We start from the raw sequence: 72,089 nt of genomic DNA on the forward strand, positions 1-72,089 counted from the left end.
GGAAATCACATACATTGTACACAACAGCAGTCAGCCAGCTGTACCACGACCTTCCCCACGTCTAGTACTATATTGAGCCGACTACTACAGTCATGCCGTAATAATAGAACCTACTACAGACAGACTGTAATGATATAACCTACTACAGACTGTAATGATATAACCTACTACAGACAGACTGTAATGATATAACCTACTACAGACAGACTGTAATGATATAACCTACTACAGACTGTAATGATATAACCTACTACAGACAGACTGTAATGATATAACCTACTACAGACAGACTGTAATGATATAACCTACTACAGACTGTAATGATATAACCTACTACAGACTGTAATGATATAACCTACTACAGACTGTAATGATATAACCTACTACAGACTGTAATGATATAACCTACTACAGACAGACTGTAATGATATAACCTACTACATCCTGTAATGATATAACCTACTACAGACAGACTGTAATGATATAACCTACTACAGACAGACTGTAATGATATAACCTACTACAGACTGTAATGATATAACCTACTACAGACTGTAATGATATAACCTACTACAGACTGTAATGATATAACCTACTACAGACTGTAATGATATAACCTACTACAGACTGTAATGATATAACCTACTACAGACATACTGTAATGATATACCTACTACAGACTGTAATGATATAACCTACTACAGACTGTAATGATATAACCTACTACAGACTGTAATGATATAACCTACTACAGACTGTAATGATATAACATACTACAGACTGTAATGATATAACCTACTACAGACAAACTGTAATGATATAACCTACTACAGACTGTAATGATATAACCTACTACAGACTGTAATGACAGGACCTACTACAGACAGACTGTAATGATATAACCTACTACAGACTGTAATGATATAACCTACTACAGACTGTAATGATATAACCTACTACATGATATAACCTACTGTAATGATATAACCTACTACTGTAATGATATAACCTACTACATACTGTAATGATATAACCTACTACAGACATACTGTAATGATATAACCTACTACAGACAGACTGTAATGATATAACCTACTGCAGACAGACTGTAATGATATAACCTACTACAGACATACTGTAATGATATAACCTACTACAGACTGTAATGATATAACATACTACAGACATACTGTAATGATATAACCTACTACAGACTGTAATGATATAACCTACTACAGACTGTAATGATATAACCTACTACAGACAGACTGTAATGATATAACCTACTACAGACTGTAATGATATAACCTACTACAGACTGTAATGATATAACCTACTACAGACTGTAATGATATAACCTACTACAGTACTGTAATGATATAACCTACTACAGACTGTAATGATATAACCTACTACAGACAGACTGTAATGATATAACCTACTACAGATATAACCTACTACTGTAATGATATAACCTACTACAGATATAACCTACTACAGACTGTAATGATATAACCTACTACAGACTGTAATGATATAACCTACTACAGACTGTAATGATATAACCTACTACAGACAGACTGTAATGATATAACCTACTACAGACAAACTGTAATGATATAACCTACTACAGACTGTAATGATATAACCTACTACAGACTGTAATGACAGGACCTACTACAGACAGACTGTAATGATATAACCTACTACAGACAGACTGTAATGATATAACCTACTACAGACAAACTGTAATGATATAACCTACTACAGACTGTAATGATATAACCTACTACTACTACTGTAATGATATAACCTACTGTAATGATATAATGATATAACCTACTACAGACATACTGTAATGATATACCTACTACAGACTGTAATGATATAACCTACTACAGACTGTAATGATATAACCTACTACAGACACTGTAATGATATAACTGTAATGATATAACCTACTACTGTAATGATATAACCTACTACTGTAATGATATAACCTACTACAGACAGACTGTAATGATATAACCTACTACAGACATACTGTAATGATATAACCTACTACATACTGTAATGATATAACCTACTACATACTGTAATGATATAACCTACTACAGACTGTAATGATATAACCTACTACAGACTGTAATGATATAACCTACTACAGACTGTAATGATATAACCTACTACAGTCTGTAATGATATAACCTACTACAGACTGTAATGATATAACCTACTACAGACTGTAATGATATAACCTACTACAGACTGTAATGATATAACCTACTACAGACTGTAATGATATAACCTACTACAGACAGACTGTAATGATATAACATACTACAGACATACTGTAATGATATAACCTACTACAGACAGACTGTAATGATATAACCTACTACAGACATACTGTAATGATATAACCTACTACAGACAGACTGTAATGATATAACCTACTACAGACTGTAATGATATAACCTACTACAGACAGACTGTAATGATATAACCTACTACAGACTGTAATGATATAACCAACTACAGACAGACTGTAATGATATAACCTACTACAGACAGACTGTAATGATATAACCTACTAATGATATAACACTACAGACAGACTGTAATGATGTAATGATATAACCTACTACAGACTGTAATGATATAACCTACTACAGACAGACTGTAATGATATACCTACTACAGACTGTAATGATATAACCTACTACAGACAGACTGTAATGATATAACATAACAGACTGTAATGATATAACCTACATGATATAACCATACAGACTGTAATGATATACTGTAATGATATAACCTACTACAGACAGACTGTAATGATATAACCTACTACAGACTGTAATGATATAACCTACTACAGACATGACTGTAATGATATAACCCTACTACTGTAATGATATAACCTACAGACTGTAATGATATAACCTACTACAGACAGACTGTAATGATATAACCTACTACAGACATACTGTAATGATATAACCTACTACAGACAGACTGTAATGATATAACCTACTACAGACTGTAATGATATAACCTACTACAGACAGACTGTAATGATATAACCTACTACAGACAGACTGTAATGATATAACCTACTACAGACTGTAATGATATAACCTACTACAGACATACTGTAATGATATAACCTACTACAGACTGTAATGATATAACCTACTACAGACAGACTGTAATGATATAACCTACTACAGACTGTAATGATATAACCTACTACAGACAGACTGTAATGATATAACCTACTACAGACAGACTGTAATGATATAACCTACTTCAGACAAACTGTAATGATATAACCTACTACAGACTGTAATGATATAACCTACTACAGACTGTAATGATATAACCTACTACAGACTGTAATGATATAACCTACTACAGACAGACTGTAATGATATAACCTACTACAGACATACTGTAATGATATAACCTACTACAGACAGACTGTAATGATATAACCTACTACAGACTGTAATGATATAACCTACTACAGACTGTAATGATATAACCTATATAACAGACAGACTGTAATGATATAACCTACTACAGACTGTAATGATATAACCTACTATACTGTAATGACTGTAATGATATAACCTACTACAGACTGTAATGATATAACCTACTACTGTAATGATATACAGACTGTAATGATATAACCTACTACAGACAGACTGTAATGATATAACCTACTAGACAGACTGTAATGATATAACCTACTACAGACAGACTGTAATGATATAACCTACTGCAGACTGTAATGATATAACCTACTACAGACAGACTGTAATGATATAACCTATTACAGACTGTAATGATATAACCTACTACAGACTGTAATGATATAACCTACTAACCTACTACAGACTGTAATGATATAACCTACTACAGACTGTAATGATATAACATACTACAGACAGACTGTAATGATATAACCTACTACAGACTGTAATGATATAACCTACTACAGACAGACTGTAATGATATAACCTACTACCTACTACAGACTGTAATGATATAACCTACTACTACTGTAATGATATAACTACTACAGACAGACTGTAATGATATATAACCTACTACTGTAATGATATAACCTACAGACTGTAATGATATAAGACAGACTGTAATGATATAACCTACTACTGTAATGACAGACTGTAATGATATAACCTACTACAGACATGACTGTAATGATATAACCTACTACAGACTGTAATGATATAACCTACTACTGTAATGATATAACCTACTACAGACTGTAATGATATAACCTACTACAGACTGTAATGATATAACCTACTACAGACTGTAATGATATAACTACTACATATAACTGTAATGATATAACCTACCTACTGTAATGATATAACCTACTACAGACTGTAATGATATAACCTACTACAGACTGTAATGATATAACCTACTACAGACTGTAATGATATAACCTACTACAGACATACTGTAATGATATAACCTACTACAGACAGACTGTAATGATATAACCTACTACAGACAGACTGTAATGATATAACCTACTACAGACATACTGTAATGATATAACCTACTACAGACTGTAATGATATAACCTACTACAGACAGACTGTAATGATATAACCTACTACAGACATACTGTAATGATATAACCTACTACAGACTGTAATGATATAACCTACTACTACAGACATACTGTAATGATATAACCTACTACAGACAGACTGTAATGATATAACCTACTACTGTAATGATATAACCTACTACAGACTGTAATGATATAACCTACTACAGACAGACTGTAATGATATAACCTACTACAGACTGTAATGATATAACCTACTACAGACTGTAATGATATAACCTACTACAGACATACTGTAATGATATACCTACTACAGACTGTACAGACTGTAATGATATAACATACTACAGACAAACTGTAATGATATAACCTACTACAGACATACTGTAATGATATAACCTACTACAGACAGACTGTAATGATATAACCTACTACAGACAGACTGTAATGATATAACATACTACAGACATACTGTAATGATATAACCTACTACAGACATACTGTAATGATATAACCTACTACAGACAGACTGTAATGATATAACCTACTACAGATATAACCTATACTGTAATGATATAACCTACTACAGACAACTGTAATGATATAACCTACTACTGTAATGATATAACTACTACTGTAATGATATAACCTACTACAGACTGTAATGATATAACCTAACATACTGTAATGATATAACCTACTACATACTGTAATGATATAACCTACTACAGACTGTAATGTACAGACAACTGTAATGATATAACAGACTGTAATGATATACTACATACTGTAATGATATAACCTACTACATACTGTAATGATATAACCTACTACAGACAGACTGTAATGATATAACCTACTACAGACAGACTGTAATGATATAACCTACTACAGACTGTAATGATATAACCTACTACAGACAGACTGTAATGATATAACCTACTACAGACTGTAATGATATAACCTACTACAGACTGTAATGATATAACCTACTACAGACATACTGTAATGATATAACCTACTACAGACATACTGTAATGATATAACCTACTACAGACTGTAATGATATAACCTACTACAGACAGACTGTAATGATATAACCTACTACAGACTGTAATGATATAACCTACTACAGACTGTAATGATATAACCTACTACAGACATACTGAATGACAGAACCTACTACAGACATGTTGTAATAACAGGACCTTCTACAGTCGGCTATTGTCACTCCAGCGACATCGACGCCATTATATCTCATGTTCAAGTCATTTCGTCTGTAAAAATCATACCGTTGTAAAGTGGTCTATGACAACTACACCGTTAACATGAAATAAAACTATCAATATAAAAAACAACCCGAATAACCATCAAAATCCTGTGTTTGTTATATAATGTTATAAATGATTATGTAAATTTGATATTTAATCTAATTCTGAATTCTGTTTGTCTCCATGAAATGGTACGTTTCCATGTAAAAAAAAGTTTATCACTATAAAGGGTCATCAATACTATCATGTGATTGATTGATATCATTTACTGAAAATATCGGATAATACTGCCATTTAAAACCATATGAAAAGTAAAGTTAATAAACGATTTTGGTGACAGATCTATGGAACAGTATGTTATCAATCGATTTTGGTGACAGATCTATGGAACAATATGTTATCAATCGATTTTGGTGACAGATCTATGGAACAATATGTTATCAATCGATTTTGGTGACAGATCTATGGAACAATATGTTATCAATCGATTTTGGTGACAGATCTATGGAACAATATGTTATCAATCGATTTTGGTGACAGATCTATGGAACAATATGTTATCAATCGATTTTGGTGACAGATCTATGGAACAGTATGTTATCAATCGATTTTGGTGACAGATCTATGGAACAATATGTTATCAATCGATTTTGGTGACAGATCTATGGAACAGTATGTTATCAATCGATTTTGGTGACAGATCTATGGAACAGTATGTTATCAATCGATTTTGGTGACAGATCTATGGAACAGTATGTTATCAATCGATTTTGGTGACAGATCTATGGAACAATATGTTATCAATCGAGTTTGGTGACAGATCTATGGAACAATATGTTATCAATCGATTTTGGTGACAGATCTATGGAACAATATGTTATCAATCGATTTTGGTGACAGATCTATGGAACAATATGTTATCAATCGATTTTGGTGACAGATCTATGGAACAGTATGTTATCAATCGATTTTGGTGACAGATCTATGGAACAATATGTTATCAATCGAGTTTGGTGACAGATCTATGGAACAATATGTTATCAATCGATTTTGGTGACAGATCTATGGAACAATATGTTATCAATCGATTTTGGTGACAGATCTATGGAACAGTATGTTATCAATCGATTTTGGTGACAGATCTATGGAACAATATGTTATCAATCGAGTTTGGTGACAGATCTATGGAACAATATGTTATCAATCGAGTTTGGTGACAGATCTATGAAACAATATGTTATCAATCGAGTTTGGTGACAGATCTATGGAACAATATGTTATCAATCGATTTTGGACGTTATCTGATGTCATCACACTTCACTTTCGATTGAGCTACTGGAAGGTAAGCGCGAACAGCTACCCTTCTTTTGTTGCTGGTGAACAGTCGCTTCATGGTGGATGTTATTTGGATCCGGACTCATATTTACAGATTTGGTTTTTATTGTTAGACTGTCAAAGGAAATTCTACAGGTTGGTTCCTGTGAAAGACTAACAGGGAAAGTGCCGTCCGGTCTATCCCGCGAACTTGCTATTCCACTCTGTCTCAAATTGTGGAAATCACTTGTCCTAGCAACGTTATCTGCCGATCCACCAAAACGACCCCTCGACTTCTCTGACGGTTCCTGAAGGAAACTGACACCAGGCGTTACTGTGAATATATCAGAACAAGAAAAACTTCGAGAATCTCTATCCAAAGTTCCCAGACCACTTGATGAGAGTTTCGTAGAGGACGCCATCAAGGAACCGGAAAAATCGTTCGAATTCTTATCGGTGAATGCAGGATTGTCAAAGTCGTTCTTGTCGCTGGCCTTTTCACTTTGTGTCACCAAATCGGCGCGACTTCCGAAGAAATGATACCTGTCTTTGTACACCAGTGATAACGTAATTAAAGTTAAAACCAGGCAGGTACATTTTATTCCATAGCCCCAGGACATATGTCCACTCTCCAACAACATCACCTCTGTCCCTACCATCATGATTACAATGCCGGTTATAAATACTGAAATAAAAAGTAAAAAGCATTAACTTTTATCGTATACGTGTGTGCTTTTATAATAACAACATGATTGAATATCGTTTCAAATTTTAAAAATGTATCATTGGACGGTGAACATTTGTAAACAAGACAATCAGATAGGTCAAGGTGAACCCATAAACCAAGTACAATGTATAAAGTTCTAGTGACTAGTTGCGTAAATGTTCGAGAACAGACAAACTTTTTCTTTGATGTTAAATGTCAAAATGTAGGCCACAGTGACCTATATTGACCTATGACACATCTCCTCACCAAGGTGAATACATATCCCAAATAACCCCAATATTATCCCAAATTATAAGTTCATGTGATTAGTAGCGTAGAAAAAAGGATCGGACAAATTTTGTATTGATGTAGGTCAAAGGTCAAAATGTCAGAGTGACCTACTTTTGATACGCGACACGCCATTTCACCTAGGTGAATCCATATCCCTAGAAGTATATCCAATGATGAATTGTGTAGAAGAGGATGAACGAACACAACGCAAAAACCTATATTGTCCTCCGGATCCCGTTGTGTGACTAAAAGCACTGAATTTTTTTTTTACTATTGGTGGACACACTTGTAGACTACATTAACACACTTACATCTGTACGTCAATGTTACTACAGAAACTAACCAGACAGACGTGTGCTTTATGATATGATAAATGCCATCCGATACGTGACCGTCATAGATTGAAATGTAAATATAGTCAATGTAGCATTTGGCGTGTTGTCTGCAAAACTGTCATTTATAACGACAATGACTGTCATAAGTAGACAGTTCAGTGCTAAAATAAACGAAAAAGAAATTACTATCAACATGTTTTAATGGATTGTCTATTTAACAAGACACAGTACACAGAATAACAAGCAATACAAAGAAAACATCGACATGCTAATGTGATCCTAAATCAAACACAACTTCGATGAAACTTGAACAAAATATGAATATAAAATGAAAGCGCCTCCCAAAAGGGAGAAAAAGACCAGGAGTTCAGTTGGTAGATCATGTGAAGCAAATTAAATATCATAAACAAAAAGAAATTATAAATACTCTTAACGACAATTTAGATATAACAGTAACTCTAAGCATTGTCCGGAAAGGTCAAATCAATTAAGTCACTAATACAGAATATTAAGGTAGATGCACGACTATCTCCTTCAATATATACGAGTTTATTGGTCTTTCTCTTTTTCAATCATTTTCCTACTCAGGAGATACCTTTCGAAATGTCAATTACTCCTGTGTATCTCTCTTCAGACTTAGCGATGGAAGTCCGACCTGATTGATAGCGAAGTCAAGGCCATACTTATATTTCATCTTGAGAAGCAGACGATACTAAAAGTCAGCGTTTCAAATTTTGTTCTTTCCTTTTTTTTTTTTAGAAATCTTAACATTTGAATCAACACACTGTGCTATACATTATTGTACCTATCTCAAGAACATCGTGTTCTACATATGATGAACATGTGTTGGACTGATATGATTTTCTCTGCAAGGGTTATTACTATATACCAATGGACTACTTTTCTTCACTGCTGATTATCTGAGACGACGGTTGACAATAGTTTTTTTTTTTTAATTTGAGAAATGAGATCTTCCAATAGAAAATTGGACCAGACGTGGAGACAAACTGTGTCGCCCTCTTGGCCGTTTTTGTTCTAATGTGAGGTTGAATTAATCGAAAAGCTTATTAAAACAGGTTACAGTGACATTGCCAAAGGCTTCAAATTTTACTCTAAGATAGGGTGATGTGGTCTCATGTTTAAATAACGGGATATTTATTGACTATGTCCATCGTATACAGCCACCAGAATTGGAAATCAAGGAAACTATACACTCTTTTAAATTAGCTTCTTACTTTCCTACAACGAAACCAACATGGACAGCTTTCCACCAATCTGTATGATAACAGTGATGATTTCCCTAGTGTAAAACCTACTGCGGCAAGAAGTTCGACGTGTTATAGGTCTGTTCCCAATATAACGATAACCTCGTCCAAATTTGAAGAGACAACACCAGACATTCACAGCCTCAATTTCAATGTCGACATATTCACTCTCAAAAGAACGTTTTTTTAAAAATGTATTCGATGTTTGAAAAGGCTGCTAGACACATTTCTTAAATGTGACCATCATCTTTAAAAAATTGGGGATGGCATATTCCCATGTATACTTTATTCAATTGTGTAGTAATATTTGAACTCCTTTAAAAAGTGAAGAAAGTTTTTTGTCTTATCTCTGTACATATGGAAGTTTGTCAGTAGTATTACTAGAATTATGTCATTTTTATTTCATGTTCAATACATCCTAGACATATCTATAGTTTAGCCTCACAGATTTACCATTGTTTTTATTCTATCCATGCTGTCAGAGAGAGTGGAGCTTAATCAACATTCCAACAGTGAGTGAATAACAATTCTGTTTTCATTCTTAAAAAATCTATATAACGTATAATCTTCCTGGCGAGGACGTACAATACTGGCCATCTTTGGATGAGGCGTCATCAACAAGGCCATCATTTGTTATAAATTCTTTATGTTTGTTTTCTACACATTGCCATGTTGGTTTCCATCCACTATCTTTCCATAAACACACCAGTAATGTTATATTACAAATCACGGAAAACACCCCGCAAACAAAGGCATAACCGAACATAACGCCACTGTACAAATGGTTCGCGAGAGCTTCGTGTCGGTAAAGCACCAAACTGACCAGCGTGAAGGCCCCTGGAACATACAACAGACAGTGGGTCAAGTATTTATCACCCTTTTTATCTCGATATTTTAAGACTTGTACCGGTTCAAAATTGTTTTTCTTTGACCAAATTGATGAAATTATGTGGTTGGTGTACCTCATGTTCTGAATTTAATCATTAAGTCAATTTTCCTACTTCACCGACTGAACGTCAAATGATGGCGGAATAAGTGTGCCATACGGAGTGATTCTTACCACTGTGTCAATACTGAATGAACATGAAGTTGTCCATTTTAAGTGATGTTTTGAAATTACTTTAGATTACAAGAATTGATGTTACATGTTTGATAACAGGGATTACAAATCATGCTGCGACTCATCAAACGGGCATAACCGTTGGAAAATGCAGATGGAAACAAAGATCCGCAACACATGTGAGGTCTTTACCTAGCCGAGAGACAATCTGACGTCGATAAGGTACAGAGACATTGTCAAGAACTCTTTACAGCAAATAGAATTTACACATCCAGCTGATACACTTTCTGCTCTAGAATACAGATGACGTTTTGTTACTTCACAAGGTCCGATGGAATTTTCGGAGGATGTGGAGAACCCTAAGACTATTGACGGCAATCTGGAAAGATTTTGCGGATTTAAGCAGGATGAATCTGCTAAATTTCACATATCCTTCACATTTTCACATGTCCTTTGCTATACACTGAAACATAAGCAATACGATGACATCTTTCGACAGCAGTCATTGAATACAACCCGTTTGGGAGGAAAAGTTACTGTTCTATTTGATTTAGGAGTAATCACTCTTGCACTCTCTGAGACATGGGTCAGTTAGATACCATGACAGCTCGGTAGCTGGTCGTTGTTCTCGTATCGGCATTTAGTGGAAGGCAGGTGTGAAAGACTTAACAAACTAACTGCGAAGCTTTGTTTCCTCCTTGCGAACTCTATGCTGATATTAACTAGCAAAATATTGATACTTAATACCTTTATACTAGGTCGAAACATGTAGCGTTTTTTTCTCAAAGATCTCCCGAATCTAATGGCTCACCAAATTTCTCAATAACCTGTCAACACTTCCCTGGTGAAACACTTTCTACTGATTAAGCATGAAAATCATCCAATTAGGTTTTATTTATATATGTTTGGCTTATCATTTCCCATATGTGGTCTCTACATAGGTTTGACTTATTAGTATGGTTGTTTGAAGTTATATCACAAAAACAACCGAAACCTCCATGACAATGAAGTCTAACAATACACATCATTAAAATGAAGTCTGGTCACAAGTAGCGCAATATTGGTATGATTAACACCTTATTAACTGTGAATAGCATAGTATCAACAATAACACTTGAAGCAGGTGAGGACTAAGCAATTATCACATCTTAGATTTTACATGACCCGAACTCTTGGACTGGAATATCGTTGGCTATGTATAGTTTGTACTATCTTTGTCACAAAACAGCGAGCAACGTTAACAAAATCGAGCGAAATATGGACAAAAGAAACCTATACACAGAGACATCTGACAGAGTGCAAGGACAATAGGAACAGGTGTTCTTGAAGGGTGAGATTTTTTCAGGTGCTACCAAGCAAACAAGTTATCTAACGAGAACAAGAACCAGAATATCGCGGTAAGAATCTGAGGACATGATTTGTTACACAACTACATATTAGTTACACGTAATGTTTTATCAGATTGCTGTCGTATTGGAAATACTGTTAGTCCTAGTCTCCAAAATCACAAAACATATCCATTCCGATGCTTAAAGTTTAAACCAACCTTCTGAAATAGACAGTCCGATCAACATTCCAATCATACGTGGCTTGTATGATTCCAGTTTCACTACACATGCGTAGCCAATGAGGATGACTTCCGTGAATAACAACGAGATGAGGGAAATAGTCATCAAAACTTGTGCACCTTTATGCCAACCTGTCTCTGCAATAGAAATATTGAGATGTTATGTTTTAAATGTTTTAAATGTTGTTCATGGTGTATAATGCGGGTTCAGACATTACCTTTCTTAAATTTTCAAGCTAAAACTGTTTTGCGAAAAGGTGAATATCGATTACAATTTCATAATGAATTAGATAATTTTTCCCTCTCTAATCTTTTTTTAACTAAATATGTTCAACCTTTGGAAAGAGTTTGGCTCACACTTTATTTCAAATTGATATTAAGGGAGTTTACGCGTGGATTGGTACACATTTCGTTTTCTTTTCCATGATCCATAAAACCAAATGAGCTAGATCAAATTGCCACTATTCTCCTGTATAGAGTGAAAACGTTTACGTTTATGCATTAATGTGGTAACTTGCTCAATATACGGCATTTTAATTTGGAATGGTGAATAAAGGATTCCTAAAAGGAATGTTGTTTTGTGAAAATATCTTCTAAAAGATCAACAAAATAAGAGAATTAATATTTTCATAATTCAGTCTAAGCAGAACTTTTATCTCTGATAATACGGATATCCGTCCTCAAACACACACTTAAAGTAAGTTGCAAACATATTTATAAATTAAAAAACAGAGATTTTGTTTTATGAAAAATAAAGCAGCATTTCAATACATCGGAGGTAAAACTTAAAAGATTCGACTGTAAGTAAAGGTTTGGGCTATCTGCTTTCATTTGACGGTATTAGGGTTGAAATACTGACACTTATTTTCTTTATTTCACAAATTGTGGTCCTGTATTGATGTCAGATACACTGTCCATCCTGCCCCATTTTTTTATGATATAACCGATTGATGATTATGACGGCATGGGTTCGAAAATTGTTAATGTGTAAAGCTGAAGATGTATCTAAAATCATCATTTTGGCAACATTTGACATGTAATCATTGATGACTTTGAACGATTGTTGTATCTTACTGACTAAGCATTCGATTAGTTCGCCTGATCTCGTTCCATCAGACTTTCATCTATTTCCAAATTGAAAAAGGCCCTATGCGGTACCCACTTTTGGTCAGATGGTGACGTCATACATGCAGTGGAGGACTTTCTGAACAGTCAAGAAAAGGATTTTTTCAAGAGTGGCATTGGGGTTCTTAAACGTAGCTGACAAAAGTGTATAGATACCGAAGGGGGTTATGTTAAAAAAATAATGCATTATGTCCGCCAAAAGTCAAATCCTTCAATATGAGGCTCACAACTTATCGATCAGCCCTCGCATCATCATGTATCGTCTTCAAGAAGGTAGATCGAAGTGCTTGAACCGTGCCGTCAAACCATTAAGGAAGATTGCTTAAATTAAGGGATTTTCTATTCACTACTTAAAACACCAGCAAAACTTGACCTATCGGAATTACATTTCTTTAACCTTTTTTTTTTGCAAACTTCACTATAGTTGTCAGTTCAAATCGCTAATTTTCATCGTTTAAATTTCAGATTTGAAAATGTAGTAACTCTGTCTAAAGGTGCATATAAGTCACTCGATATTGGGTCTAAAGCACGTGCGTTTACCTGAATTGAACGAAGGGTGTTGGAAAATACTGTCCGAACACTTGGTTTCTTTGGTGATGTCGTCAGTCCAGCATCCCTGCCATAGTCCGAACCAGGTGTGCTTGCCCATGTATATACATGTTGCCCAATGATCGGAGCAGAATGCAATCACGTGGAACAACAGGTTCAGTGCGTATGCGCAGAGAGCAAGCACCGACCACAGGCTCGGATTCCGGTAAAGTTGTAGCATCATGACAGTTAAATTAATCACCTGGACCTGAAATCCACAGATTATAACATGTTATAAGTTAGAGTCATCTTATATAAGCTTCTCATCAAACTGAGAAGTGCAAATGATGTTATGAAGTTTGAAGAACAGATCAATCACGATTTCATCTACAGAAAAGCGATACTAGTTTCCAGATGTTTTTCTAAACATTTAAACAAATCCTAACACCGAAGTTCAGTCATCAGAGATTCCTTGTTACTTTCTGTCCAGAATTCAGATTCAAAAACGTATCATTGGTACAGCAAAGATGCTTGACAAAATGCCATTATAACGGATACCAAACACAAACGTGTACTTGACAAAGAGCAGTTGAGTGGCATGGGCGATAAGCAGATTTTTGGTTCTTGCAATGCTGAAATCTCTGACATAAATCGTTGAATGATTGGAAAAGAAATACAACGTTGACAAGATTCTGTTTAGAAGTGGACGAATGACTGCTGTAACAAGATGGCGCTAATCCGAGCAGCAATCTTCCGGGAGCTACTTCTACTGATATGTTGATACAGAATCAAGTTGACAACATCTAGTGGGATATTCAACTATTATTTTTGTCGAAGCTGCGACGTGACATTTTTGACCGTCAAATCTTGAGCTACTTAAACATTCTTGTCATAAGAGCCCCGCACGCTTCATCCGTGCCAACAAGAGTGTTCCATGTAAGTTGATAGCTTGTTTCGCAATTGTTGTAAAATGAATAAGGTTTACATCCATTTCTAGATAAGAAAATTTAAATGTGTTATAGTGGGAAATCACGGATGCACATTGTTACAATTCATTCTAACTTCTGTATTGTAATTTTACGTTCTGTATTACATGCATTATTCAGAAGACTACAGGCGACCAATTGTATCATTTTCACCAACGGATTGGGTATCAGTACAGACGATCTGTAGGTGAGCCGTAATGACTGCAGTGATATTCTGTTAAAGCTTGTTAAAACTAATGATAAATAATTAAATACAGTAACGCTACACTTGTCAGTGATGCATGAACCCTAAAACATTTTCGGGTACGCTTCCAAAGGAGGCAAGAAAACACCAAAATGTGTTCTTAAAGATGTTAGCAGGACTTTGTGGTTTCATGTAACCTGTCATAAACTGAACGCACTTTTTACAAAGTGTCGCCTCATACAAAGGGCTGCGCTATATATAGCTATTTAGTGCATGTAATTCTAGTGAACCGTGAATCTGCAACAAGGGGTTTCGGATGCATTTGCTAGGTTTTATTAATTATATCGAGTGGCTTACAAAATATTCTTACATTTCATACGATAGTTGCTGCTCAAATTGATTTCAAATCCTTCAACGTCCTCATAACAATTTGACGATAATAGATTAACGGTTCTTGTTTGGTATGGAAACGTGTAGCTAGTGTAGTTAATTTATATACCTTCTATCTACGACATACCCTGGTTTGTATGTAATGTGTACATGTAAATTTATGCAATATATACCATTTAAAAACAGCAACACCTTGTCGAAATAGCTAACCACGTTTCAATGTTAATGACAATTAAATACCATGTTCTTTTCAGTATACATATAAATCTAAACGATAGTTCAATACAGATTTACAATGAAATTGAATTTTAAACGTCAGTCAGGAAATAGATCGATTCCAGCTGACGTCTGATTCAGACTGTACCTGTGTTTAGTGTCCGTCTGTCATGACAATCTCATAGTCTATGTTGGAGCTCGTTGGACTCACGTAATGCAATCTTGACCACTCGGATAGCCCAGATCTACCCCCGTCCTGCTACATGTCGTCTGCTCGCTTCCTTGTCGGCGTGGGAAAGCATTCAAAATGGCGTATTGACACTTTATATTTGTTCACTGGAGCGGATCTAACTATACAAGGCAAAACAGCATGTGAACCTTTTAACGAACCTTACGAAAGGTGTGCCTCACAAAGATGTGTAATCTTTATGAAAAGTCACTAGATTAGAATTTGTGTCAAGGGCACATTGTCTCGACTTTCGCAGTTGGTAGACGTAACAATTTTAACCTAAGAACACGCAAAATGTATACGCGACTGTACTTTCTTTTGTTTCGTTTTTTTGTTTGTTTTTGTTTTTTTTCTAATTTTTTTTCTGACGATGAAGAATTTGATTTATATTATTATCTTCTTGTTACTGAATGTTTTAAAAAATTAATTTGCATATATCAAGCAATTTCATCAAAGAAGTTCTACTCATTTTTGTTTAGTCTTCGAGAGAAGTTTGATATATATATATATATATATATACATTTAGCTGGATGCAAGTAAATGCGCCAATAAAAATTACTTTATGAATGGAAATTTTTGCGTTGTATTGTATTTAATTTCATTGTTATTATCATTGTAAAATATTATCGTTATTTCATCGAGACGATGTGCGGGTGCCGTACAAAGTCGACTTTTTCTATACACATTTAAGTCCGTGGTAGATCTACAAAATGATTTCATGTAGACACTCATAGTACATAAATAAGAATCTTCAATATACAGTGGAAATATAACACAATTGTTACAGTATTGGTAGGAAAGTCGGAGTTTGTTTTGATAAGAAACATAGTTCTATCAGAGACATATGTATGTCTCTGGTTCAATAATACGAATTTGGTAAACGTGCTGGGCAAGTTTTCCTTCAAGAAAGGAGAGATAAAATAGTATGCCCACCTCAAATAGGGATGTTAAAAAAAGTGCTTCATACACGGAGACCGTGCTCAAACCAGTGACGTCAGTATGCGTGTAAACCTACTGGCAAACATCATAGAAGACAAAGATCATTCGGATTTCCATACATAAACGTCTACATCTTTTTCTTGTGATGGTAGAAGGGAGACTACTCGTACATCTTGTGAAAGTTAAAGGGAGGTTACTCGTACATCGTGTTAGTCATGCCAAAGTATACTAGCATCCATCCTGTTGTTAAAATCTTACAGGTACTGAACGACTTTTCAAACCTGGGTAACATGTAGAATTCCATGTATTTGATATCTAATTACAACCTGTGTACACACTGTAAAACAGTTTAAATATAAGCCCTCTATAATTAATTTATGGTGTGTGTCTGAATCTCAGCTTCTTGTGACGGTCACTCTGTAATAATTGCCTAAATACAATCATTGTCCAATGAATTTCGTTTTTTCCGTGTCCATGTAGACAGAGTAAATCTGGTTTAGCCTGAATTTCCACTTAATACATCAGAGGCAAGTCCGTCAAAATTCCCAAAAAACCACTGTTATTTGGAGCTGATAAAATTGGTGCATGGAAACACTGTGGAAACAAAAATAATCACTTATAGGGTTTTATTTATTTCTTTATTTGGGCATTTGAAACGTTTCTTATAGACATCAGGCAACACGTACCAGTTACATATAAATAAAGTGTGGCTAGGTGAAAAGATTATGGAATCAGAGTGAAACTTCCACTTTGGTAGGTATTCAGAGCTATAATTTTACTACCAATTTGTGATTTCTAAATACCAACTGTGATGTAGTTTTGAAATCTACACGTAAATAGAAACTTTTTTCCATAATTACCATAATACACAAATCAGAATATCAATGAGTTTATGACACATGTCAGAAACCTAAAAATATAGATTTCAGTTTGGTGAACAACATATGTACCAGAATTGTACATGACATTTATAATTAGCATAATTAAATCCTGCATCGATTATTACATACACTTAACATATATATTCCTGATTTAGAAAACTGTTTTGAAAGAAAATTGATTTGAATATTTGACTTTGACTAGACATTTTCCTCAGTCTATGAGGCTAAGGTCGTACATGCATTGGTTGAGATTGATAAATAATTTAAACAAACAATATTTATACAATGTTCAAAGCTCCATTCCATGACAAGGATACATGTTACACTATATTTACTTATCAGGAATATAGATATATGAACATACTTTCTTATCCCTGAGCATTAAGGATGTAATAAATGCCCTGCTATTCCAAAAAAACACCAAAAAACCTAGGACACCTACTTCCCAATTCAAGTGCAATGTAGCCTACCTTCCACAATGCTAAAACAAGCCGGTTTAGGAACCATATAACCATATTTCTAAAACCCTGGAGTAAAAGCTACCATAGTCTAGCATGTTTAAGACACATGCACCCTATTCTAGCACATAAAGGACATGTGTAAATGTATCCTATATCATTAACGACACGGGGCCCTGTGGCAATGTTTCTGGGGGACGAGGGCTTGTATAGTATACTGCAACTAGTAAATAGTCTATCTCCTCAGAAACATTGTTATGGGCTGATAAAAGAGGCTGATAAAAGAGGCTGATTGCTGTATTCTAATTTAATGAAGATGTTTGATATCCAATTTCTAACATGTTAAGAATGCCTGTAACATAACATAGAAGTTTGCCTAAAAAGTCCTAATATAAATTGCAATGAGGATTCTATATGAGGACATGTCTCACTGATAATATTTCTGTAATTCGGGATAATATGAATGGAAATGATTTTGTACGGGAAAACTCTTATCATGACCCGAGTTAAATGTGTACCATAATCTATTACCTCTACTGTAACACAATGTCATTGAAACGAATTTTCACACTCATCTGAATTTGGTAAAAATAGCATTTAAAATAGTCGTTATTGTAAAGGAGACTGAAACATCAGTATCAGTACCTTCTCGTTTAAAAAAGTTTTGAAAGTTGTGGTATTTCTTCCACAACCTGATCTCTACTATGACCATTCTAGATCATAACTAACTAAAACTGACCAGAGTTAGATAAGTAACTATCATGTATGATGTGAGGACATACCTTTCATCACCTATATCATCAGTGATGACTGTAAACTTACACACAAATATCTTTTTTATAACCAACAACAATAAAGTCAACAATATAACAAAAATATATAACAACCCTAAAATGCATCCATACTCAATAAAACATTCCATTTGGAGTGAAAATGAAAACAGAAATGTATGCTGCGTAGGAGTATTCATACTCTACATTTATGTGTTATATCAATGAGGGATCAGAAAACACATACTTATCAATGCCGGAAAGTGAGTTGAATATTGAAAATCACAAAATCAACTTGTCTTAAGTGACCTTCAGTGTTTCCTTACAACCTACCTAATGTGATCAATGCATTATGTTGAACGGTAAGTCAGTTTAAAATAGTTTCATTTCAATTGTATTAGCTTTTTTTAATATACCAGATAAAGCTTCTTCCAGTACAAAAAACTAAGTACTCATTCTAAGAACTAAATTTTAACATCGAATGTTTGTATCTAACACAAATTTTTGAGAAATTTCAAAAGCATGCTATGATGAAAACTATTCCTTATAATGATTCATATCAGGTAATGTAGAGTAGTTGAATGTCTAAATAAGGTTGCTTCTGCTGACAAATATTCTTACAAGGATGTTCAAATAACTGCCTACTAACCAAAATTTTGAGGATGTCCGAATAATCACGTACTACCATGAATCTAGAGGATGTCTGAATAATCATGTATAAACAACGTGCGCCAGAAGTTTTCAATGTGTTTTGCGATCCACGACTGTATTTTGTGACAACCCTAGTCTGTAGCATGGTTTAACAATCATGGCTTTTACAAAACATAATGGTATTGGTGTTTTTATGAAACATAACAGCATTTCATGGTAATGTTTGATAATTTGGAAGATGATTTTGATGCAGATGACCCTGTAAACATAAAGGTAACAGTAAAAAATAAATATCAAGCAGCAAGAAATACCATCTCCCAGCCAATTTATCCACCTTTTTTTTAAAAGCACACAGCAGTGTTTAAGAAAGACAATGGTAGAATAAAATTAAATTTTTTTTTATTCAATTTGTGTAAAAACTCAAATATGTTAAAAATGATTTCTTTTCTACACTGATGTGCAATTTCTATTCCCCTAAAATGCATAACGATTCATAATTTTCATTTTTTTTCCAAATTTATAAAGTTATTTTTTTATTCCAATAACATCTATATACCTAATTTGTCAAATTATTCAGAATTTTAAGATCAGAAAAAGGAAATCTATTACCTTGGTATAGGTCTTTAAATCTAATGACCTTTCAGTGATTTTTATTTTCAGCATTATTATCATAAATCATAAATATTATTTTTGTGGCAGTAGAAGAAAAAAAATCTGAAAATATGAAGGATCCATTCTTGAATAAAATTTGATTATTCTAATCAAGTATCCAGCCAACCTATTTTCACAGCACCATTTAATTATCAGAGCAGGAATAGTGCCTCATTGAAAACAATACATAACTATTAAACATAATGCTTGAACTGATGATAGAATAATTCTTTGTGGCTTATCTGATTTCTTCTTGAAAATGAAACATGTTGAAATTTTTAGGCAATAACGTGTTTAGTAAATGTGTTTATGTGTATTTTAGTTACCTTGTTAAAATATCCCTAAACACTGTATCAGTATTACTAGTATAGGTAATTAAGTATAGGTAATTCAAACAGTGAATCAGATACCTCAGGCATCAGTATCTGCACTATACAAGATTCTGTTTAAAATATTCAACAGATTTCTACATATACCGAACTATACCTGGCATTTATACTTGATAAATAGTTCATTTGCAAATTGAATAGGGCATAAATATTCATTTACTGCGTAAATCTGAATTTGGAATGTTTACAGACATGCTCAAGACTTTATCATGTTTACTTCTGTGTTTTATAACTATTCAAAACGGTGCAGTGAAACCCGAGCCAAGATTCAAAAACCTTGAATGGTTAATACAATGTCCATATACAATACTGTATATTTAAAGTAATATGTTTTGTGTTTGCTAATGATTGTACATATTGTACATGTAGATACTAAATACACAAAAATTCATTTAATATCATGTAAAAATTGAAAAAGCATTGCCATTTCAGTAATTGGTTTTATACCAGAAAATTACACCATGGAGTACATAATGGCAGTAAAGTGTGGTTATACACCTCATAAAAAACAAACAAAAAATGTACATACAGGTGTTTATCATAATGAGGTACTTTCACACTACTGAAAGTTCAAACAATTACAGTAAAAAGAGTACATATTCCTAAATAAAGATGTGTAACATTTGTATAGTTGTGACTCTTCTTTCACTATTTTAATTCCCTTTTCATATTTATTAATCCTGACATAAGTACATATAAGAAACCATACTTATATAAATACAGACAACAAAATCTCAAAGTGATGTCTACTTGGTTTTAAACCAAATAATCACACTACTCACACAATTGAGTTGCATGATTTCTTAACCTTTGTTTTGAAAATCAACAATCCCAACAGGAAGTTACTAGTACCTAGCATATTAAATGCAATATATGTGACATGTGTAAGTCTATCATATTAACACTAATTAAAAAAAGAACTCATGGCACATTCTCATTTTTGACTAGAAAAATGTGAAGTCACTACAAAGTGAAAATGTGAATACAAGATTATCACACAAGATTATCACTCATGAGATTCAAATATTTCACAAAACATTTTTTCTCCGAAAGTAAAAATAGATCAAATATATATATTTTTTTCTGTGTAAAACATTTTTTTAATTCAAAGAGACATTCTAAAATCTCATTTATGATTAAAAATAACATGTATATAAAGATACATCACAAACGAAGGAACCTTGTGTTTAAAGTTGACACAGTCCTCACACATGGTAGACCATCCTGGAATGTACATTGCTATTATCTCTATTTGGCTGCCACTCTCGGTCTCCTAAGTTTTCATTGGACTGTACTGGTATTAAAGTCACATGATTGGACTGGAAATGGTTATTATTAAATAGTATATGGTTGTGTAGTAAGTTTGTATTGACACCATTAGAGTGTAGTTCTAGATCTGAGGCACTTTGAGAGTGATGTAGAGATAACAATACATGATTCTTGTCCATCTCTTCCAAGTTGGATGCACTTTTTACCAATGGTAGTGTCGCAGCATGACGCATCGCCACATTCTGGTCATACTTCACCTGTGTAAGGTAAGTCATGCATTTAGTATCACAGCAACTACTTTCTTATCTAGATGATATCATTCTATGAAATATCTGATACTATGTCAGGAATTTTATCATGGATTAAATTTTTGTGAATTTGGCAACCATTTCAAAGTTTCAGAAAAATAAAATAGCATGATTTGTACGATAAATAAATACTTGTCAGTATGTAAATCTATTCTTGTATGACTGGTCCATTAGTTCTCCTGTTGATGTTAAAATCTATTCTGGTATATTTGTAAGTAATGTCCTTTGTGATATATTCAATGTCTAATAAAAAGAGACCTTCAAAATTTCTGAGACATTGCAAAAAAAAAAGAAAAACACAAAAATTACAAAAAGTATATTTTAGGGAATTTTGCAAAAATTGCACAGAGCAAAAATATCCTGATTTACGGTAATAAAACATTCTTCTGATAAAAAGGTCATGAGTTCTAAACCAATGAGCTGAAGATCTTTGTTAAACATGAAAAAGTTATTGCTAGACATATCAATGCTATTTTATGTCCCTCAAATGAAATCTTACTTCCCAGATTACACCTATACCTACTTTCTCATGTTCTGCCGTACTTTGTATTTTAGTACAAATACATGCATTATCTACTCACTGAATATCACCAGTGTTGCGAAAATTGTTCATTCTGTTAAAAAATCTCAAACTTTTGTGAATATTCTGTTTACATCATAGTCTGTTAATTTGCTGCATGCAATTAAGTTCTGCTAATAGAATACATGTAAATGAAGTCAAATTTACATCAAGAGTTTCTCTGGATATATAACAGGAATTTCTACCTTAAAAAAAAGACAAAACGATTTGAACATTAAAAATGAATTTGCCACAATGACCAATTACAGGCTGTCCAGCACTTCTTGACAAAAAATTAGGGCTAATTTTAGGGCTAAAATTACAAAATTTTAGGGCAAATTTAGGGCTAAAATTACCATGGTAGGAATTTTGTAACTAGAATAGGGAGTATGAAAGCATTAAACTGACTTACCTTTGCAAATTTGACAAAATAGAAACTAACATACAATGCCTTAATTAAAGGAAAGGTGTCTTCCAGGGTTTCAGTGTCCCAGCTGCTGTTGGCTGTGACCTTAAGAATAACACCTCTGTCACTCAGTCACAACTAATAACAATCTGGGTACATAGATCCACTGGTCAACTGCCTTTCATTGTCTACCCTGAATTAGAACTACAGACTACATTAAAATATATTTTAAGTATGAATTTAATGAAAATATTTTCAGTAAATTCAAAGCAATATAAAAAAGTAAGAATTAAAGTGAAAAATTAGGGCTTTTTTAGGAATTCCTTTTGAATGTTTCAATTTTTTTAGGAATTTTAGCAAAACTGAAAAAAATTAGGATTTTTTAGGAATTTTAGGGATGCTGGACAGCCAGCAATTAATTATTTGCTTCATATTTTACCTTGTTGTAAGTGAGAACACCAAATACAGCGATGGCCATTCCCAGTAGGTTCATGGGTGTGACTGGGTTACGAAGGAAGAACAGGGAGGCCCCAATTATTACTATCCGTTTTGTAGCATTGGCCACAGCGTAACTAAGGGGTGCCACCATAGCGATGACAGTGAAGGCAAACACATTCTGCAGCATGCTGAAGAATCCGTCCACCAGGAGGAGAAGTACACAGTATCCTATCCTTCCTTCATTTAACTTAAAGACAAAACAAGATTGTGTCATCAAACTAGTGTGCTACAATACCAGATTGTCAATCAACATCACTACTTTTTCAGTTAGTTGTGAAAATAAATGAACATGCGTAATCTGGTAAAATATCTATTCTGGCTGGTACAAGTACAAATACACTTTCAGTATGGTATGAATATATATTCTGGAAGATACCAAATACGATGATAAATCTGGAAAAATACATGTTAATTAAACATAGCAAAATGAAAGTAGATGTTCTACCTTGTAAAATGTATACTTGGTTTGGTAATATATACCTTCAGTTGCAATAAAAACACAAATGTACTGGTTCAATCAACAATTATCCTGATAAAATGTAGGCTTAAACTGGTAAAATACACCATCATTCTGATAAAATGTAGGCTAAAACTGGTAAAATACACCATCATTCTGATAACATGTAGGCTAAAACTGGTAAAATACACCATCATTCTGATAACATGTAGGCTTAAACTGGTAAAATACACCATCATTCTGATAAAATGTAGGCTAAAACTGGTAAAATACACCATCATTCTGATAACATGTAGGCTCAAACTGGTAAAATACACCATCAATCTGATAACATGTAGGCTTAAACTGGTAAAATACACCATCATTCTGATAACATGTAGGCTCAAACTGGTAAAATACACCATCATTCTTATAAAATGTAGGCTCAAACTGGTAAAATACACCATCATTCTGATAAAATGTAGGCTAAAACTGGTAAAATACACCATCATTCTGATAAAATGTAGGCTCAAACTGGTAAAATACACCATCATTCTGATAACATGTAGGCTCAAACTGGTAAAATACACCATCATTCTGATAAAATGTAGGCTCAAACTGGTAAAATACACCATCAATCTGATAAAATGTAGGCTCAAACTGGTAAAATACACCATCAATCTGATAACATGTAGGCTCAAACTGGTAAAATACACCATCATTCTGATAAAATGTAGGCTTAAACTGGTAAAATACACCATCATTCTGATAAAATGTAGGCTTAAACTGGTAAAATACACCATCATTCTGATAAAATGTAGGCTAAAACTGGTAAAATACACCATCATTCTGATAACATGTAGGCTCAAACTGGTAAAATACACCATCATTCTGATAACATGTAGGCTCAAACTGGTAAAATACACCATCATTCTGATAAAATGTAGGCTCAAACTGGTAAAATACACCATCATTCTGATAAAATGTAGGCTCAAACTGGTAAAATACACCATCATTCTGATAACATGTAGGCTAAAACTGGTAAAATACACCATCATTCTGATAACATGTAGGCTAAAACTGGTAAAATACACCATCATTCTGATAACATGTAGGCTCAAACTGGTAAAATACACCATCATTCTGATAACATGTAGGCTCAAACTGGTAAAATACACCATCATTCTGATAAAATGTAGGCTCAAACTGGTAAAATACACCATCATTCTGATAAAATGTAGGCTTAAACTGGTAAAATACACCATCATTCTGATAAAATGTAGGCTCAAACTGGTAAAATACACCATCATTCTGATAAAATGTAGGCTCAAACTCAAACTGGTAAAATACACCATCTGATTCTGATAGGCTAAAACTGGTAAAATACACCATCATTCTGATCAAAATGCTAAAACTGGTAAAATACACCATCATTCTGATAAAATGTAGGCTGGTAAAATAACCATCATTCTTATAAAATGTAGGCTCAAACTGGTAAAATACACCATCATTCTGATAAAATGTAGGCTCAAACTGGTAAAATACACCATCATTCTGATAAAATGTAGGCTAAAACTGGTAAAATACACCATCATTCTGATAACATGTAGGCTAAAACTGGTAAAATACACCATCAATCTGATAACATGTAGGCTAAAACTGGTAAAATACACCATCATTCTTATAAAATGTAGGCTCAAACTGGTAAAATACACCATCATTCTGATAACATGTAGGCTAAAACTGGTAAAATACACCATCAATCTGATAACATGTAGGCTCAAACTGGTAAAATACACCATCATTCTTATAAAATGTAGGCTCAAACTGGTAAAATACACCATCATTCTGATAACATGTAGGCTTAAACTGGTAAAATACACCATCATTCTGATAACATGTAGGCTCAAACTGGTAAAATACACCATCATTCTGATAAAATGTAGGCTCAAACTGGTAAAATACACCATCAATCTGATAAAATGTAGGCTAAAACTGGTAAAATACACCATCATTCTGATAACATGTAGGCTAAAACTGGTAAAATACACCATCAATCTGATAACATGTAGGCTCAAACTGGTAAAATACACCATCATTCTGATAAAATGTAGGCTCAAACTGGTAAAATACACCATCATTCTGATAACATGTAGGCTCAAACTGGTAAAATACACCATCATTCTGATAACATGTAGGCTCAAACTGGTAAAATACACCATCATTCTGATAACATGTAGGCTAAAACTGGTAAAATACACCATCATAGGCTCAAACTGGTAAAATCTGATAACATGTAGGCTCAAACTGGTAAAATACACCATCATTCTGATAACATGTAGGCTCAAACTGGTAAAATATTCTGATAACACTCAAACATACACCATTCTGATTACATGTAGGCTAAAACTGGTAAAATACACCATCAATCTGATAACATGTAGGCTCAAACTGGTAAAATACACCATCAATCTGATAACATGTAGGCTCAAACTGGTAAAATACACCATCATTCTTATAACTGGTAAAATACACCATCATTCTTATAACATGTAGGCTCAAACTGGTAAAATACATCCATCATTCTGATAGGCTCAAACTGGTAAAATACACCATCATTCTGATAAAATGTAGGCTTAAACTGGTAAAATACACCATCATTCTGATAAAATATAGGCTAAAACTGGTAAAATACACCATCATTCTGATAACATGTAGGCTCAAACTGGTAAAATACACCATCATTCTGATAACATGTAGGCTCAAACTGGTAAAATACACCATCATTCTGATAACATGTAGGCTCAAACTGGTAAAATACACCATCATTCTGATAACATGTAGGCTCAAACTGGTAAAATACACCATCAATCTGATAACATGTAGGCTCAAACTGGTAAAATACACCATCATTCTGATAAAATGTAGGCTAAAACTGGTAAAATACACCATCATTCTGATAACATGTAGGCTTAAACTGGTAAAATACACCATCATTCTGATAACATGTAGGCTTAAACTGGTAAAATACACCATCAATCCGATAACATGTAGGCTCAAACTGGTAAAATACACCATCATTCTGATAACATGTAGGCTTAAACTGGTAAAATACACCATCATTCTGATAACATGTAGGCTCAAACTGGTAAAATACACCATCATTCTGATAACATGTAGGCTCAAACTGGTAAAATACACCATCAATCCGATAACATGTAGGCTCAAACTGGTAAAATACACCATCATTCTGATAAAATGTAGGCTAAAACTGGTAAAATGCACCATCATTCTGATAAAATGTAGGCTCAAACTGGTGATATATACCATGTCCCAAAACTGAAAAATCAGGTAAAAATATTTTTTTGGACAAACAGGATTTTGTATGTAAGTCTGTAATGGCTAAGAAAACAAACCAGCAATTAATCTTAGTTTTATTTAAAATACAGGTAAATTTAGCACTACATACCACTATAATATAATGTACATTTTATATAATTATACAATTATACTTACAACAAAATTTAACTTGGAAGGATGTGATATAGTATACATTTTATGTTCAACTATACAGTTCAGGACATAACTATAGAAATCAATGAAACCAATAAATTTACACAATTCAAAATAAAACGAAATCAGTCCATGTGCAACAGGTATGTGGTTCTGATGTAGTTGATGTTGTTTTGTAGGAGAGTTTTCAGTCCTCCAAGGCCTTGAACCAGCAGTCCTCGATGTGATGTGGTGGTAGTGGAAGAACAGCGACTCAGCGAATATTTTAACAAAATCTCTTCTTTCTAATATCCTATTTAAATTATTTTATTTAATTTATATTAATTATTCATACATGCATACATATTAGTTAACGTTATAATAATATTTGTATTTGATTTTTTCTAAATGTTTCAAATAGCTTTATGGTTTACATGTGTATAAAATTTTGGACAAATTTTTTACCTGTTAAAACAACACACACAGGTACCTTAAATGTTATAACAACACACTGCCCTATTTGTGTACATAATGTTTTTGGGACAAACAGGACATAGATTTTTTCAGTTTTGGGACAAACAGGATTAAACCGGTAAAATACACTGTACATGTTCAGAATGGTAAATGAGTCCATTGAAAAGGATGCAGCACACTATGTTTTGACAAGATGTACTCTGTCATGTAGAGATTGTGGTACTTTCTACACAGTAAAATATTTCTATTGTTATATTGTTAAATTAACAAGATGTGCTAAGAGTAGAGCCAACACCGTAGTACCATCAATTGAGGCGTCAAGGTTGTTTGCCTTTAGCCTGGATACCCAAAGGTATGCAGGGGATTGATGAGAAGGGGTGAGCTTAAATATATCAGAATCAATCCAACAGACGAACCCGCCTCTAGTCTGTTGGATTGATTCTGATATATTGTTATATTAAGTTACTTCATTGTCTAAAGTGTGTAGTCTTTTATGAAACTGTTCTACAGTTTACCACAATGAAAAGCGTAGCCGAATTGACTACAGTGCATTGTTACCGTCTGGTGTACTTTTTTGGTCTATAATCTGTTTACCATCTCATCACACTATTTTCAATCTTAGTGTACATAGGATTATAGTTCAGCCGAAAAAGTTGGTAGATTCTGTACCAGACACAACGTACAACAGTGCTATTATGCTCCACACTGGTCATGTGTCTGGTGATTGTGACCATGTAGTCATTGAAACGTCACACTCTTATCTTCTAATGGTTGTGTTATAACAACTTCTATTCTATTGACATTACCACGCATTACCACAATACAATGAAATTTATGATTTGCTAAAGTGTTATGTGACTTCTCGTTGGTCAACTGAAACACAGTGATGACATTATAGACAAGTTTACTAACCAGCATGAAATAATAGTTTCAAAATCAGGATGAAAACTAACTATGTAAACTTATTTATCTGTAGGAATGTTTTGTCAGCAACCCACTGGAACTCTTTTGTCAGTGGAAAGACAATCTAATGCCACTCAACATAAAACAAGTCAACTAAAATAACTTGTGAATTCTTACCAAATCATGGTGAGCATAGATTCTTCTGAGATCAAAGAGAGCCCACATTGGGAAGAAGCAGATGGCAGCCAGGCGACATATTGTCACATATAAGTATAGATGGTGTAATCCCGTCTCCTTTAAACACTGCAAGAAACAAGTAAAATGAAGGAAGCCACAAGTACATACAGAGCCTAGTTTTATAAAGGATGTCACATTACATGATTAGAAAAGCTAAAATATACAGTTTCTGTGTTTGTTTGTTTTAAATGAATTATGCTATTTACAGATGCTAAAGACTACTGTGTGGCCCCGTATGGTAGCACTATGTTTGCAGGAGATAGAGCTGAACATACGAGTCTGTCAGACAATCAATTTAACATGTGTCAGTATCAGAGAGAAAGATTCAGTATCATAAGATTGGCGAATCTGAATTTCCAGCTCTACTGTGTCTAATGTCTGTACAAGTTATCAGATAATCACAATTTCTGACTCAAACACTGCACCAAAAAAGGATAATCTGCTCAGTCTCCCCAATACACCACTAACCATCATCTGTTATTCGTATATATTGATTTACCTATACACCATAGTATGCTAGCTGTCGACAACATTTGATCTACATATTGGTACAAGAGAAAATCACAAAAGTAGAAATATTCATATCTTTTGTTCTCTCCTAGGCTTATGGCTAGGAATGTCTTATTGCCTTGTGTAATAGAATTATCTTAATATATATATATCCTGTTATAAGGGACTTACATTGGTGACAGGTGTTTTTACTGGAGGAGACTTAAAAGTTCACACACTGCAAGCAGCTTATAATTCAAGGGGTTTGACCAGTAATTTCCATTCATAAAATAGAGTCACCTTGTGTAATTATGTTTGTTTTCTGGGGAATGATTAACAAACTCGATACCTGTAACTGAACCAAAAACTCTCCATCAATGATCCCATGTTACCGAATTAATTAATGTTAATACTCATACAACTAGGTAATGTACAATAGAGCTGTAACACTTGTCTACTGATCCTGGAGTTTTTCATCACAGTCCAGCTAACTTGTTCATCCCAAAAGTGTGCATGGGATAAATGAGATATCTTAGTATCTCATGAAAGATAATCTTCATGTGCTTAAAACAAAAGTAATGACTAGCAGGAAAATCCAATTGTTCAACAAGATAATACATGTACATAGCAAAATCTTGTCAAATTATTATCTTTCTACCAGAAATTCAAACCTTAACAATAAGTTATCCATCTTACCTTTTTAGAAAATATGGTCTGTAGAGAGAATCCAATTGTTGCACAAAGAGCACTAATCAGGCCGATGTAATCAAATGAGAGTTCGGTTAGAGTGGCTATTATAACTCCACCAATGATAGGAACTAGGGATAGATATACCTGCAAAAACATCATACATTTCGTTAGAGTGGCTATTATAACTCCACCAATGATAGGAACTAGGGATAGATATACCTGCAAAAACATCATACATTTCGTTAGAGTGGCTATTATAACTCCACCAATGATAGGAACTAGGGATAGATATACCTGCAAAAACATCATACATCTTGTTCAGGTAAGAACATTGTACCTATCAAATTAATCCTTATCATATTTGTTTTTTAATTCATACAATATGGTTTTCTTTACAGATACAATGCAGATACTTTGTGAATTTATTATTATGTGAATTCATTATATGCTTGATGACAAATTGGATATATAATAAACAGAGACAAGTTTGTGATCTTTTCATGAACCAATCAAAAATTAAAGATGATCTGATTTATCACCAGTGATTGGATCCCAATACACATACCCAACAAAAGGTAATTGAAAAAGAAAATTGTGTGAATGTCCTTTTAAAGTGGAATATGTTCTCTGTAAATCATTGACAATGATTTCCTATTTTTGATTTTTTTTTTTCAAAAATTATTTCAAAATATTAGGGAAGTTGCCTTCAGCTAAAGTAACCAATTTAAACAAGTTCAAATTCCATTCTGTTGTTACACTGAGCTTAACAGCTCATTTGTATACATATACAAATACTTGTTGACATTGCAGTGCTTAAAACCTGAACTATTCATAATACTGATGTTTTTTTCTCATAGCAAGTTTTTCATATTTTCCAGTCTGACATTACGATAAACTGGATAAACTAACACAAAATGAAATTTATCCTCAATATTGTGACGAGGATAACAAATTACAGATATATCTGTTCACTTGCCTACCATCCTCATTCAATACAAAAAAGCTATGTTGGGATGACTTCAATTTTGAGAATACAACACAGTTTTTCTTTAGTAAATAGTTGGTCCGATAGTTTTTTAAAACCACATCACTAATTAAATGTCTATGTAAGTAATCAATATTGACCTTCAACACTACATATACTTACAGGAAAAGTTTGTTTTTCTCCAAGGATAATTCTTGATAATAAAACTGTGAAAAATGGCAGAGTGGCTTTAACTGAAAAAGAAGAAACAAAAATTCTGTGCTAGAACTACTTAAATTTATTTTTAATTCAGTAATTTAGATTTCATTTTAAATATTTCTTTTCTTACCTCCATATTGATAAATATAGAGTGATACAAAAATCACGTGAAGATTTTGTTGAACCTTTCAGGTACAAAAACTTGTTTGTTGTTTACTCATGTTGTATATACAATAAATCAGATACTCCAGATTCATTTTCTTTACAAATAAATACTCTGAAACAGATCTTATCTTTGTAATGATGATCTCTTTATACTTCAAAGTCTCACATAAAGGAGCTAGAACACTATACAAGTATATCCTACATGTGAAATGTGACTGATTCTACAAATACATATGACAACTCCCTATTTTATGAGGTGAAAAAATCAGTCATTTGTAAATTTTAAATATGCATTAGCTGACACAGTTCTACAGTTCTGTATGACATGAATTTTTAACTGGGGGTAATAGTACTGATTCAAAGATCTGTTTTAGGCCCTAATGCAATTTAACTCAAAATATTAGAGAAATTTGCATGTAATGACCCAAAAGTCAATTAATTTCTGGAAATACATAAACTCTAACATGAAAATATGTATATAAATCCAATCATCGTCCTATCACTACTGTCTGTAATATGTTTTCCTACATCAGAACACTAAGAATAATAAGCACTTGGTTTCAGTATATGGAACCCTCTTAGTTTTACATGACCTTGCAATATTAAAGCATAATACATCATACATATATATTGAAAATTAATGGATATTTTCACAAATTTACATTCACATTTAGAATGATCAAAGGTACTAGAGAAAATAACATAAATTTTAGCAAAACAAAAATGACTTAATCACTGCAGCTGCATAGTAATTACACTAAATATGCTGAAGAGAAACACCTGTCATCAAGCCATTGTAACTTTTTTATTCTGCTGTTATTAGAAATGAACAAAATGAATTTGATTTACAAGTTTAAGTTGGCTTAACAACAAATATATTTTATCCATTAAATGTTGTTGAAGTAATTATGTATTTGTTGTTGTTGTTATGACACCTACTTTGACCACCTGAAATGAGTGTTCTCTCTGCAGTGTCACTCCTAGGAACAGTAAATGCCTATAGTGTGTGTGTTAGGATCACCAATACATTTAAAGTAAATTATTATATAAATATAAGAAATGATTTTTATTTTTTTCAACATTCGTGATGCTGTAACACTATTGACTTTCTGGACATATTCCAGGAATCTTTTAAATAGATACATATTAAATATTTGTATGTATGTATGTAAATGTATACAAAGACCTTGATGATATGTAAGTGTATGAAAATGATATTTCATACTCAATACACTGCATCTAGTATAAGGCCTTGTATACATGGAGCTACACGATAAAAGTAAAACAAACAAAAAAATGAAGAAAAAAAAAACAAAACAAAAAAACAAAAAACATCAGGATATCAATTCTGGCATTTCTCAGAGGATGATGGGGAAATAATAATAACTGATATAACAGTATATATTTCTTGTCCGACACAACACAGTTAATAAGATTCCTAAGAAACAAAAAACTGCCCAAAGTAGGGATAGAACTAAACACACAGCTACCCCTAAAGTTTCTGAGGTTTTAAAGTCCAATTCTCTACTATTGTGGTGACCTATTGTTGTTCTCAGATCAGAATCTTTCCAGGTGTCTTTACCTGAGCATTTGTACAGGTCATCCCAAAAGGACTTATAACAATCCAATGGAGGCGTGTATTACTGTACAGTCAGTATGTCTTTCATCTTTAATAAACATCAAATTAGTAGTACAACATATATTGATACATGTGTATGTAAGAATATCATTGTTAACACCACATAACAAAATTGTTATTTTGTCAAACTACATACAACATTGCATTTGTAAAAGAACAGGTAAAATACACATCCCTGTCAAGTGCCCAATCAGGAAATGAACTCAAGTCTCAAGTATGATAATTGATCAGCTTTATTGACTCGCTCTTTATACAAACTCATTCGCAAAAGCAGGATATGTAAGTTGAAACATGACAGAGACTATATTTAAAACCATATACAAACCAATATTACCCCCTTTTTTTAATTAGATTTCCTAAATCTCAAGGCAAGACACAAAATACCACAATGCAAAGGATTTTATTGGGTGCAAATATACAAAACAAGGAAAACACCACACAATCTTGTTGAGCGCCTTGACCAGGAATCGAACCCCGGTCTTGGGTATGATAATGAATCAGTCATGCCTTTAACAGAGTCAAAGAACCCTGATTGACAGCAACCATATTTAACCCTACATCCAAGTCACACGCCAACCTGCTCCTTTTACACAGCTGATGTGGAATAGTAATTAAGTATTTCATATGTAACCTGGATCCATAGGCACATTCATTTATTCATATACATAATAATTGATCTAAATGTTGATTACATATAGTACGTAACGTTTACCTGTATGAGCATAGGACACGGAAACTTTCCAAATACTGATATGTGAAGAAACGGACGCTAGAAATTTTCCCAGTGCCAGAGGTAATATCATAGTCCAATAGTAATAGCGTGGCACGGTACCAGTTTCAGGAACAGACATCATGCTTATGATCGGTTTTAAATACAAAGCTCCCGACAATAGCTGAACCATCGTCACTGTCATTGGGTAGGGAAACTCATTCAGTACAAGCTTCCCTACAATATTTCCACCTGAACTGGTGGTGTACCACAATAAACAAATCACGATCAATTTAAATGCGTCTTTCACGACTGTTTTATCCATTTTCGGAGTAACTTGTGTCTCTAAATAGCATCACCGCCACATCAACACGACATATGCCCCCATCACCAAAACACGCCTTTCACCTGTCAAGTGTACACGTTGTTGCCGACGATATATTTCATAGACTGACTGCGAGGTGAATATTAGAAGAAACATGATTGGTGTAAATCGAAAAATAAACAAAAGATAAAGATTTAAAAAAAAACAAATTTGTCCTAGCCGTGATAATTTAAGCTTTATATGTTTAAATTTGATAACAAAACACTCAATTGTTTTTAAATACTGTTATACTATTTCATTTTCTGCAACCCTACAATATGTCAGCTCCCATGTAGAGGAAGAATTGACAGCTATAGATTTGACGACCGGGATGAAAAGATGGGCTTTTCTGCAAGTTGTACTGATTTTTTCATCAGTTTTCATGGTCATTCAGTTGCTGATATGGGCAAAATTCTCGTCAAAAGAGGTATGTAAAGTTTGATTCCATTAAGAACTTTTATGAAAATTTGGACATCTCGTCCAAATAAAATATTATATCCGCATCTTGTCTGTTGGGCCGAGTTAGTATTGAATACATTGAGCAATACTTGTTATTAAAAACCGTTTGGAATTTTAATGATATGGAATAGGCACTGCCTAAAAGAAAGCACAAATTAATCAAGAATATGCATATTATGAACTGCTCATTTAATTTCATGGCTTCACTGAAGTGTATATTTTCATAATTTGTTTTATGTACCGATTTTTACATACACATTACATTCACGGTTTCATCACACAGTAAGACCAGTCTGGTACACTCCCATGAAGAGTGATTAATATTAGTATAAATCGAAATGAAATAAAAGAAATAGACACATTCCCATGTAGGCTGCCTATGTGTGACATCATCATTATCATCATCATCATCATCAGCAGCAGCAGCAGCAGCAGCATCCTTCTTTTAGATACCACTGTATCATCGTCATTAGGTGGTGGTGGGATGGTGCAGTGGTAATTCACTTGTCTTTTCCTCCCGTAGTAAGAGTGATTATATAATTGCATGTTGAAATAAATAAAGTTAATATATATATACATAACTCATGCACATACAACCAAACAATATGAAGGCAGACTAAGAAGAACACAACTAAACTGAAAAAAATATACAAAAAGGGAAGAGAGAGGAAGATAAAGGGCAACACACACGTAACAAATTAATTGTTCATTTGATTTGATTGATGTATTCTGTAACCACTAATATGAGCTTTTTTTTTTATTTCAACTGAAACTTGATGTTCTCTTTGTAATGATCATTGCCTCATCTTGACTTAAATATGATTAAAATCTCATAAAACTAGACCTTTAAAAAAAAAAACCTCAAAAAACCCCAACTGTATTCAAATTTCAAGAAGCCAACTCAGTGATGCTATGAATAATTATTTACCTTAAATAATTTGATTTAATACTGATTGGGATAATATTTCTATCAACAATGATTAATGAATGGTATGGTATCCATAGTATCCAGGAATAGAGAGTAGATATGTAAATAAACATTGCACAAGTTCAATTTTTGTTTTTTTTACCTGTGTGTGTTTACCTGTCGAACTGTAATGTGAAATAGGGTATGATTTTTCATAATTTTATATTTCCTGCAAAAATGAAGGCGTAGTTGTTATTATTCACAAGATGTCCTTCTTCCTCATGCCTAGGTGAATAACCTACAAGGTAAGCCATCCTATAACTGAGTGTTCTGATATGTATATTTTGTGGGTGATAACGAGGCTGGTGGACTTGTGACATCACCAGTAACCTGTCTTTTCATGTGCAGTATTAAGAGACTAATAGAGAAATTAGCGATAATTAGCTGGAATAATTATTTCATTTGTAGCCAGACCTGATTAAAGTGAGACCCATGTTAGTTGTTAACAGATTGATGCCATATGTTCCTTAGATGTTCTGAGATGAAGCCAGATCCTGATCAGATATTGTCCACACAACATGTATTACTTACAAGTCATTGTTGGTTTTTTTTTCAGATAGGCGAGCCAAATCCAAGTAGAGTTAAGGTAATTATAACCCAGTTTAATTTCAAAAACATGTACTTGGTTGATAATGTTTTTCATACATGCTTGATAAGCTAATGATGTAATTAAAGTGTTATTTTCAAAACTGTCAACATAATCATGTACATAGTTGGTATATTTTTTCAAATTTATAATTTGATGAAGGGAATTAGGATATTTTTCAGACAACCTCTTGACAGGTGCTTGACCTAGACATGGACAAAGAAATGTAACTTTTGAAATACTAACTTAAGTATACAGTGAAATATGTAAACATGTATAAGAATTTCACCATATACATTACTTACAAGTCTTCTATTTGATATCTTGGAGGAATAATCAACTATTACAAATATTAAAGCATATTTGCTCTCTACTTTTATAATTTTGTGTGATTTGTTTACAAGGATGTTTTATTAATTTGTAGGAAGTAATAAAATCATTCCTGAATGTCTGGGATAATAACCAGGCTAAAGTGTTCCTTATGGATCCAGACATTCTGATGGAATACATGGAGGACAAGTTACAAGGTCTTACATGTGGTAGCCTATGTCAGAGTCAGAAAAAACTCATCACGTTTGGCGTTATAGGAAACGTTCAGAGAAGTCTGGTAGATAGCGTTTATTATTTACAAAACAAATCACTTTAAATGATTTAAAATGCATGAGAAATTGCATTATGTGTTGTACAATTTCATTTTTCACTTGAAATGTTGCATAAAGTTTGAATTTGATATTGCGAGATAAAAAGCAAACACAACATGAACAAATAGACATGTATCCACAACATAGCATTGACTTGACAGACAAGAAACATGTTGCCTCTCCATTAATATGTGTATCGTACATAATTATATACTTGTGAGAGATATGAAAAATAGGATGCAACATGTAAGCAAAGATTAAACTATTTCAACAGAAAACTGTTAAACAAAGCATTCATGGGTATCTTCTGATGTCAGATTTTGAAAACATGGCCATAAAATTTTACCATTTGAGGGGAAAGGATTACATCATTAACAGTCTTGTTTGTAAGTTGTTCTTTATGATTTATTTGAAGTCTGTATAAGCTTTCGAATTGTAATTAAATAAAAATCCAATCTCCTGTTTTACTTTTTGTAGCATTTATTTCACTTGTGTATTGAACAAATTGCAAGTGAATTGCTTCCTATATAATTACAAAAAGTTTGTGTAGCAAAATTGAATTGTTGAGAATATAAGTAATGAACAGAAGTAGTAGTTTTGCTACACATGTTAACAAATTGTATTGCTTCTACAGAGACCTGTTTTCCACAAACTGCGAAGTTACAACTTTGCGGTAGTGGACTCCATTGATGAGTTTCCAGATAAAGTAGGTGACAATTCCATTCATGTCACATCACACGTGTTCCTCCAGGATATGAAGTATCCAGAACCAACCATACATGTGCTTGTCATGTATGAGCGTGCTGGTGAATTCTTGTGGCATTCCAAGATACAGGTCGCCTCCAGTGACCTCAAATTCGGATATGAAGCTGGCTCGTACAAAAAGTATGCACTGCTTTTGGCTTTAATTAATTTGTATAATTAATTTTCCTAGATTATTGATAACACGTTTTATTTACCTTCGTACAACTTGAACCCCCCCCCCCCACTCACATAACTGTCACCTGAAACCTGAAGTCTAATGGCATTGGTGAGATAGATATGATTTTTTGCAGAGTTTCACAAATCACAATTCCTCTGATATCCCAATCTCTTTGTTATATTCAAACAGGTTTGACCTCGAGTCAGCAGTGATAGATGGTATATCTTTATACATTCCAAAACCAGTGAACAAATTTCTGGATTCAGTGATGCAATCCAAATATATTGAATGTGATGGTATAAGGGCTGAAAGCTTCAAGAAAGCTTATCCTCCTGACAATTCAAAGAGAGCTAAACATTTTCAAAGAAAAGCTAGACAGCTGATTGCTCAAGGCAAAGATGTCTTTGATAAACTTGGATTGCGTTTCTGGATCAGTAGTGGCACACTCCTAGGTAAGTACAGACATATCTTTCTTTAAAACAATCAACCAATATGTATGTATAAAACCATTAGACTTTCTTCTGAAATATTCCTCACAAAGTCCAATAACTTTTATTTCTGTATTCTTATTATAAAAGATATAATAATAGAATTTCTGTTATAAAAAGCTATTTGTGTGGTTTTACCAGGATGGTATAGACAATGCGACATCATCACACATGCCCAAGATGTTGATTTTGGAATGTGGATCAAAGACTATGATCCACAACTTATTCCCGAAATGGAAAAGGCTGGACTTCCGCTCAAACACCTGTTTGGAAGGGTAGGTAGTCTGTCACTCCAGCAAGAACTGTTACTCAATTGCTTAATCCTGATGCAGGTGTCCTATGGTAATCAGCTTGTCCATCGGTTAGTCAATCTTTCTGTCTGTCAGTTTTGCTGTCCGCAGAATAACTTATATATTTGTTGTTGGATACATGCCAAATTTGGTATGTGTTTTTATGCTGATGAGACCTTGTATTGGTGTGATAACCAGTGAAGTTTGTCAATATTTGCAAGAGTTATGGGACTTTGAATGATGGAAACTTAGCATTTTATTACTTTCCCTTAATAACTTGTGTATTTGTAGTCCACTGTCTCCAAATTTGGTATATGGCTCATATTGTATGGGCTCACTAATCAGTGAAATGCATGAAAATTTGCATGAGTTGTATGACTATGGATATTGAAAATTGACCATTATCAACAGTTATGGCCATATTGAATGTAATTACAATTGGACTTTGTGAACTTGATAACTTGATTAAGTATAAACTGATAACTTGAGTAAATATGAACTTATTTTAATGAACTTTGGCATGCAGCCTTATGTCAATAAGATGTTGAATGAGTTTGACAAAATAAATGAATCTATCATATTTTACCTACTTTAGTTATGACCTTGTGTAGATTTACTACCATGAAACTCGTGAAGACAATAATTTGAGGAAATATGAACAAATTCAATGAAACTTGGAATGCAGCCATGTATTAATACGATCTCAGATGGGTCTATTAATGAGATCAATTCAATAGTAATTTGCAGAGTTATGGCCCTTTGCAGTTTTATTTCCATAGACTTTGTGAACATGAGAACTGAATAAATATGAACAAATTTTGATGATTATATTAATTGAATCTCAGATCAGTTCAGCAATAGGACTGATTTGATGTCACTTATAGGGTCTTTGTAGTTTAAATTTGAGTGAAATTACCATGCCAGGTGACGGTTTAGACCCATTTGTCTCTTGTTCTTATTGATGGTTATTCATAGCTCTTTTAATGTGTGAATATTTTTTAAGATGATTTGAGACCTATTGTAATTGTCTTTTGTCCAACATTGCACATGATGCATCTGTAAAATTTCAGACATTTTTGGCTACCCAAAATCCTTGAACCTATTTTAAGGAAATTTTGCAGAAATCTACCATGACCAAAGATGAACAAACAATAGTGAACTATATGGTCCCCATTCCCCAGGGGCCTGAGAGGTGGGCCAAAAGTGTTCATATTGATTCAAATTTCAAAAAATTTCTCTACGCCTAGATATTGTGGAATCAAATGACCTTTACAGGTGGAAGTATCTTAAGGTCTACCACAATTGTGAATTTCATGGCGCCAGGTTTCAAACTTGTTTAGAGTTATGAGCCAAGGATGATGGCTTGTTAGTATGTACAAAATGACCCTCCATGGTTGATGGATGGGGCCAGAAGTGGTTAATTTCACTCAAATTTCTAAAATCTTCTTCTCAACACCTAGATACGGTTGCATCAAATGCTCTTCATGGATGGAGTGTTCTTATGGTGCTTCACAAAATTGTAAATTTCATGACCCCAGGTTTTCACTTTTCTCCTTTGGGAGGAAGTGAGAACATTTTTGGGCATAAGTTGTTTAATTACTGTTGGAAATAGTTGAAATTTAGTTAAAATTACTAATAAATGATTAGGATGATGGTTTGATGGTATGCACATGTTGATCCAGTGCTTTACCTAAATTGTTTAGTTGTTTATTTTTAATTAGAAATGACTTGGTAAGAATTATTAGAAGGTATGCATGTATTGACACTGGCTGTCCCCCCAAGGGCTCAAAAAGTATCACTAATGTCTTACTATCGTCAACGTCACAATTTTTTTATTGTGGTACTTGAAAGCTGTACTTATCTATAACCGTTATATTCAATGTTGCTTACCACAGGTGACTGTCACAGCTGCTAGGCATCTTGATTTTTAACACTTTATTTCTACATGAATTGAAGGAGCATTTACTTTTTCAGAAAAATAAATCATGCAAAATGTAATGATTTTATTGGAATGGTTTTGGGCTATGACTGGCTATAGGATACTAGTGATTGACAAAATAATGAGGTATTAATGTACTCTCTAAGCATCACATATAATTTGGTTAATGCTATGTTGTCTGTAAATTCAGATTTTTTTCCACTCTTGAGCAGTAAACAACCTAGTAACAGTGTATAGTATCAAAAATAGATTAAGTGGTTTTTATTTGATGTGAGTTACACTATATATCTGGATAAAAAAAATTACCTGTAATAGATATAAGACTTACAATTGTCGTGATAAACACCTACTGATTCTTTGACAAGATTTATAGAAAATGTATTCTGAAAGAAATGGATATCGGATGATTGTATATTTAGCTTGTGACTGTTCCTTGTTCGGTTATTACCGGGTATTTCTATTGTCTGGAAAGTCCTTAGTTTTCTTTATTCACATTGAGATTCTGATTAAACTACTGTTTGGTTTTGCTTTTTCAGGTCAATGACACATTTGAATTATCATTTCAAGCTGGCGATATAAAGTTGGACATTTTCTTTTTCTACGAAGAGTTGGATCACATGTGGAATGGTGGGACAGATGTGAAAAATGGAGCAAAGTTGAAGTGAGTGTTAAAGAGCTGTTAAGCTGAGTTACCTTAGAGATTATCAGTCACCATTGCTATATATTTCTGTAGCTTCCATCGTCAGTACAGTTAATACTGCCTTATATAGACCACCCGTTTATATATACCTTTATTTTGCTACCAAACTTGTCTTTGAGACAACTATTTTAGATGTATATTGTGATTATCTATGATAAACAAGCAATGCTAACAACAGTACATTTAAGTGAACAACATACTTTTCAAATGTATATGAAACAAAGATTCCTCACAGTACATTTTACAATGATAGATTTAATGCTTTATCATTCTTTACATCTCTGAAAATAGATTTTTATCCTTTGTTAGGTATGTTTTTCCCAAGTTCAGTCTTTGTTGGACAACCCTGCTTGATCTGCTTGTTCGTGTTCCATGTCCAACATTGCCCTACATAGAGGCCAACTATGGCAAGGGATGGTTCACTCCAGTGAAGGATTGGAACTGGAAAGATAGCCCCACCAACGTACAGAAAAATGGCTTCTGGCCCCAGGATCAATGGGAGAGTGTTATGCAGATGTATGAGTGATTATCTGTAAGTTTGGTGTGGGAGTTATATAACCCATTTTTGCCAGATGCCTGAAAGATTCTTACTTATGTGTTTTTAGACAGACCAATTTCATTGTCTGCCCCATGGGCTTACACTGAAATCTGACTGTTGATAGGTTTTGCTGTACAGTGATGTTCTGAGTGTGATATGTTGATTGGGTCACTGATGTATTACCTCCCTATATTTGTTATTTGCTTTTTCAAAAAGTGCTAATATTCTGTGTAAAAAAAAGCTTAAGATATTTTTTTGCTTGATTTTCTTTGTCGAATATTGAGAAAATGAATCACATTATGTTCACAGTAATATCGGAATTCATTGTTCAACCAATGAGCATAAAACATCTAAATGAGGTTCCTGTCTTGTTCGTGTCACTGTCTAAGGCCGCTTTCACATTAGCGCTATAAAGGTTGGACAAGCTGAACCTGAAATAGAAATGCCAGGTACAGATCAGGACTGAGGCTGGCCTGTGTAATATTCAGCTTGTGCAGTATTTGGAGTAAAGTTTTACCTGTCTGAAATATAACTAGCTGAATATCATTAATTTTCACAGTGTCAGCACAGAGTAGAATTTGGTACATGCAAATAGTTTCAGAAATGTCATGCTATTAAGTATGAGTTAAAATGGATGATATTTTATGTTTGGTTCATTGTTTTATGTTTGACTGAACATTTCAAAATTGCGTTTTAAGCTTTACATATATCTGTTCCAACATCCAATTCAGGTGCATTAATTTATTGTGGAATATTTCCAGGCAGCCTGAACTTTTTCAACCGGGTTACACAAAACCGGCCTTATACAACTTTTTCACTGCCGTCCTTCCCCAAAATATGAACAAGAATACAGATACAAGCTCTTTTGATAAGAATTACCCAGTGATATGATTTTTAAAAATGTGATTATTTTTGTACATGGAAGTGTTATATTCCAAAATATATGAAGTAAGCAAACCCAATGTAATTTTGTCTATAGAGGATAAATATTTCTGTCTGTCATTGAGGACTATAAATTCATATGTAGTTTATTAATTGTATATAAAAAGTTCAGAAACTTATACTTAGAGTTTAGATATTGATGTGTGTAGAAACATTTCCAGACATTTCTATATGAATTTTGTCACCAGTTATTTAGTGAATTTCATCTTTGTTACCTAGGAAAAGTCATACCCTGCTAGTTAACCTAGATTTAATCACAAACGTGTACCAAGGTATTCTTATTAGTTTTGTTGTGTGAGATAAAAAATGTTGGTGTAAATGATATCAATGTGATTGCTAACATTTAAAGTGTAAGAGTAGAAGGTTTGTAAATGGGTAGTCCCTTTAATTAAATGTCTCTTTTTGGATCTTTTTTATCATCCTCAGGGTCAAAAATCTCTGCAATGCAATCTTGTACAGCAAAAAAGGTCTTAGAATTGAGTCAGGGTTATCATTTTCAAGGAATAATTTGAAACGATCCTATGGGTTGGGACTCTGTCAAACATCATCAATGAGTAAATGTTGAAAAGAAATCATTTATGAACTGATAAATTTAACTAGTACATGAGATTAATATAAAGTGTAGTTCTACTATGTGGAAGGAAATTTTCTGTCTCTTCCTTGATAAAGAGTCCTAATGAAAAAACGCTTCAAAAGGAGTGCTTTCATGAGAGTTTTCATAATTTTAAATTTAAAAAGAAATTAGCTGTTTGATTGTAGAATACAAAATCATAGCTAACATATTTACACATCATTTGTGTTTCTGACATAAATAATTCTGTCAGGATTTAGCATAATCATGTTTTCTCTGCTGATACTTGGCTGATTATGCATATGTATCATCACACTCTATTTTGCTTGAGTGGTGTCCTTATTATGATGGGTATGAAGTCATAAAGATTTTAATAACACACCTGTATCATCTAACTACCATACATATCAGATCAGCGTAGTGATGGATTATGTTCTATAGATTTTTTGCATTATTTGCACCTTTCCTGCATGCACGAGTGTGTTTAATTTGAGAACATTTTCCATCTTACATTGATTTTAATAGACAACTGATGGAAATAAAACGGGAAAAACAAACCAAAGCAATGGAGTTCAACAGTTAAAAACATAATTGACAAAATCATATTTCTTTTCGTAGGTGTTTCAAAATGTTTTTTACAAGAATCAGAGGCTTGAATCAATACTGATATCAAGAGTTTGATTCCCAAAGAGGATATGAAAAGGTATGGTGGTCACCTGTCTAACCACATGATTCCCTAGTTTCATGTGCTTTCATCCAGCCCAACAAGTGTGATTAATGTATGTAAGCTTAAGCTTGTTTTGCAATTGTTTATATTCATTCATTCAAATAGGAATATAGGTACAGAACTTAAAGAAAAACTCCAAGATCTGCTGACCTTTGTTCCTTTTGTTGGTATGTTCACCATTTCTATTTCGGCATTATAGTTTTATATATACTGTAGTTTTCATTTAATTGTCATCTTGATTAATAAGTGGTCTGGCACACCATTGGTCTGGCAATAGTTGAAAGTCTGTTAGACCAGTATAAAATATTGTTTTTGTTTCTTGTTTTAATACTAAACAAATGTTTAAGAATTTTATTGTTTTCATTTGTGGTGCTAGCATATAATGTGTAGTTTTAGACAAAGATATTATAGAAATAATTTATAGGTATATAATGGAATATTTTGTTATTGATGACATGCAATCAAATTGTTTTTCTGGGAAAAAAATTCATGTATAATACATTTTATATATTCGTTTTTTTGTTAGAAAAATTAAGAATTTAAAAGGTATACATCAACATATCTTGCCGTTTTATTTCATGTCTTAAAATACATATTTCCAAACCATTTATTTGCCCTGATTAGGTCTCAGTTGTCTATTGATCATCATCTGGCATTCATTGTTCATCAGCTTTTCCCTTTAAACAACTTTCTCAATAACCAACGGACCAAACGTTTTGATATTTGACCGGTATGTTCCTAGGACAAAGCCCAACAAAGTTTGCAAAACGAAATGACTTTGACTTATATTCATCATCAGAGGGGTTAGATTTATTCAAGCGTTTAAATGTCTTCTTCTCATGTACTAAAAGGCCTAAAGGCATGATAATTGGCAGGTATGTTCCTATGATAAAGTTTGACAAAGTATGCGAAAAGAAATAACCTTAACTTATATTCAAGGTCACAGAGGTCAAATTTGTTAAAACATTTTAACACCTTCCTCTCACTAACAATAAGGAATAGTATGATATTCACCTGATTGGTTCCAAGAATGAAGCCAAATGAGGTTTGCCAAAAATAATGACCTTGACCGTTATTCAAGGTCAAGGTCGTCAAACTAGTTAATATGTTAACAATATTTGTTTTGTCCTACCAAAAGGTGCAGAACTTCTTCTGTCTTACCAAAAGGTGCAGAAGCATTGTATTTGGCTGATAGGTTCCTAGGACGATGATTGAAAACGGGTGTGAAAAGAAATGACCTAGACCCATTTTCAAGGTCAATGGGATAAAAATTTTAAGTTTTTTTTTTTTTCTGTAAAAGATTTCTTCTGACAAACCAAAAGTTTGAGAAGCATGATTTCTGGTGGAATGGTGTTTATAGGTCAAAGCCCAACAAATTTAAGATTAAAAAATGGCATTTACTTATAATTCAGGTCATAACTGTCACCGTTTAGAGGGATTAGTATTAGAAGCTCTATGTTATGAAAATTGGGAAAAAATTGGTTGAGTGTGCCGACTTTGAATGTTAATGGTGTATTTGTCAATGTATATGTGATATTAAAACTGATTCAACTTTTGTTGAACATTGAATACCACGGGCGCTTTCGCGTAAGCAGTTGAAAGAGTTAGACCGATTGAACCTGCAAGAAAAACGCCAGATACAGATCGGGACCGAGGGATGCGGAATATTTGGCACGTGCTGTTCGAGAGGTTCAGCCGAACCTGTCCCAAACTAATTTGCTGAATATTATTAGTTTTCAGAATTTGAGCATAAAAAGTAGGGTCGGTGCAATCACGTATTTCTGGGAGCAAAGGTATAAGTGCAATAGATGATATCTTAATTTTAGTTAATTGATAAAAGCTTTACGGGAAATTCTGAAACTGTGCTTTTGGAGCTTTACATATATCAGGTCCAACATCCGGTACAAGTGCGTTTGTGTAGAGTTGAATAATTCCAAACCAATTGAACCGTTTCAACCGGGTTACGTGAATGCAGCCCAGGTGAGAGATGCAAGACCATTGGGCCTCTTTTAAAACATAAAGTTCATTTCAGACTCAGGTAACTGATAATCATATGTTTGTTGAAACATCTTGATGTACCATATTCACAAAAATGATCACAGCCACGAGCATCAAGAAACTTATACAAAACATCCCAATAATCAAATACAGGTAAAGCTGACATATCTCTCATTGACTGTGAGAGGATTTTAATGGGGAAGGGGTGATTCAGAATACTTTTATCCTAGAACATCGGTGTGATTGCTGGTAATTCTTAAACAAGAGGATACAACAGGTGATCATGATCTGAAAAGAACTAAATAGCTAATGAAATTTGAAGTCCTTGCACTTGTAGGTACATTGTCATGATTCCTTGCCAGGAAATGGCAGCAATTTTGGTCTTAGACACAGCTTATACTATCTGTTGATACAATCATGACACCTTTATACACAAAGGATATTCCTTAATACTTTTTTGATTAATAACATTAATTGGGCCGGAATTTTGATATGCACAGTGGTGAAAGATGTGAAAGTTTCAATCCCTTCAGGTGGTATAAAACCTTTATTTATCAGAAAACAAAGAATATTGTATTTATTTTTTTCTCACATTTCTTCAATGCCAGTTTGCCATTCTGTTCATTTGAGTTCTTTTTTTATCATCAATCCTCATGTCTTCAAATAATATGAGTACTACACGGAAAACTTTAATCATGAAACTCAGCTTAGCCAATATCAATATATTGAAATAACATGTTTTTTCACTCAATGAAAATATTGAAAATATCACCTATATAATCATTGTAATACTTGGTATATTGCGTTTGTTCTGCTGCCGTTTGCACTGGTCGTTCCCCAACACTTCATATTTATATGTGCCCATTGATGTTTCCTTTCATTGTTATTGAAAATATAAAATGCAATATTATGATATTGTATCTAATGATCATTCCACTTTTATATGATTTGTAATAAAATTGCATTAAATTCAAGACCGTGGTTTATTATTGTTTACGTTGCGGTATCACTACAAAACATGTATATACGTTGTTGTGTATTTCATTACAGTAACGACAACTGATGTTGCACTTTACACATTGTACTAAATTAACTTTTGTAAAAAAAAAAATAACAAAATGTAGCATCTTACCAGGTATGAATTTCACAGTGTTTATTGGTAATAGGACGTGAGAGAAAATAATACAAAAATATGGTATTCAAAAAGCATATTTTATGATTGCAGAAAGTTTCCATAAAATACATCTTCGTATCGTTTGAAATTCCCTGATAATTTTTTTTACAGAAATTGAAAGTAAAACCCTTTATCTGTTTCTTGTTTTATTGGAAAATGTCTGACAATGCTGATATAGATAAAAAAAAAAAAAAAAAGCGTAATGAGACATCATGATCTTGTAACGATTTCTTTCTCCTTATTTGATAACTACACATAACTCTACGCCTGAAATACTGTAAGGGTAACCTGGATCAATTATCTATTTCCATATGTCTGATACTCGTTCTACGGTGACTGGGAATGGACATCACAAAAATACACCATGTCCATGTACCTGTATGTATATACAATAATGTATTGTTGCGTGGGAACGCAATATCACTGCGTTTTCGTTCCCGTGCATGGTCAACAATTTCCGTTTTTTAATTGATCATATTTTGTCAAACGATATGTTAACCTTTCAGTTCTCTCTAAATGGTTATAGTATCCTTCACCACCTAACCATCGATAGCAATACTACGTCGATAAATTCCAACCAATCAGATACATACGAAACATTGAATTGATTTGAACATATTTTACTGCATCAATTATATACAAAGAGATTGGGCACGAGTTATCAAAATACATCAACAAGATGGGCATTTGTACATAATAATATATATGAATAGAGAGAGAGACGGGCAGACAGAGATTACAAATACATATATACATGTCAATATTGTGTAATTAATATATAGATAAAGTGATCAGTCAGGCACCAATAATTTTTCTTTTCTAACAGATATCCACCAATACAACCTCAAATTAATTCACATGAAATGACAGAAATGTGCTTTGGTAAAACGCAACCAATGCGGCTTTTTATAAAGCCTATTTCAATGTAAGGAAGGGTAGGAAAGGTAAATGTATTGCGTTTCCCCTTGGCTAAGTACTTTTACACAGAATGTTTTATGCGTAAAATGTATATGTCAGTCCCAAGGCAAGGTAGAAATTGTCCAAAGTGGTAACTTAGCTGAAATGTATTTATCAAATAGATTAAATAAAGATACCGTTTACTACAGACCTCTTTGATAATAGATCTTTGTCCATTAGATATCGTTAAAAGGTTTTGTAGCAACTGACTTTTTGAACAGTGGCAGACGGTTACCGTAAAAGTACTTAATTTAGAACATTTTGACGCGTTATCACCATTTGGCAAATTAGCAAATGCGATGATGATTTTGCGTACCGACATTAATTGTTTTGTAAACGAAAATTATCGCAACCATACAGTACATTTTTTTTTGAGCGCAGAAATGTATACGTTTACAGAATTCTAAAATGACAACTGAAATTTATTTATCTATAAAACTGACAAAACATAGCGAAATGGATAAAGCCTCTTTTTCAAGAAAAAAGGGGTTTAGTGCCTCTGAGCGTCTTTATCACTATCTCGGGGTTGCGGGTTCGAGGCCTACGCATGACAGGCGCCAGGTAATGTTAGTTTTTCTGCGGTAGCTCCGTCTTTCCTCCACCTCCCACTCAAGCTTATCAACTAATGACATAGGGAAACGAAGGACAGTAATCTGGAAGATCAAAATACAACCATCCAAACCGGGTACGTCCATCAATGACCCTGATGGTTGATAGGAAGTAAATCAATTATTAAATGTAACCAAGCATAGTATGGATTTGCTTAATTCCCAAACTATTGAGTCACTGAATTTTCCATTACTATACTCTCAATGGTTTTAACAAGGCAAATAGGATCACCTGAAAGTCACTGGATTATCTGAGATAAAGCGGTATTTTTCAATATTGATAAGCATACCTTGTATTATGGTCAGTTTTAGCCATGCAGCAGGGATGTATGATGGAGCGGAAGCAACAATGAATGGTTGTATGCCTTAGTATCACTGATGCGTTTCAGGAGGAGGAAACATCTGTATGGTGGAGAGTAATTCAAAATCTTATATATGTATAGGTAAAGAGAATAATACATCCATATTCACGTGGTCTATATTAAAGTAACATTCTCCATATAATACGGGGCGTTTTGTAGGTTAGATAGTGTAACAATAATGCTTTTTAGTTTCTGTCGTCGCTTTGCCAGGGGACAAAAATTTTGCATACATATGGGCCATTACTTATTTCTTAACGATGTTCACTCGTGTTTGGATAAAGTTTTTGAGACGGAATACTAAACTGTTAAAAATTCCAGTAACTATGAGGAAAAAAATGCTATTCCTATTGTACATTGCGATAATTGGATTATCGCTGATTTTATTCAGACATCCGCGTGGAAGGACAAAATTTGTACTTAAAAAGGTATGATCTCAAAACATTGTATAACCGTGCTTTGGCTTACGAGAAATTTTTCACTACTTACAGTAATTATAGAAACGGATACGAGTACACAATCATTATTCTCCCTCGTATTTTTTCTTGTTATATGTTAATTGATAATGTTTGAGGGACCTTAAAGAAGGAAAGGGATGCTGTAATGATAAATCCCACTAATTTCTATACTCTGTAGGGTTTTATTTCTTCAATCTTCCAAATCTTAAAAGCAAAAATGACGATTTTACCGTTAAAATCAGGAAAAGAACTATGATCTCTCTCTCAAACTATGATTTTTTCTACAAATTTAAGTTGAAAGGTAATTTTTTGCAGTTTGATTCCGTCCTTGACCGTCAATCGCTAAAAATAAGTCGCCTTTCCCGTACGGTATTGATTTAAATTTCAATCTTCTCGTAACGGGTTTTACTGTTAGAATAAACTAATATATGCAATATGATAGCATGTATATTTTGAGGCGGGATCTCTTTGTAGTAGATTGTGACTGTCTGGCTGAACAATGTGCGGATGACTTGTCGCATTCTATTCAAAACAATTTTGGTAAAGTGCCAAGGATAGGTCATCACACCAAAGAATGATACGTTTTATCAGCTTCCTGGGAAACAAGAACCGTCCCAAATAGGGATGATTGAACCACTCGCCAAGGATCTTGATATCTGCAGTACTGGCTGAGCTATAACGCCTCATCAGTTATGCAGTTATATACGATAATGTATAGACAAGTATTTTGTTATTTACAAATGTCGACTAGGGCTCGGTTATTCAAAACTCTTATTAAACAAAGACATCGTTAAATTGAACGAGTCGTTTACTTAACCACAGTTTTAGATAACCAGACCCTGAGAGGGTTAAATCATTGATTATTCCCACCAACCTCATGCTTCTGTTGAACATAAAACCAATACTTCTGATTATTTCTTTCTTTGTTTCAGAGAGACGAACTAAATCCTAGTTATTTTAAGGTACTGTATCAACTAACTTATATGTCACATCATTAAATTGAACAAGTCGTTAACTAATCCACAGTTTTGAATAACCGGACCCAGAGAGTGCTAAATCATTTGCTATTCAACACCATCTCCATCCCAATATTTATTATTCTTTCTTACTTTGTTACAGATAGACGAGCTAAATCCTAATTATGTTAGGGTATGTTAAGTTATATGGTAACACTGTCATTTCATTATAAAGATATACATGATCTCTCTGTATGTGATCGTAATCAAAAGACACAAAAGCGATATAAACAGTACGTCTCACAGACACAATCTGTCCACCTGTTTCATTTTTGTTGTGAGAATTCGTTACACTCCATCTTTTTAAGTTTCATTTTTTCCGTATTTCCCAGTGAAAAAATAGAAGGGATCCATTCATTCATTACATTCATATACAAGGAGTAAATGATTAGAGATTTAAACACATAAATGCATATATATTATAAGGAGAATACATGCTTATGCGTGTAATAATTCTACCTAACCGTTGAAAGTAACATTTACACATTCAACATAAACACAACTGCAGCAATATACAAGAAAGAATTACAACATAAAACAATGAAACATATTTGTACATAAGCATAGGACTGAAAACAAATTTACTGATATATGTTAATTCTATTTCATTGATTTCATGCATAAAGGTCCATGAACATGCTGGCGTTTGGTTATGAATTAAGGACACTTCATACCATTTTTATCAGTCACATATCAATATGTATACTTGCACACATATATATACATACACATATGCATACATTGTACTCAAATTTACGTATACACTTGCATGTCATCCTCTCACACATGCTTCCTTAATGTGACAACATAGATGCATACATGGAGGTAGATATACAAATTGTAAATAGAATTCTGTGATGATTAATTAAATAATTTTTGATTTCAGAATATTTTATTGTCTTGGTGGTATTGACAATAGGAATTGGGCAACAGGCAGAGCCTATGAAAGCCCTCTCCTTACAGTGCATAAACAAGTATACAGACACATCAATCAAAATTAAAGATAACAGATAATAATAATATTAGGAATAAGAATGTAGAAGATAGATTCAAATGGATGATTATATAACAGAAATGAAAAATAGGCATCACCATCATTTGTATTATTGAGTTCCAGAGCAGTAACATAAACTAAAAAGTACAATTAGGTATCACAAGATATTACAAGACTGGGTCAAAATATGTCCCTTTGTGGTGGGACAGGCTGCAGGTTCAAACAGTCCATTTGCACACAATCCTGAGCTGAGTCCCTAAAATGGACAGGCGGACCCACACTTGAGACATCAAATACAAATGAAAGATAGAAAAGATAGAAGTATAGAATGGGATGTACATTTGCTAAAACAGGCGACCAGTGTCAGTTATGAATCTCTGAACTATATCAAGAATAAATTTATTCATGTTTGCATCAAGTATAGGAGAACCTTTAAGAAATCACTAAGGTCAGAGAGGGAATTAAAGAGGAGTTGTCTCTGGTTAGTAAAGAAGTGACAGTGGAAAAAGAAGTGAGTACAATCTTCAACTGGGTGGCCACAGTTACAGGCAGGGTTATCTTTCAGGTGGAAATTGAATAAATCAAAATTCAGATTACTTGCAGAGTTTCTTAGTTGACAAAAAAAATTATGTTAGCTTTTCTTTGTCCTTATATTTGAAAGTATCATTACAGTGGAAAGGAGGAATGGTAGCTTGCTGTGATAAAAAAGTTTTTTTATCGCATAAATAGAAGTTAATGAGGGATACAGACAAGATGAGTCATTCCATTCATTCATGAGTTTTGGAAAGAAGCTAGTGCTATATTGACAAGTTCTTGTATGGGGCACATCAAACAATCTATTGTGTCGAAGTGGATAAGGAGCAATATTATTGTTTATAAAAGGTTGGATAGAATAAAATACATGAGGAGGGCATCTGTTATTTAAAATCTTAAAAAATGGATATTTTGATGTAAGTGTCTTCTTTTAGCTAAGGGTATTAATCCACACTCATTATATAGAATTGCATGACTGGTGCCCCGTCTTAGGCAAGTAATAATGTGAATTGCCTCTAGTTGAATTGATTCTAAGATGTTGCATTCCCTTTCTGTGCAATTAGCCCAAACAATATCAGCATATTCTAAAATAGGACGAATAAATGTAATATATATTAATTCAAGTGACTTTCTGTCAATTTTATACTTTAACATTCTAAGTACATTTATTCGTTTATAAGCTTTCTCATAGATAGAGTTTATGTGGTTTGACCAATTAGCATGACTATTAAAAGTTAGACCAAGGTGCTTATGGAAGGTAACATTTTAAATAACTGAATCATTAAAGTACAGATTTGGATGCAACATCTCAGAATCAACTCTTCTTAAAAAAAGTAGGGATTCTGTCCTGTCAGGATTAAAAATAATACCCCATCTATTGGCCCACCTAGAAATTTTTTGAAGATCATTATTGAGTTAATTAAATAATCGACATAATTAAAAAGTACATTGTGTTTCCACATAGACCAGTTGAAACTTTCATCATACAAATTTTCTTTATCCATTTTTGCATACACACACACCCTCTCTCACACACACACACACACACACACCACCTCACACACCATCACCATACACACAAAATCACCAACACACACCTCTATTTATATATTTGTTTATCTTACAACACACGCACATGTAAACAAATGTATACCTACACAATATAACAACAAACATGATTTCAGCATTGCAGCATGTTCAGTTGGAAACCATCTTTAACCAGTAGAAAAAAATTAAAAAAAAAAAAAAAAAAAAAACTCGCACATACTGATAATTGATACACACGTCTGTTTCTTCAACAAAAGCTGCATTTGTTTCTTTCCATATATATCAAGGGTCTTCCTTTTAGAGAATGGACTGTGTTTTTAATCATTATTTTTAATTATCTATATGTATTTTTTTCCCTTTTCAACTGATAAGGAGAAACCATGTCTAGTTAGTATAATTATCAAATATTTTGTTATAGGTGAACACTTTCCACAAAGCAAGGAAATATCTGTGATACCAATCTGTTCATTAAATTTAAAATTATTATTTTTTAAAATACTATTCAACCCATTTCTCATATTAATCTATATTTTATTAACCATGACAAAATAATTGTTCTATACTTTCTGGTGCATCTCTACAAAAGTTACCCAAGCTATAACCAGTTGCATTCATTTGATAAAGGAAAGTATTTGTAGTTAAAACCACGTGAAGAATCTAATGCTGTAAATTTTGAAATTTTGTATCGATTGTAATTTCAAAGCACAGTGTGTAAACTTTCTTTCAACCAATATCCTCTTTATATCTAGCTTTCTATTCCATTTTCCTGCTTTCCTATATGATGATGTTGAAGATTTTCCATCTTTCGCTTCAATAATTTAAAAAATTACTTTACATCGTATTTGTTCTCTTCGAATGAAATTTAATGTTTCGATATTTAATCAACTAATACAAAAGTATCTCACATTTGGCTTTAACTGTATCAAAATGAAGAGTCTTTAAGATTATCATCTATTTTCGCATTTTTTTTTATTTTTGAATTTTTTTACAGTAATACGAAATATCACATTTTTAATATTCTATACTTTTAAATAAATGAGAACCCGTATCTCTCAGCATAGACTTATACTCTTATACAAATAACTAAAGCAAAGCTAAACCATGTTTTCAAGTAGATATGGAATCGTTTTGATAAAATACATTATAAACATATTTTATTCCGCTTTTATTCTTAATAAATAATTAATAGATAATTCTAAATTAATTTGGACTTATGGGTAACTTATATTTGAAAAGTTGGAAGAGAAAAAACAAATAACATCTCTTAATAAAAACTCTGACTCACTGCTCTCTGCAGCTCTTGTACCTACAAACTACAAAGAAGTGTTACATAAATTAAAAGATCTCCCTAAAGGAACAGGGATAAATCATCACTACCGTTTATTTATTCTTTACATGCTTAAATAACATCATCTAAAAATATGTATCAATAAATCTATATACTCTTTCTAGTTTTTTTTCATTGCTCCATATCCCAAATTTACTTCAAGTTTTCTTTGCTAAATATTGCCAATAACCGGTTCCATCATAAAAATTTTAGCCCATTTGATCTTTAAATATTTCATAAATTTCAATATGTTTCATTTTCAAGCCACCTTATTCATATTCAAGAATTATACTATTACTTTTAATTCTGTTCGACTTGTATCCCCATTTGAACTTAGATAAACCAGAGTTTATTTAATTTATTCATCTTCTATCAGAGTTGGGTAGGGAATATAACAGGTGTGTAATCAGAGACAAAGCAGGTGTTTTAATAACAGTGATTTTCCCTAGGAGAGTAAGATTTCTTTTCGATCATATTCCAAGTTTTAATCTATGATAACTTTTCCTTATACATGTAATTTAATTTGATCATACATGGCCATTCAGGTGAAATATATGATTTAGAGTTTAAACATTCTTTAAAGTCCCGCTGCAGAGTAAAATCAGTTATTGTACTTGACAATGACTTAGAAGAACAATATACAAATTACAATTCATCATCATCATATTGACCAAGCAAGAATTATTTAGTTTTTATTTTAACACCTTTAATATTTTGTTGATTTTTCAATTGTATAGCCAAAATTTCAACCCCATCAAAAATTAATATGAATATATATATCCCCTGTATACATCCACGTTGTACTTGTATGATAAATATAATGAATTCAGTTTTCCTATTGTGAATTTTCAATTTCTGGATAGCAATAGCCATTCATTCCTAACCTATGGTATTAACATAAAGCAGTTGATTCGATATTCTATGGCTTGTTCTCATTATCATGATTTTCGTACATGAAGTCGTCAACTGATGGACAAACTCATAACTCAAGGTTTTGAAAAGATGCAGGTCGTCATAATTATCTTATTGAGAAATATTCTCCTTGTGCGATTTGAAGCTGGACTTGTTTGATGTTCGTTAGTTTGCGTGTTTGTTCCTTTGTTTTATACCTTGCTCTCTTTTGAGAACTTGATATTACTTGCTTAGATTGACCAAGATTTACATGTCGGGTGTGGTCGTTGAAGCAGAAGACGCATACTCTTCCATCACACCTTGTCTTAAATTTTTTCAGAAGTCAACGCGTAAATCTTTTATTTGTTCATATTTTGCCCTAATTTAATTGAATCTGAGTATGCTAATAATTTGGTATTTTATTTGTTTATCTATTTATATTCTTATGTTTTTGTTCATTTTTCGTTTTGTTTTGAAGTTCCTATTATTAATAATATTTTTTTACATAATGATACAAAATACAACTAATGCATCCATTTTATCAATGAGTAACCAAAGTTCAACGATTGTAAAAACCTGTGAATAAAACTCCATTCTATCGAATCAAAAGCTTCATAATCCAATTATAATAACAAACAGAAAGTATTATTCTCTTATGACTCGTACAATATCTTTCGATAAGAGATGGAATTATTCTTTTCATACGGCTAGCTTTTGCTACAGAAGCTATTTTGTAGTCAGTTAACGGTCTCCAGATTTTATTTAATCGCCTGTCTTTAGATTATTTTGGTATATAAGTTATGCTTCCTTGCTTTTGAAATTCTGACAATGTCCCATTATCATGAACAAAATTGATCGATTTACAAACAAATTGGTTTTTTAAAATCATTCCAGGGAAAAATGTTAAAATCCCCTACCAATCTCATCTAACCCTGGACTTTTCCTATTTTCCATACTATTTTAAAACATTAAAACAGTCATCGATTGGTGACTACCTAAGTGTATTGAGAGTAACAACTCAATAACAAACAAACGGTACTTTAGTGTTTGATTCGAATCGAGTTTGATATTCGACATTTATCCATGTTTCTTTTTTTCAGTCTTTCCCCCAAATAATCAAGTCAAAAACTTGTCGTGGTAAGGTAGGTTTCAATGATACTGTACTTCAAGATAATTTCCTGCAAAATTCGATAGATTTGGTTACAATTTTAAAATATATGTTTTTATGTAAAAATGTGTTTATAATCGATTCATTGTTCTCTTATATTTGAGAAAAGTCCAAAATGTTTAACATTGGTTTGTTCTTTCGCTGTCACAGGATTTTGTTACAACTAACAAGTAAACATTAAATCCCAAAGGGATGTTGGTGCCCATTAAATATGAAAGTCCATGGGTCTTTTTAAGCAGGAATGGGGTCGCGTTGGTCAAGTGGTTAAGGCGTTTGACCGTCTTTATCACTAACCCTCCACCTTTGGGTCACGCATTCGAGACCTTTGTGTGGCAGTCACCAGGTACTGGTGGAAAGTCGGTGTTTTTTCTCCGGGAACTCCGGCTTGCTTCCAACACCCAAACCTTGTACATCTTTAAATGACCCTAGCTGTTAATACATGGGACATAAAGAAATAATAAACGGAATTAAAACAAGTTATTTTACCTTCTTTCTCTTTACTTGCTCATAACGATAACAAAAAATCCAAAAATGTCTGCTTTTCGACATTTTCGCTTCGATTTTAGCAATTCTATTCTTTAAAATTTAATGGGAACCAATAACAACCAACAAAAAGTTTACATGAAATTTGAGAGTGACTTATCCAGTTCTCGTAAGGAAAAAAGATATTTCTCTACTAATCCTAAAAGATTATAATGTACCACTAAATGATCTGGTAATTTCATAAAAGAAAATTAGAGAAAAATCTTTCTTATACTTCTCAAGAATTCAACAATTTTTAAAATCCAAGATGGTCGATTTTCGGCTTGTTTATCTTTTTTATCAGTCTTAAAATTAATGGAAAGATCAACCGAATACTTCTCAAAAAATAGTAGTCATAAAAGGAGACCCGGGGAAACAAAACATTAAAACGAACTTCAAGAAAGAGCCATTTACTACTTCTCAAGAAATAGCGACAACAAATTCATATTGACCATTTTGCAATATATATATGTATTTATGTGACAGATAAATGAAACATTTTAAGACAATATTTCAATTACCAAAATTAAAATTTGACAGCAGTCATAGAAATTTCAAAACATTCGATCAATTAGAAAATCAATGCATTTCTACAGAAACGAAAACCGAGCATGCTTGAAATATTGAAGCATCACATTCTTATCAAAACTCTGGAAATTTGTCTTACCCTTTTATATCAATTCTACAGGAAATGCTTAAGTTACTGTTGGATGTTTGGCACAATGACGATGACAAACTCTTCCTTATGGATCCTGTCATACTGAAAGAATATGAGGGGAACAAATCGGAGAGTCAAATATGCGGCGTCTTGTCTCGGACTTGGAAACATACGTTAACATTTGGTGTTATAGGGAACGTTAGCAGAAGTATGGTAAGGAATAGTGAAATATCTTATTGAAGATGAATACTAAAAACCTACAAAAAAAAAACAAAAAAAAAAAAAAAAAAAAAAAAAAAAAAAAAAAAAAAAAAAAAAAAAACAAAAAAAAAAAAAAAAAAACACTAAGAGATCATTTGACCGAAATGTGTGTCTATCCTATGTTTTTGTTTGCTGGAAAAAGCATTTCTGTAGGTCAGGCGAAACATACCTTGATCAGCTTAAACGATAATGAATTTTGTGTAGATTAAGCTGAAATCTGCATATTTTATGCATCATTTCAGCTCACAGTGATTACAATCCATCCCATAGTCTGAGTATTAAGGTTAAAATTGGAACAAGAAATCAGTTTATGCATGTTTAATACAGAATAAGCATTTCTTGCTTCAAGAATTCGAGGTATGCTGGTTTTAAATCTATGCCTATTTCACTTAATTTCACAGAGCACTGTGTTCAACAGACTTCGGATATACAACATTGATGTAGTCAATTTCTCCGACGAATTTCCTAACCAGATTGGTAAAACAAAACACAACATAACATCACACGTTCTCCTCAAAGTAATGAAGTACCCGGATATTACTATACACGTGGTCATTCTGTATGAAATTGCTGCCGGATTCCTGTGGCACAGTAAGCTACTTGATTCATATGTTGGCCTCTCAATAGGAACCAACGCCGGCATGTACAAAAAGTAAGCCATGCTTATCACATATACGATTTGTTTGTCCAGTGAGTTCGCCAATATAACTTTTTTGGGATTATATCACTTTTGCAATATACCCAGGAATAATTTTCATTGGCTGCGCCAGTAATCGATTGTGATGCCATAACATTGACAATGATGGAAAATGAAACATCAAAATGGCTGTCTCTGTTTGAGTTTTTCCTCTTATTTTTTTTACTTTAAATCCTGTACAGTAAAATGTAACTTTTCTGGGATGCTATAAAAACAATCTTAAATTTATTTTTATTTTATATGATATCTTATAAAACTCGTCTAAAAGTTTAGATTCATGCGAAGGCGTGTAAAAATTCATTTTTTTTGTGTTCTAAAATACGAAATGGAAACTTATCTAAGATCCTGTATACAGAAGTCTATTCAATGGTGAAAATGTTATAAAATTTTTAATGGCCGTGTAACAATCAATGCAAGCATTTAAATAAGGAATATGATTTTGTATTTTCTACATTTATTGCTCCTGTCGTTGTCTCAAGATATCTTGCAACAAGCAATGACTTTATTGATTTTTGTAAACTTTTCAATATTGTCTAAAATTCCTAATTTAAACTAAAACTGAAATTATTCATACTACCATATGTTATATTGTTTCCTTGACAGATTTGACATTGAAGTGGCAGTGATAGATGGCTTATCTCTGTATATACCCGAACAAGCGAAAATGTTTCCAGATTTAGTAACACAATCTAAATACATTGACTGTAATCAAACGAGAGCAAACATATATTTCAAATCTCATCCTCCTGATACATCTTCCAGAGCGATGGCATTCAAGAAAAACGCCATACAACTGATAGCTAGAGCGAAAAGTGTCTTCGATAAACTTGATATGCGTTACTGGTTATGTAGTGGAACACTACTTGGTAAGACGAGGACAGTTACATTTTTCATTTTAGTTTTTAAATTATTTTCATTTCATTTCAAACCACTGAGGAAAACTGTAGATAAATCATTTGTAACCCAAAACAGGGTTTGTAAACCCTTTTATTAAGTTGTGATAAATAACATTATATATCTTATGACTGAATGTAATTTTCATAAAAGGACGGTATAATCTATGTATGATAAATGTGTGTAATGGAATACAGAAAAAATTGTGAAAATTCCTTGAATTTTTTTCCTTTAATCAGTGTTAATTTAGTATATTATTTTATAGACATGAATTAATGAAAAAGTATCTTTTAACATTAATATTTGTGTGTCGTTGATAGGATGGTACAGACAATGTGATATCATTTCTCACACAACAGATGTTGACTTCGGGATGTGGATAAAAGATTTTCATCCACAACTTGTCACGGAGATGCGAAAGGCCAAACTTCCGCTCAAACATTTATTTGGCAGAGTAGGTTAACCACCAACTCCTAATTCACGATAGAATTGCTGGACGCTTAGGTTTTGTATTACATTAGAAATAGTTTGATGTATATATGCAAGTACACATTTAATCATCTTTTCTTCCGTTTCAGTGTCAACGACAGATTTTCACCATAACATCCAAAAATTTTAATTTTAAACCAGATTAAAAAAGATCTTAAATAAAATGCTCATGTGATGTTTACCGTTCGTTGGTCAAATTTGCATTGGTAGCATGTGACGGAATGCAATGTCATTTCGGGGTATGGTGGTGAGTACTGTATAAGTACACCAAGTCTTGGTGGTGTACAGTTTTATTCCCTTGAAATCACGCAATAAAGCGGATTTCGATACGATTTTGAAATTAAGTGCACTGAACAACGAGGAACGAAGGTTTGTGTTAAAAAAGGGGTTAAAATAGAGTCAAAAATTTAAAACAAGTTTTCTGAGTCATCGCTTATGATTTTTTTCTTTTTACGTCAATCCTCATCTAGTTGTCACATGGTCTATTTTTCTGGGTAATGAACAAGATGAGTAGAAAGTACTACAGTCAACAATATCTTTAGAATCGTACGGGGGTTTTCATTTCACATGAGATTATATAAAATGAGTCTTAGAACATGGAATGGAAAAATGATACTTTTTATCACGCGACTCATTAAAGTTATATTCTGACATGTTTGAATTAAGAAAATTGTTGCGCCATTTTCAATATTTATGATTGGATTGACGTAACGTAACTATGACATCACAATCGATTTCTGATCGCCGCAGTCAATGAAAAATTCCATGGTATGTTGCAAACAGTATATTACAAAAATACTACGTTGGTGAATTCACTGGATAACAGATGGATGAATTGATAAACATTTATACCTTCCACACAACACCCACACATGTATATTGTAATAAGCCTAATCTAACTATTGTTATAACATTATTTGTCTAAGGGTTATGCTTTTGTGATTTTTAATTCAGATCAATGACTCGTTTGAACTATCATTTCAAGCTTATGGTGTCAAGTTGGACATTTTCTTTTTTTACGAGGAGGCAGACTATGTGTGGAATGGGGGAGTGAATGGCAGTACCGGAGAAAAATTTAAGTGAGTTTTAACTGAACATTTGTTCGCCGGCTTGTGGAGTAGAACAGGGAGTATCACTTGCGTTAAGAAGATATAGTGAGATGTTGTTAGGGTTCATTAAAACATCATAAACTAAAACTAGATTAGACCAGATTCGTTTAGCAAGAGGATTTCATTAACATTTTCCACGACGGCAATTACTATTTTACGAAATTTAATGCTTCGAATACGGTTAGCCTGTATATCCGTGTATCCTTGATACTCCATGGGTTACGCTCACTATCGCTCTATGCACCCCTGACTTGGAGTCTCTGTTGCAATGACTTGATGGTGCCCGCCATTGTTGTTTGTATAATGGATTTGATCCCATCAGACATAAATGGTAAAAATGCCGCGGTCCACACCGGGACTATAGTTTCGGCCAATTCCGGACTGGTCAGTGTTGGCTGTATAATAGAGTTCATGTCAATAATTTTACCTTTGCCGACCTCAATCCGATGAGGCGTTATAGGCGCAAGGCATGGACTTTACACGTGAATGACTTCTAGTAGTTGAATTTCGAAGGTAGTCAGGCAGTGGGAGAACCCTCAAATTTCAACGGGAAAAAAAACGTGTCCGTACGAAATGGCGTACAGTCAGTATGGAGTTCAGTAGACATCAGGTAGTTTTCCATAAAGTTTGTTTTTTACCTAGAAAACATCATCACAATAACATCAAATTAAATAATGATTAGTATATGATCACATATAAAGGTGACAGTCGTTCTGCTCAAGTCGCCATCTTGAATTCCTGATCAATCAAATTACAAACCCATGTTCTTCTCGATACTCAAAGGGATTACGATCACTTTCGCTGTCTGCACTCTTGGAACATGTCATGGCAAAATTGACGGCACAAGCGAAGTAATTTGATTTGTTCTAAGAGAGAAAAAACTGGCCAATCACAGGCTGATACGCTCCTTTTGAAGATTAAAAAGGAGTCAAAGTTTGCAGAATGCGATAGTGACCATAACCCCTGGAATATCCAGAATATTGAGTTTTGAATGTAACAGAGACAGAGAGCAGACAACTCTTAAGCTCTTATATAGAGAAGAGATTTTTCCCGTATTAGAAAGGAAAATCTGATGGGTTACATCACGGACTTCTATGTAAATATTTGAATTTGTGTTTATGTATTGCGATTGTATAAGAGGTATTGATATGTTTCCGGATGGTTTTCAACTGAAGATTTGTGGTTCTGTTGGTTAGGTATGCTTTCCCGAAGTTTGAACTTTGCTGGGCGACACTGCTAGGTCTACCTGTCCGTGTTCCGTGTCCAACATTACCATACATAGAGGCTGATTATGGCAAGGATTGGTTTACACCCATCAAGAAGTGGGATTGGAGTGGAAGCCCCAGCAATGGACAGAAAAATGGCTTCTGGCCCAAGGACCAATGGAAAGATGTTATACGGGTTTTTTTCTAAGCGATCTCGGGGCATGGAGTGCGAGATGGATGCAAGAAACTAAGACAACATATATCTTGTATAAATGTCATAATTACGAAACTACTTACTTATAATTACGATATAATTAACTCGTAATTTGGAGATATCTGTGTCATAATTACACCATGATAAATCGAAATTATGAGATAATTTGTAATTACGATATGTCAAGTCGTATTTACGATAGTGGCACTAACTGGTTCCGAAGAATGCTGTATGGGTGTGCTCTTATACAAGTATTGTAACAGGAAGTGCACCTCCCAATCTGGATTTTTATTTTTTATTACAGCCAATTTTGATTTACATGTACCTCTGTCTCATAGATTTCAACTTTTAAGGTACATAACATTACTTACACGTCCTAGAAGGACAAAGCATGAGACGGCTTTGTTGATTGTATGTTACTCTTAATTTATATTGAAAGGTGTTTTTATTTGCTTCAGAAATTTAAGGCTTATTATGTATCGATCGTGATGAAATCATAAGTCGTGATTTGACAAATGTTTTAAAGAGATGTTATATGCACATAGAATTTTTGATAAAATCTTTGATTTGTCTGAAATACATAATATTTCATCCAATATACAGCTATCAAATACAGATCTTTCGATAGAATATCGTCCATATCCTGCAAAATATCTAATAGAGAAATTAATTCCAGGAAGTGTTACACGTAATTAATTAATAAAGAGGTTTAAAATGTGTTTAAGATATATTTGTTACCCGTATCTGATGCCTTATTTTACATAGAATATAATATTTCTACCATGCTTTGGTGCCTGCCTTTCGTTTTGAACGATGTAAAGAACATGAAAGGTTGTTTTGATATCAAATCTGTAAAGACGGTGATAGAAATAGTCTAAATCAGTAGAAACCATCAAACGCAAAGTATTGCAACTGAACTCTTTGTTCCTTCCATAGATTGAATTCTGCCCTTCGTTTTGTTATTTATTTGATTGTTCATTTTTTTTACCCACCAACTGACAGTGATTTCCATCTTCATTGACAGCAGCATAGCAGTTTTTTTCTGTTTTTTTCGTGATGAAAATTTGGAGTAAGTTTAATGAGTTTAATGAGAGCGGCCTGTAAAAATCATTACATCCTCCCGACTTCTTTTTGAGGTTTTTGGATATTAGTCACCATGTCAGGAAAACAAGTCAAAATAAATACAATATAATGTGTGTATTCAAAAAGTGACCTCTGGAGGTATTTTTCAACTAATAATGCACATAACTTTCATTTTATATAATATACATTGAGTAACTATAAATATAAACATGTTGTTAAAGATGAGCAGAATCTGCAAGAACACACTTTACAACCATCACAGGAAAGACTTATTTGTGGTCTTTTAGTTATTATATATAACTATGACAGTGACAAATAACAGTTGTTTTACTTGAATGTATATTTTAACACCATATATAGACACAGTTGTAATTATCTTAATTGTTCTTTGTCAGTTCCTCTGTACATATTTAACTCTAAACTAAGAGGAGAGACAGAAAAATTAATTTTCATCAATCATGAGTTAAAATCATTAAGAGGCAGAACACTTAGTCAAATGTCATCAAAAATAAAATACATTGGAACATGTCTGTTAAATTGCTTTATCGAATAAGGCACACTTAAATTGGTTTCATGATTAAAAATTCATCTTGTTCATATTTCTGTGCAACAATAGTTGTTTATATTGCCAATAAATTATCAAACACTTGACTTTGGTTGTCCAAATATCAAAATAACCAAGATATGAGCAGTATTAATTACAAACCGTAGTAGTTATGAAACTGCTTGAAAATGTGTGAGATTCAAAATTTCATTTTTGATCACATCAAGTTAAGATTCTTCAAATTATCGCCCAACTGATAACAGCAGGGTCTCCGTTTAATAGCAGATGCCTACCTAACTGAACAACATATTGGAGGCCCATCACACGTCATTCAGAGCCATTGGGTACCAGTGTCCCACCCAGGGACACAAACATGTTAGCACAGACCAGTCTGTTTCTTGATCAGCTTCAATGTGTATTGAACTGCACCCCTCTGATCTTCACCTGGGGTTCTAGTCTACTAAAATAATCTCTGCAGGAGAAAATATCAGGAAACACGAAAATTGTACAGAAGACACACAAGTGAATAGTACTTTTAATATAAATTTAGAATCATATGCAGTAAAGCCAAACAATGGATTATTAAGCTGCATCATGCAGCTGCTTGCTCCTTTTAGGACTGTTGATGATGCTAAGGGCGCACTTTTAAAAATATGAGATTGCAGGAAAACCAGTATTGGTCAAAAGAAATATCAAGTTCTAGATATGGAGGTGCATTAGACATAGAAATGAAGATAGAAATTTGATTTAATGTAACCACAAATGAAATTAAAATCCCCCCTCCCACCTACCACTAACATAACTGTCACCTGAAGTCTAATGCCATTGGTGAGATAGATATGATTTTTTGCAGGGTTTTAGAAATCACAATTCCTCTGATATTCCAATCTCTATGTTATATTCAAAAAGGTTTGTCCTCGAGTCAGCAGTGATAGATGGTATATCTTTATACATTCCAAAACCAGTGAACAAATTTCTGGATTCAGTGATGCAATCCAAATATATTGAATGTGATGGTATAAGGGCTAAAAGCTTTAAGAAAGCTTATCCTCCTGACAATTCAAAGAGAGCTAAACATTTCCGAAGAAAAGCTAGACAGCTGATTGCTCAAGGCAAAGATGTCTCTGATAAACTTGGATTGCGTTTCTAGATCAGTAGTGGCACACTCCTAGGTAAGTACAGACATATCTTTCTTTAAATCAATCAACCAATATGTATGTATAAAACCATTATACTTTCTACTGAAATATTCCTCACAAAGTGCGATGACTTTAATTTCTGTATTCGTATTATAAAATATATAATAATATAATTTCTGTTATAAAAAGCTCTTTGTGTGGTTTTACTAGGATGGTATAGACAATGCGACATCATCACACATGCCCAAGATGTTGATTTTGGAATGTGGATCAAAGACTACGATCCACAACTTATTCCCGAAATGGAAAAGGCTGGACTTCCACTCAAACACCTGTTTGGAAGGGTAGGTAGCCTGTCACTCCAGAAAGAAATGTTACTCAATTACTTAATCCTGATGCAGGTGTCCTATGGTAATCAGCTTGTCCGTCGGTTAGTCCATCTTTCTGTCTATCAGTTTTGCTGTCCGCACAATAACTTTGGGGCGTTGCATATATCAGGTCCAACATCCGGTACAAGTGAGTTTGTGTAGAGTTGAATAATTCCAAACCACCTGAACCATTTCAACCAGTTACGCGAATGCAGCCCAGGTGAGCGATGAAGCCTATTGGGCCTCTTTTAAAACATAAAGTTCATTGCAGACTCGGGTAACTGATAATCATATGTTTGTTAAAAGATCTTTATGTACCATATTCACAAAGACGATCACAGCCACGAGCATCAAGAAACTTATACAAAACATCCCAATAATCAAATACAGGTAAAGCTGACATAACTCTCATTGACTGTGAGAGGATTTTAATGGGGAATGGGTGGTTCAGAATACTTTTATCCTAGAACATCGGTGTGATTGCTGGTAATTCTTAAACAAAAGAATATAACAGGTGATCATGATCTGAAAAGAACTAAATAGATAATGAAATTTCAAGTCCTATATATATATGCAAAGTAAGCACTTGTATGTACATTGTCATTGCCATGATTCCTTGCCTGCGTTTTAAAATGGCATAAATTTTGGTCTAAGCATAGACACAACTGGTACTATCTGTTGATACAATCATGACACCTTTATACACAAAGGATATTCCTTAATACTTTTTTTTTATTAATAACATTAATTGGGCTGGAATTTTGATATGCGGAATGGTGAAAGATGTGAAAGTTTCAATCCCTTCAGGTGGTATAAAACCTTTATTTATCAGAAAACAAAGAATATTGTATTTATTTTTTTCTCACATTTCTTCAATGCCAGTTTGCCGTTCCGTTCATTTGAGTTCTTTTTTTATCATCAATCCTCATGTCTTCAAATAATATAAGGACTACACGGAAAACTTTAACCATGAAAGTCATCTTAGCCAATATCAATATATTGAAATAACATGTTTTTTCACTCAATGAAAATATTGAAAATATCACCTATATAATTACTGTAATACTTGATAAATTGCATTTGTTCTGCTGCCGTTTGCACTGGTCGTTCCCCAACACTTCATATTTAAAAGTGCCCATGGATGTTTCCTTTCACTGTTATTGAAAATATAAAATGCAATATTATGACATTGTATCAGTGATCATTCCAATTATATATGATTTGTAATAAAATTGCATTAAATTCAAGACCGTGGTTTACTATTTTTTAACATTGCGGTATCACTACAAAACATGCATATATGTTGTTGTGTATTTCATTACAGTAACGACAACTGATGTTGCACTTTACACATTGTGCTAAATTAACTTTTGTAAAAAAAAATCACAAAATGTAGCATCTTACCAGGTATGAATTTCACAGTGTTTATTGGTAATAGGACGTGAGAGAAAATAATACAAAAATATGGTATTCAAAAAGCATATTTTATGATTGCAGAAAGTTTCCATAAAATACATCTTCGTATCGTTTGAAATATTCCTGATAATTAAATTTTTTTTTTGCAGAAAGTGAAAGTAAAACCCATTATCTGCTTCTTGTTTTATTGGAAAATGTCTGACAAATGCTGATATAGATAAAAAAGCGTAATGCAGACATCATGATCTTGTAACGATTTCTTTCTCCCTTTTTGATAACTACACATAACTCTACGCCTGAAATACTGTAACGGTTACCTGGATAAATTATCTATTTCCATATGTCTGATACTCGTTCTACGGTGACTGGGAATGGACATAAAAAAACACCATGTAACTGTATGTATATACAATAATGTATTGTTGAGTGGGAACGCAATATCACTCCGTTTTCGTTCCCGTGCATGGTTTTTAAATTGATCATATTTTGTCAAACGATATGTTAACCTTTCAGTTCTCTCTAAATAGGTTATAGAATCCTTCACCACTTAACCATCGATAGCAATACTACGCCGATAAATTCCAACCAATCAGATACATGCGAAACATTGAATTGATTTTAACATGTTTTACTGCATCAAATATATACCAAGAGATTGGGCACGAGTTATCAAAGAGAGAGAGATTACAAATACATATATACATGTAAATATTGTGTAATAAATATATAGATAAAGTGATCAGTCAGGCGTTTCCCCTTGGCTTAATACTTTTACACAGAATGTTTTATGCGTAAAATGTATATGTCAGTCCCAAGGCAAGGTAGAAATTGTCCAAAGTGGTAATTTAGCTGAAATGTATTTATCATATAGATTAAATAAAGATACCGCTTACTACAGATCCCTTTGATCACAGATCTTTGTCCAATAAATATCGTTAAAAGGTTTTGTAGCAACTGACTTTTAGAACAGTGGCAGACGGTTACCGTAAAAGTACTTAATTTAGAGCATTTTGACGCGTTTGATTTTGTGCGCCGACAATAATTGTTTTGTAAATGAAAATTATCGCAACCATACAGTACATTTTTTTCCAGCGCAGAAATGTATACGTTAACACTATTCTAGAATGGTAATTTAAATTATCTATAAAACTGACATATGTACTACCTGGACCCGCCGCGGTAGCCAAGTGGATAATGTCAAAGCCTCTTTTTCAAGAAAAAAGGGGTTTAGTGCCTCTGAGCGTCTTTATCACTAGCTCTAGGTTGTATGTTCATGGCCTACGTATGACAGGCGCCAGGTAATGTTGGTTTTTCTCTGGTAGCTCCGTCTTTCCTCCACCTCCCACTCAAGCTTATCAACTAATGACATAGTGTAACGAAGGACAGACACTCTAGGAGAATACAACCATCCAAACCGGGTACGTCCATAAATGACCCTGGAGGTTAATAGGAAGTAAATCAATTAATAAACCTAACCAAGCATACTACGGATTTACTTAATTACCAAACTATTGAGTCACTGAATTGTCTATTACTATACTCACATTGGTTTTAAAAAGGCAAATAGGATCACCTGAAAGTCACTGGATTATCTGAGATAAAGCGGTATTTTTCAATATTGGTAAGCATACCTTGTATTATGGTCAGTTTTAGTCATGCAGCAGGGATATATGATGAAGAGAAAGCAACAAGAAATGGTTGTATGCCTTAGTATCACTGATGCGTTTCAGGAGGAGGAAACATCTGTATGGTGGAGAGTAATTCAAAATCTTATATATGTATAGGCAAAGAGAACAATACATCCATATTCACGTGGTCTATATTAAAGTAACATTCTCCATATAATACGGGGCGTTTTGTAGGTTAGATAGTGTAACAATAATGCTTTTTAGTTTCTGTCGTCGTTTTGCCAGGGGACAAAAATTTTGCATAACATATGGGCCATTACTTATTTGTTAACAATGTACACTAGTGTTTGGATAAAGTTTTGGAGACGGAATACTAAACTGTTAAAGATTCCAGTAACCATGAGAAAGATAAAGCTATTCCTATTGTACATTGCGATAATTGGTTTATCGCTGATTTTATTCAAACATCTGCGTGGAGGGACAAAAATTGTACTTAAAAAGGTATGATTTCAAAACATTGTATAATCGTGCTTTGGCTTATGAGAAACTTTTCACTATTTACACTAATTATAGAAACGAACACGAGTACAAAATCATCATTCTCCCTCGTATTTTTTCTTATTATATATTAACTGTTATTGTTTGAGGGACCTTAAAGAAGGAAAGGGATTCTGTAATGATAAATCTCACTAATTTCTATACTCTGTAGGGTTTTATTTCTTCAGTCTTCCAACTCTTGAAAAAAATGACGATTTTCCCGTTAAAATCAGGAAAAGAATTATGATCTCTCTCTCAAACTATTTTTTTTTCTACAAATTTAATTTGCAAGGTATCTTTTTTGCAGTTTGATTCCGTCCTTGACCGTCAATCGCTAAAAATAAGTCGCCTTTCCCGTACGGTATTGATTTAAATTTCAATCTTCTCGACACGGGTTTTACTGTTAGAATAAACTAATATATGCAATATGATCGCATATATATTTTGAGGCGGGATCTCTGTGTAGTAGATTGTGACTGCCTGGCTGAACAATGTGCGGATGACTTGTCGCATTCTATTCAAAACAATTTGGGTAAAGTGCCAAGGATAGGTCATCACACCAAAGAATGGTACGTTTTATCAGCTTCCTGGGAAACAAGAACCGTCCCAAATAGGGATGATTGAACCACTCGCCAAGGATCTTGATATCTGCAGTACTGGCTGAGCTATAGCGCCTCATCAGTTATGCAGTTATGTATGATTATATATAGACAAGTATTTTGTTATTTACAAATGTCGACTAGGGCTTGGTTATTCAAAACTCTTATTAAACAAAGACATCGTTAAATTGAACGAGTAGTTAACTAATCCACAGTTTTAAATAACCAGACCTGAGAGGGTTAAATCATTGATTATTCCCACCAACCTCATGCTTCTGTTGAACATAAAACCAATACTTCTGATTATTTCTTTCTTTGTTTCAGAGAGACGAACTAAATCCTAGTTATTTTAAGGTACTGTATCAACTAACTTATATGTCACATCATTAAATTGAACAAGTCGTTAACTAATCCACAGTTTTGAATAACCGGACCCAGAGAGTGCTAAATCATTTGCTATTCAACACCATCTCCATCCCAATATTTCTTATTCTTTCTTACTTTGTTACAGATAGACGAGCTAAATCCTAATTATGTTAGGGTATGTTAAGTTATATGGTAACACTGTCATTTCATTATAAAGATATACATGATCTCTCTGTATGTGATCGTAATCAAAATGTATACTACTCATACTAGCTATGACATAAAAGTGATATAAACAGCACGTCTTACAGACACAACTTGTACACCTGTTTCATTCTTGTTGTGAGCATTCGTCACACTCCATCTTCTTTGGTTTCATTTTTTCCGTATTTCCCAGTGAAAAATTTGAAGGGATGCTAATGTTGGGTCCCTGGGTTCATTCCTTTTTATATCCTGGAACCTCTCGCAGGAGTCTTTTTCACGCCTTCCGTTAATTCATTTCATTTCATCACATTTACTCTTCACTCTTCCACAAATTAATTAGTTAATTAAATCCATTCATTCATTACATTCATATACAAGGAGTAAATGATAAGAGATTTAAACACATAAATGCATATACATTATAAGGAGAATACATGCTTATGTATGGGTGTAAATCATTCTACCTAACCGTTGAAAGTATGAAACATTTGCACATTTAACATAAACACAACTGCAGCAATATACAAGAAAGAATTACAACATAAAACAATGAAACATATTTGTACATAAGCATAGGACTGAAAACAAATTTACTGATATATGTTAATTCTATTTCATTGATTTCATGCATAAAGGTCCATGAACATGCTGGCGTTTGGTTATGAATTAAAGACACTTCATACCATTTTTATCAGTCACATATCAATATGTATACTTGCACACATATACATATATACATACACATATGCTTACATTGTACTCAAATTTACGTATACACTTGCATGTCATCCTCTCACACATGCTTCCTTAATGTGACAACATAGATGCATACATGGATGTAGATATACAAATTGTAAATATAATTCTGTGATGATTAATTAAATAATCGACATAATTAAAAAGTACATTGTGTTTCCACATAGACCAGTTGAAACTTTCATCATACAAATTTTCTTTATCCATTTTTGCATACACACACACACCCTCTCTCTCTCTCACACACACACACACCACCACCACCAAACACACACAAAATCACCAACACACACCTCTATTTATATATTTGTTTATCATACAACACACGCACATGTAAACAAATGTATACCTACACACTATAACAACAAACATGATTTCAGCATTGCAGCATGTTCAGTTGGAAACCATCTTTAACCAGTAGAAAAAAAAAACTCACACACAGTGATAATTG

At 33.3% G+C, this 72,089-nt stretch overlaps 3 protein-coding genes across 3 annotated transcripts; 1 reads left to right on the forward strand and 2 right to left on the reverse strand.

Annotated features, from left to right (window-relative positions):
• Positions 1–7,202: 7,202 nt before the first annotated feature.
• Positions 7,203–14,324, reverse strand: LOC132565346 (uncharacterized). The gene is made up of 3 exons (XM_060229994.1): positions 14,090–14,324; positions 12,410–12,568; positions 7,203–7,891 (listed from the first exon to the last, which is right to left on the reverse strand). The coding sequence occupies exons 1-3, from the start codon at positions 14,322–14,324 to the stop codon at positions 7,203–7,205; spliced, it is 1,083 nt and encodes a 360-aa protein (XP_060085977.1).
• Positions 14,325–21,879: 7,555 nt separating this feature from the next.
• LOC132565338 (solute carrier family 35 member E1 homolog) lies at positions 21,880–34,682 on the reverse strand. Its single transcript, XM_060229986.1, has 6 exons — positions 34,288–34,682; positions 31,736–31,806; positions 30,595–30,732; positions 29,350–29,475; positions 23,809–24,054; positions 21,880–22,353 (listed from the first exon to the last, which is right to left on the reverse strand). Exons 1-6 carry the CDS (start codon positions 34,607–34,609, stop codon positions 22,033–22,035), a joined length of 1,224 nt encoding a protein of 407 aa, XP_060085969.1. The 5' UTR covers positions 34,610–34,682; the 3' UTR covers positions 21,880–22,032.
• A 283-nt stretch (positions 34,683–34,965) lies between these two features.
• LOC132565333 (ribitol-5-phosphate transferase FKTN-like) lies at positions 34,966–44,889 on the forward strand. The gene is made up of 8 exons (XM_060229973.1): positions 34,966–35,075; positions 36,631–36,660; positions 37,085–37,267; positions 37,936–38,186; positions 38,413–38,675; positions 38,853–38,986; positions 41,477–41,601; positions 41,950–44,889. Exons 1-8 carry the CDS (start codon positions 34,980–34,982, stop codon positions 42,164–42,166), a joined length of 1,299 nt encoding a protein of 432 aa, XP_060085956.1. The 5' UTR covers positions 34,966–34,979; the 3' UTR covers positions 42,167–44,889.
• Positions 44,890–72,089: the final 27,200 nt, after the last annotated feature.

This window comes from Ylistrum balloti, unplaced genomic scaffold (assembly GCF_031769215.1).
Source record: "Ylistrum balloti isolate Yb309-2 unplaced genomic scaffold, AGI_CSIRO_Ybal_v1 Utg369716, whole genome shotgun sequence".
NCBI classification, from domain to species: Eukaryota; Metazoa; Mollusca; class Bivalvia; order Pectinida; family Pectinidae; genus Ylistrum; species Ylistrum balloti.

Bases quoted from the DNA above. Each gene is read 5' to 3' on its own strand.
- LOC132565346 (XM_060229994.1), bottom strand. From the start codon at position 14,324: ATGCTACAACTTTACCGGAATCCGAGCCTGTGGTCGGTGCTTGCTCTC. The intron at 12,569-14,089 runs GCACGTGCTTTA...TTTCTATTGCAG, and splicing joins TTCGTTCAATTCAGGTAAAC to AGACAGGTTGGCATAAAGGT. The intron at 7,892-12,409 runs GTTGGTTTAAAC...TTTTTATTTCAG, and splicing joins CGGACTGTCTATTTCAGAAG to TATTTATAACCGGCATTGTA.
- LOC132565333 (XM_060229973.1), top strand. From the start codon at position 34,980: ATGAAAAGATGGGCTTTTCTGCAAGTTGTACTGATTTTTTCATCAGTT. The intron at 37,268-37,935 runs GTAGATAGCGTT...TTGCTTCTACAG, and splicing joins GAAACGTTCAGAGAAGTCTG to AGACCTGTTTTCCACAAACT. The intron at 38,187-38,412 runs GTATGCACTGCT...ATATTCAAACAG, and splicing joins GAAGCTGGCTCGTACAAAAA to GTTTGACCTCGAGTCAGCAG.
- LOC132565338 (XM_060229986.1), bottom strand. From the start codon at position 34,609: ATGGATAAAACAGTCGTGAAAGACGCATTTAAATTGATCGTGATTTGT. The intron at 29,476-30,594 runs GTAAGATGGATA...TGTTTCTTGCAG, and splicing joins AGACCATATTTTCTAAAAAG to TGTTTAAAGGAGACGGGATT. The intron at 22,354-23,808 runs GTAAAATATGAA...TACCTTACACAG, and splicing joins GTGTTCTCACTTACAACAAG to GTGAAGTATGACCAGAATGT.